This window comes from Protomyctophum bolini (assembly GCF_963924005.1).
Source record: "Protomyctophum bolini genome assembly, chromosome: 21".
NCBI classification, from domain to species: domain Eukaryota; kingdom Metazoa; phylum Chordata; class Actinopteri; order Myctophiformes; family Myctophidae; genus Protomyctophum; species Protomyctophum bolini.
This window is the reverse complement of record NC_137882.1, coordinates 16,724,816-16,796,904: the sequence shown is the minus strand read 5'-3', so window position 1 is coordinate 16,796,904 and position 72,089 is coordinate 16,724,816. Positions and strand designations below refer to the sequence as shown.

General features: G+C 41.5%; 2 protein-coding genes across 2 annotated transcripts; both read right to left on the bottom strand.

Moving 5' to 3' along the window:
• Positions 1-12,781: 12,781 nt before the first annotated feature.
• On the bottom strand, positions 12,782-35,354 carry gad2 (glutamate decarboxylase 2; the record flags this gene model as incomplete). Its single annotated transcript, XM_080793479.1, has 16 exons — positions 12,782-12,955; positions 17,300-17,389; positions 18,697-18,804; positions 20,197-20,346; positions 21,673-21,751; positions 22,477-22,541; positions 25,248-25,364; positions 26,874-26,928; positions 27,590-27,669; positions 28,948-29,063; positions 30,360-30,472; positions 32,078-32,168; positions 33,639-33,872; positions 34,506-34,667; positions 34,825-34,887; positions 35,264-35,354. 16 exons carry the CDS (start codon positions 35,352-35,354, stop codon positions 12,782-12,784), a joined length of 1,788 nt encoding a protein of 595 aa, XP_080649605.1.
• Positions 35,355-35,382: 28 nt separating this feature from the next.
• myo3a (myosin IIIA) lies at positions 35,383-71,411 on the bottom strand (the record flags this gene model as incomplete). Its single annotated transcript, XM_080793767.1, has 30 exons — positions 35,383-35,637; positions 38,160-38,393; positions 40,290-40,398; positions 42,787-42,981; positions 45,357-45,394; positions 46,275-46,366; positions 49,925-50,081; positions 50,203-51,745; positions 52,761-52,884; positions 52,974-53,060; positions 54,705-54,867; positions 55,389-55,500; positions 55,623-55,828; positions 56,185-56,378; positions 56,864-56,912; positions 57,018-57,095; positions 59,964-60,049; positions 60,634-60,763; positions 61,045-61,133; positions 61,252-61,275; positions 61,880-62,691; positions 64,028-64,137; positions 65,373-65,520; positions 65,884-65,978; positions 66,313-66,428; positions 67,140-67,266; positions 70,523-70,552; positions 70,769-70,883; positions 71,018-71,116; positions 71,398-71,411. 30 exons carry the CDS (start codon positions 71,409-71,411, stop codon positions 35,383-35,385), a joined length of 5,631 nt encoding a protein of 1,876 aa, XP_080649893.1.
• Positions 71,412-72,089: the final 678 nt, after the last annotated feature.

The following is a 72,089-nucleotide window of genomic DNA, read 5'->3' as shown; positions in this document are numbered from 1 at the left end:
TCATCATTTTTGAGGGTTTGAAAAAAATTACGAAATGACAAAAACGATGGGTTATAGCCCATGTTTTTTGAAATTTTGGAAAAAAAAGTTAGCCTCGTTTCTCATCATTTTGGACCGTGGGCTATAGCCCATATCGTACGGCATACTATAGCGCGCCGTTTTTCATCATTTTTGAAGATTTGAAAAAAATGACGAAATGACAAAAACGATGGGTTATAGCCCATGTTTTTTGAAATTTTGAAAAAAAAAGTTAGCCTCGTTTCTCATCATTTTGGACCGTGGGCTATAGCCCATATCGTACGGCATACTATAGCGCGCAGTTTTTCATCATTTTTGAGGATTTGAAAAAAATGACGAAATGACAAAAACGATGGGTTATAGCCCATGTTTTTTGAAATTTTGGAAAAAAAAGTTAGCCTCGTTTCTCATCATTTTGGACCGTGGGCTATAGCCCATATCGTACGGCATACTATAGCGCGCCGTTTTTCATCATTTTTGAAGATTTTAAAAAAATGACGAAATGACAAAAACGATGGGTTATAGCCCATGTTTTTTGAAATTTTGAAAAAAAAAGTTAGCCTCGTTTCTCATCATTTTGGACCGTGGGCTATAGCCCATATCGTACGGCATACTATAGCGCGCAGTTTTTCATCATTTTTGAGGATTTGAAAAAATGACGAAATGACAAAAACGATGGGTTATTGCCCATGTTTTTTGAAATTTTGAAAAAAAAAGTTAGCCTCGTTTTTCATTATTTTGGACCGTGGGCTATAGCCCATATCGTACGGCATACTATAGCGCGCCGTTTTTCATCATTTTTGAAGATTTGAAAAAAATGACGAAATGACAAAAACGATGGGTTATAGCCCATGTTTTTTGAAATTTTGGAAAAAAAAGTTAGCCTCGTTTCTCATCATTTTGGACCGTGGGCTATAGCCCATACCGTACGGCATACTATAGCGCGCAGTTTTTCATCATTTTTGAGGATTTGAAAAAATGACGAAATGACAAAAACGATGGGTTATTGCCCATGTTTTTTGAAATTTTGAAAAAAAAAGTTAGCCTCGTTTTTCATTATTTTGGACCGTGGGCTATAGCCCATATCGTACGGCATACTATAGCGCGCCGTTTTTCATCATTTTTGAAGATTTGAAAAAAATGACGAAATGACAAAAACGATGGGTTATAGCCCATGTTTTTTGAAATTTTGGAAAAAAAAGTTAGCCTCGTTTCTCATCATTTTGGACCGTGGGCTATAGCCCATATCGTACGGCATACTATAGCGCGCAGTTTTTCATCATTTTTGAGGATTTGGAAAAAATGACGAAATGACAAAAACGATGGGTTATAGCCCATGTTTTTTGAAATTTTGAAAAAAAAAGTTAGCCTCGTTTCTCATCATTTTGGACCGTGGGCTATAGCCCATATCGTACGGCATACTATAGCGCGCAGTTTTTCATCATTTTTGAGGGTTTGAAAAAAATGACGAAATGACAAAAACGATGGGTTATAGCCCATGTTTTTTGAAATTTTGAAAAAAAAAGTTAGCCTCGTTTCTCATCATTTTGGACCGTGGGCTATAGCCCATATCGTACGGCATACTATAGCGCGCCGTTTTTCATCATTTTTGAAGATTTGAAAAAAATGACGAAATGACAAAAACGATGGGTTATAGCCCATGTTTTTTGAAATTTTGAAAAAAAAAGTTAGCCTCGTTTCTCATCATTTTGGACCGTGGGCTATAGCCCATATCGTACGGCATACTATAGCGCGCAGTTTTTCATCATTTTTGAGGATTTGAAAAAAATGACGAAATGACAAAAACGATGGGTTATAGCCCATGTTTTTTGAAATTTTGAAAAAAAAAGTTAGCCTCGTTTCTCATCATTTTGGACCGTGGGCTATAGCCCATATCGTACGGCATACTATAGCGCGCCGTTTTTCATCATTTTTGAAGATTTTAAAAAAATGACGAAATGACAAAAACGATGGGTTATAGCCCATGTTTTTTGAAATTTTGAAAAAAAAAGTTAGCCTCGTTTCTCATCATTTTGGACCGTGGGCTATAGCCCATATCGTACGGCATACTATAGCGCGCAGTTTTTCATCATTTTTGAGGATTTGAAAAAATGACGAAATGACAAAAACGATGGGTTATTGCCCATGTTTTTTGAAATTTTGAAAAAAAAAGTTAGCCTCGTTTTTCATTATTTTGGACCGTGGGCTATAGCCCATATCGTACGGCATACTATAGCGCGCCGTTTTTCATCATTTTTGAAGATTTGAAAAAAATGACGAAATGACAAAAACGATGGGTTATAGCCCATGTTTTTTGAAATTTTGGAAAAAAAAGTTAGCCTCGTTTCTCATCATTTTGGACCGTGGGCTATAGCCCATATCGTACGGCATACTATAGCGCGCAGTTTTTCATCATTTTTGAGGATTTGAAAAAAATGACGAAATGACAAAAACGATGGGTTATAGCCCATGTTTTTTGAAATTTTGAAAAAAAAAGTTAGCCTCGTTTCTCATCATTTTGGACCGTGGGCTATATAGCCCATATCGTACGGCATACTATAGCGCGCCGTTTTTCATCATTTTTGAAGATTTGAAAAAAATGACGAAATGACAAAAACGATGGGTTATAGCCCATGTTTTTTGAAATTTTGAAAAAAAAAGTTAGCCTCGTTTCTCATCATTTTGGACCGTGGGCTATAGCCCATATCGTACGGCATACTATAGCGCGCTGTTTTTCATCATTTTTGAGGATTTGAAAAAAATGACGAAATGACAAAAACGATGGGTTATAGCCCATGTTTTTTGAAATTTTGAAAAAAAAATTATCCTCGTTTCTCATCATTTTGGACCATGGGCTATAGCCCATATCGTACGGCATACTATAGCGCGCCGTTTTTTATCATTTTTGAGGATTTTAAAAAAATGACGAAATGACAAAAACGATGGGTTATAGCCCATGTTTTTTGAAATTTTGAAAAAAAAAGTTAGCCTCGTTTCTCATCATTTTGGACCGTGGGCTATAGCCCATATCGTACGGCATACTATAGCGCGCAGTTTTTCATCATTTTTGAGGATTTGGAAAAAATGACGAAATGACAAAAAGATGGGTTATAGCCCATGTTTTTTTTAATTTTGAAAAAAAAAGTTAGCCTCGTTTCTCATCATTTTGGACCGTGGGCTATAGCCCATATCGTACGGCATACTATAGCGCGCAGTTTTTAATCATTTTTGAGGGTTTGAAAAAAATGACGAAATGACAAAAACGATGGGTTATAGCCCATGTTTTTTGAAATTTTGAAAAAAAAAGTTAGCCTCGTTTCTCATCATTTTGGACCGTGGGCTATAGCCCATATCGTACGGCATACTATAGCGCGCCGTTTTTCATCATTTTTGAATATTTAAAAAAAATGACGAAATGACAAAAACGATGGGTTATAGCCCATGTTTTTTGAAATTTTGAAAAAAAAAGTTAGCCTCGTTTCTCATCATTTTGGACCGTGGGCTATAGCCCATATCGTACGGCATACTATAGCGCGCAGTTTTTCATCATTTTTGAGGATTTGAAAAAAATGACGAAATGACAAAAACGATGGGTTATAGCCCATGTTTTTTGAAATTTTGAAAAAAAAAGTTAGCCTCGTTTCTCATCATTTTGGACCGTGGGCTATAGCCCATATCGTACGGCATACTATAGCGCGCAGTTTTTCATCATTTTTGAGGGTTTGAAAAAAATGACGAAATGACAAAAACGATGGGTTAAAGCCCATGTTTTTTTAAATTTTGAAAAAAAAAGTTAGCCTCGTTTCTCATCATTTTGGACCGTGGGCTATAGCCCATATCGTACGGCATACTATAGCGCGCAGTTTTTCATCATTTTTGAAGATTTGAAAAAAATTACGAAATGACAAAAACGATGGGTTATAGCCCATGTTTTTTGAAATTTTGAAAAAAAAAGTTAGCCTCGTTTCTCATCATTTTGGACCGTGGGCTATAGCCCATATCGTACGGCATACTATAGCGCGCAGTTTTTCATCATTTTTGAGGATTTGAAAAAAATGACGAAATGACAAAAACGATGGGTTATAGCCCATGTTTTTTGAAATTTTGAAAAAAAAAGTTATCCTCGTTTCTTATCATTTTGGACCATGGGCTATAGCCCATATCGTACGGCATACTATAGCGCGCCGTTTTTCATCATTTTTGAGGATTTGGAAAAAATGACGAAATGACAAAAACGATGGGTTATAGCCCATGTTTTTTTTAATTTTGGAAAAAAAAGTTAGCCTCGTTTCTCATCATTTTGGACCGTGGGCTATAGCCCATATCGTACGGCATACTATAGCGCGCAGTTTTTCATCATTTTTGAGGGTTTGAAAAAAATGACGAAATGACAAAAACGATGGGTTATAGCCCATGTTTTTTGAAATTTTGAAAAAAAAAGTTAGCCTCGTTTCTCATCATTTTGGACCGTGGGCTATAGCCCATATCGTACGGCATACTATAGCGCGCCGTTTTTCATCATTTTTGAAGATTTGAAAAAAATGACGAAATGACAAAAACGATGGGTTATAGCCCATGTTTTTTGAAATTTTGAAAAAAAAAGTTAGCCTCGTTTCTCATCATTTTGGACCGTGGGCTATAGCCCATATCGTACGGCATACTATAGCGCGCAGTTTTTCTCATTTTTGAGGATTTGAAAAAAATGACGAAATGACAAAAACGATGGGTTATAGCCCATGTTTTTTGAAATTTTGAGAAAAAAAAAGTTAGCCTCGTTTCTCATCATTTTGGACCGTGGGCTATAGCCCATATCGTACGGCATACTATAGCGCGCCGTTTTTCATCATTTTTGAAGATTTGAAAAAATGACAAAATGACAAAAACGATGGGTTATAGCCCATGTTTTTTGAAATTTTGAAAAAAAAAGTTAGCCTCGTTTCTCATCATTTTGGACCGTGGGCTATAGCCCATATCGTACGGCATACTATAGCGCGCAGTTTTTCATCATTTTTGAGGATTTGAAAAAAATGACGAAATGACAAAAACGATGGGTTATAGCCCATGTTTTTTGAAATTTTGAAAAAAAAAAGTTATCCTCGTTTCTCATCATTTTGGACCATGGGCTATAGCCCATATCGTACGGAATACTATAGCGCGCCGTTTTTCATCATTTTTGAGGATTTGAAAAAAATGACGAAATGACAAAAACGATGGGTTATAGCCCATGTTTTTTGAAATTTTGAAAAAAAAAGTTAGCCTCGTTTCTCATCATTTTGGACCGTGGGCTATAGCCCATATCGTACGGCATACTATAGCGCGCCGTTTTTCATCATTTTTGAGGATTTGAAAAAAATGACGAAATGACAAAAACGATGGGTTATAGCCCATGTTTTTTGAAATTTTGGAAAAAAAAGTTAGCCTCGTTTCTCATCATTTTGGACCGTGGGCTATAGCCCATATCGTACGGCATACTATAGCGCGCAGTTTTTCATCATTTTTGAGGGTTTGAAAAAAATGACGAAATGACAAAAACGATGGGTTATAGGCTAGCCCATGTTTTTTGAAATTTTGAAAAAAAAAGTTAGCCTCGTTTCTCATCATTTTGGACCGTGGGCTATAGCCCATATCGTACGGCATACTATAGCGCGCCGTTTTTCATCATTTTTGAAGATTTGAAAAAAATGACGAAATGACAAAAACGATGGGTTATAGCCCATGTTTTTTGAAATGTTGAAAAAAAAAAAGTTATCCTCGTTTCTCATCATTTTGGACCGTGGGCTATAGCCCATATCGTACGGCATACTATAGCACGCAGTTTTTCATCATTTTTGAGGGTTTGAAAAAAATGACGAAATGACAAAAACGATGGGTTATAGCCCATGTTTTCTGAAATTTTGAAAAAAAAAAGTTAGCCTCGTTTCTCATCATTTTGGACCATGGGCTATAGCCCATATCGTACGGCATACTATAGTGCGTCGTTTTTCATCATTTTTGAAGATTTAAAAAAAATGACGAAATGACAAAAACGATGGGTTATAGGATTTGAAAAAAATGAAAAAATGAAGAAAAAAATCCGCAATTTCCGCAATTTCCATTTCCGCAATTTTACAATGACTCTCGTATGAATACGAGAGTCATGAATCATGGCTAGGGCGAGATGGAATTGTGGCGACCGGCCGGCACCGGACCTGTTACCCAGTGGTAGCTTGTAGCTGGCTGACTGACTGGCTACGTTACTACACTTAAAACTAAATAACTGAGAAACTGACAAAACAAACGATGAAAACGAACGGTACGTACATTAACAACATAAACACAGACTTGGACAAAAAAAAAGTACAACAAAAACGAACAATTTAGCTTAGTTAACAGTATCGGAATAAAGCTATGATTATACTGAAGGAATTCTCCATCTGTTTTGCATAGACGCGGAAGTAAAGCGGAAGCCCCGGCCTGTGTACTTGGCTAGACTCCGCCCCTTACTAGACTTTGTGCAAGTAGATAGTGACGTAGCACACTGGCTGCATGATCTGGAGGTTGTGGGTTCAAACCCCACTCAATCTTTACTTGCCAAAATCTGCTGTTGACCCCCATTCTGAATTTCGCAGATTTGAAAGCACTATATTTCTAAAACTATGAAACATTCCAAAGATTATTTTTCAGGCACACATGTCCACCGTACGATGAACCTAAATAGGTTTGAATGGGGTTTCTAGGTGTAAGTATGTAGGACTAGTAGCATGCCAAAGTTTGTGCTATTGCCATTGAGAATGCATTGGGCGTTTAAGTGTGCCCACAGTAAGCTGAATTATAAAAAGTGTAAATGAAGTTTCTAGGTGAAAGTGATGTCTTGACTTCAAGGTCCTTTTCTTTACCAACTGCACCATTTTTTTTAAACACATGCATTCATCTTCATAACATTACTAAGCATTATGAATATATATACCCTTAGGCTACGTCACAAACGATCATATCCTGGTTAGTCATGTTTTCAAATTCTTCTTGTGTGATTGTAATCGGTAGGAATGTCCTCTCTCTCTCTCTCTCACTCTCTCAAACAGACAGAGACAGAGACAGTATAGTATAGTCGGCAAAACAGCATAAAGCACAAGATGTCCGACTAATATGGAATGTTCCTCCTTTCTTCCAAGTGTCAGGGTTAATATAAGAATGCACAGAGGGGCCCATTGTTCCAGGTATATTATAGCTGCTGACTTGATTATGTGAGCGTGGTCAAACTTCAAACTGCTGCTTTGGAGTGAAGGAAATAAGTAACATGAGTCAACCATTATATGAGATATTCGGAATGTTTAACCCATAAGACATGAGGCCGATTCTACAAAACATAATGCCTTATGTTGCTTTTTATGGTTTTCGACGATAAACAATGTAAAAAAACCATGATAAAGGACTTTCTTGTCATCGAAAAGCATGTTTTTTTTTAAATCTTCAATAACCATGAAAAACGACGTCGAAAAGCATGGTTTTCTTTTTTTATCGTTGAAAACATTATACTATAGTTAGTATATCTATATAATTCAATTAGTAGTTAGTTGGTGACTAATGAACTGTTGACCTTAGCTGACCGTGTATTGAACTGTGCTTTCTTCAAACTTTGCTTTTTTCCAAATTGTTAATACAATTTTCAATCAATCAATCAATCAGACCACTTGAGCTCTATTCTATACGCCGTTGTACACGTGTGGTGAACATAGCCGATCTACAAGCTCACAAGGATCTCATCATAGCGTGTTGTAAGCTTTTAGATCGCCTGATTTCACATTTTTTGAATATAATTGAACATGATTGAAAGTAAATGTACTTAGTTACTTTCTATCACTGGTTATAACTAGGTGTTTGGAAGACACAATGTAGTAACATCTGAGGGCACATAGAAGTATCAAAACAACAACAAACAGCTTTTCTTTTTTTTCTGTTTTGGCAATATTTATTTGTATTTCCCCAAGAGAGTAACTATATATGTAAATAAGCCTACTTCAGGATAACGGAACATCTGAGAGAAGCTAGCACAGTGTTTTGCAGAAGAAGATCCATAACAAAGGTAACCGTATATGACACATTAGAACTGCTTTCTGAGAACAATGGAATTACATAATGACTTTTTTGTTTTCTCAAAGTCGCGCACACACACACACACACACACACACACACACACACACACACACACACACACACACACACACACACACACACACACACACACACACACACACACACACACACACACACACACACACACACACACACACACACACACACACACACACACACACACACACACACACACACACACACACACCATCTTTCACTGGTATGTTTTTCATAGCAATTCACATAATGTGTTCTGGAAATGAAGCCAGTCGAAAGCGAGCAGACAAGCTATGAACAGAATCTGTAATGTCCACATAGTTACCAGAGGTGTCGCCAAAAACACAAAACAAAAGCAAAAGTTACACAGCATGACTTTAAACTTTGTTACAGGAAAAGAACAAACTGTGTCCTTTGGACTAATCTTTGAGCAACTGACACTGATTAAGGGTTCATTAATGTGTTTTTCTTTTATCCAGTACATCACAGAGATTCACTTGACAAAAACAAACATGATGTTCTTGGCACCATGACACAAATCAACAAACTATCTTAGACATACAAATGGAACAGCAGTGGGTAGCCAAGAAACTTTGTAGAGGAAAAGTATTAGTATATATAGTGTTATGTAACATGGCATTGCTAGGGCAAAAGCGAAAGAGAAAGAGAAAGTTCATATACATAGTTACATATAGGATACATACGTATGCACAAGAGAGAAGATCAAGCTTTCAGGAAGACATGCATGGGGGCTACACACATATATATGTAGGCCTACTGTGTGTATATATATATATAGCATTCTACGTACTGGACAGTGACAGACCTTTGAAGCAGAAGAGAAAAGACAGGAGCGATAGACATATAGAGACAGATATATAGCGCAGAGAGAGGGGTGATTATAATATTAGGCAAGATTTAGCATGCTTGCGGTGTGCGAACATTCACAGGAAGCCAAAGAGAGACACACAAACACACACACACACACGCGTGCGTGCGCACACACACACGCACACACACACACGCACACACACACACACACACACACACACACACAGGTCACAGGTCACATGTAAAGGCTATAGCGACAGTAGTGCACTAAGCTACAGGTATAGGCTATATTCATCGGACGCCAACGATAAGTACAAGAGCGACATACACGGTTTATATATTTATATAGGTTGGGGTTGTTTATTATACACAAGCTGGATAGGGCAAGGCATTGCATGCACGTGCAAAGGAGGAAAGTTTAGCAGTAGCAGCAGCAGAAAGAGAGAGAAGAAAGGTTATCTGGCTTTTCTGAGACTACCACAGTGAGGTTCCTTTGTTGTCGTAATAAAGCAGATGCTATGTGTCATGGTGTGCGAGTTCCATTTATTAATTTATTATTATTATTATTATTATTATTATTATATTATTACCCTTATTATCATTACTATTACCTTATTATCATTATTTGATTCATATATATATAGGGCCCACACTAGATAGGCCTACACCCAACTACGGGGCGGGCGTTAATTATTTAAATTTGTAGGCTCCCAAAAGCAACAACAGAACAAGAAAAGAGAGTATTTACAAAGACAAAACCCAATACTTTCACTTATAACAGAACCCTCAAGTCGGAACACATTCAGACTAATGAATTTAAGATCAGACCTTTTTGTTTTAAACATCAACTTATGAACAACCATTGGACATTGCACATTAATAGGTCATGTGTTTATACTCTAAAGTGCACGAGCTCCCCGTCGGAGGGAAAACTAGACAATACTGGCAATTGATACTATAAGGCAACACAGTTACAAACACTAAGGAACACATCATCAGCACATACTGTCAAGTATCACTTGCGCACAAAAACACACAAGAGCTTCAGAGTCAAAATGGCTTCTTAGCGTATTCATTGGAAATCCATACACCAGAGTCTATGAGGATCTATGTAAGTTTTCCAAGGTGAAATCTTGTCACTTTCCCTTTAACCATGTTCAGTCCCTGAAACATGTAATTCTTTGAAATAGCTATATTATATTCACTAAACCAAGTTAAGTTTTTGACACACATACACACAGCTTATTTTTTTTTCTAACAGGAAGAAAATACAGGTCATTTATATATATTGAATAGAGAAAATATGAATAACTTTACCTCACAAATAGTCTCTGGTTATATGTCTTATATACACGTTATGTATACACAAAGATATGTACTTAGATAGGACATCTTGAAATTCTATTTACAGTCTATGATTAAAAGTGATTGTACACTGACAAACCATGTTGAGCTAATTGTGCTTTTCTAACTCGTGTTCAAATGCTACAGAACCTCTGCACAGTATGGACAGGGTTCCCCATCCAAACAACTCCTACAGAACCTCTGCACGGTATGGACAGGGTTCCCCATCCGAACAACTCCTACAGAACCTCTGCACGGTATGGACAGGGTTCCCCTTCCAAACAACTCCTACAGAACCTCTGCACGGTATGGACAGGGTTCCCCATCCAAACAACTCCTACAGAACCTCTGCACGGTATGGACAGGGTTCCCCTTCCGAACAACTCCACCGACAAAGTCTTTCTACAAACTACATGTGCATTTCGTTTTCAAGTGTGTGACAACAAAGCTTTCCAGGAACTTGATCATCATTAAAGCAGCACTATGTAACAAAACAAACAAAAAAGGATCTATAGCATATTTGTCCCACAAAATTATAAAGTTACACGTTTAAGCAATAACAATCATCCTTCCATAAATGTATAGACTCAGGGGGGTCCCTGCTATGGGCTTGACTGTATTACTATGTATAGACAAATCCACAGAGGGGTGCACTGGGCGCAGCCATTACTGAGGTGTACCATTACTGATTAGCTACACCTGGGCTACAGGGCACTAATCCATGGAGCAGTACGTTCCATGTAAGCCAGGTGTAGCTATAGTCAGTTAATGGTACACCTCAGTAATGGCCTCGCCCAGGGCACCTCTCTGTGGATTAATTCGCCTATAGGGGAGACAATGAGTTTCTTCCTGGCATTTGCCACGGTGCCAAAGGCAGAACTGCCAATCAAAGCAAAGCCTGGCCAATCAAATCACATCCTCGCCAGACATGAGACTTTTGGGTAATTGAGTCATAGTCTTTGACTGATACCCCAAACAACATAGTGCTGCTTTAACTATTGTACATTGGAAATCATTGTTTGTATTAATATTTTTGCAGGGTGTATAGATAATTGGACGCATAATCAAATATTGCTTGTGAATGATTATAATAGAAAACTCAGTCACAAATGGCAGATGCTTCCACCTCTTTTTGACTATGATTTAGTGCAAGTGATGTCAGCTAGGTTAGCTGCTAAACTGGTTAAGTGCCGATTCTTGAAACAAGACAACTACTAGTTGCCCGTGGCCCAGTTTCTTGTGATCCTGGATCTTTTCTTCTAAGTGCTTTAATCTTTCAAAAGTAAACTAATAAAACCGCTGACAAAACCCTCCCCACGCTTGTTTCATTACCAGTATTCCAGTATGGTGAACAGGGTTCGTACAGTGATTTCTGTGAGTTTCGATAATTCGATAATTATGTTGGCAAGAACACGCTACACAAATACTATAGTAGTGTGTGGCGTGCATAAAATATATATAATATATCATTAATTAACGTCCAAATGGGATCTCAATTTTTATACATAGTTTTATACATATTGAAGTTACTGAACATCTTGGTGACCAACTCAGAACTCCCAAGTTGATTGGACAGAATGTCAGAGAAGCTCCACAAGGTCGGCCCCCGAGCACTACATGGCATGCAAAAGTTAAATTATATTAACCACTTATACCCCTGCATCCGTATTGGAAAATAGCTGATCGACAAGCTCACAAGGGGGGGGGCTGTTGAATACCCCTGACATGGATAGACAGATACAATCAATTACACACCCCATGAAGCCTTGAAGAATTCAAGTCTCTTGGTTTTTTTTTCTCTCATTCCTGAGCCAATATAAGTCGATGACCGGGTCATCGGTCAATAGGAGACTCAGTAGGAGACTCTCTTTGAGACTGCGCCAGTCATCATAATCATTATTGGCTTAGGAATGGGACAAAAGACAAAAGAATCTCCCTGAAGTCATGGCTTCATGGGGTGTGTAATTAATTTTTTTTGGGGGGGGGGGCATTTTCTTGAAGTATATACGTAGCTGTCGAGGTTATTCTGAATGTCGGTTACAGAGGAGCACAACAACCACATTTTGGCACTTAACAACATTACCTGGCAGATGAGAATAATGGCTGAAAAATAATCTCTTCCTCAACGACCTATTATTGCACAAAAATACATATAAAGTTACATCGATTACACTAATACTTCTACACGAGGAAAGGCAGACAGAAGCACTTTCACAGAGCTTCGGGGTCGGACCCAAGACGTTGATCCGCCCCACAGCAAAAGCTAACAATACGTAATATATATTCTACTTATATAGATATTGTTTCCCTCAAATATACTGTTCAGTTAAGGGACTTTGGAGGAAAAGTAAAAAAAAGAAAAGAAGAAAAAAAATAAAGAGGATATATATTACCGGTACATTCACGACAATCATTTCATCCGTCTAGGGGTGGAAAAAACATGGACGGGATGGTTTTGGTGAGACGATGATGAGTCTTTTTATAGATCCTGGCTGAGCCGTTCGATCTCCTCGATGAGGAAGTCGATGTCCTCGAAGGTGGCGGCGGGATTGGAGATGACCATGCGGAAGAAGTTCACCTTGTCCCCTTGGGGCTGGTAGCTTACCATGGTGGTGCCGTATTCCATCATCCTGGCCTTGATGACCGGAGCCACCTGACCGACAGTGACACAAACATTGACGCATTAACATTTACTCCATGATGACAATTGGCAATTCATTGTTTCACTGCTGACAACAGTAACCGGAACGCTCGTCCCAAAACACACTCACTAGTTTTAGGTATAGTTTTACTGAGGTAAAGTTGAGGAATAAAGTTAGGTTTAGGCATAGTTTTACTGAGGTTATGTTTAGGAATCAGGTGATAGGTTTGGGTTTTTACTGACGTTACATTTAGGAATTCGGTTAGGTTTAGGAATACCTGGTGGCGACAGTTCAGAGGTCGCCGGATTTGACCCAGGGCGATGTGTTTTGGGGCGAGTGTTCCTGTATTCTTGACAACAGCAGTTTGTTCCGTTTTTAATAATTGAAAGCAAAATAATGTGAATGCATCTGTGCACACACAAACCCCAGTTAGTCAGTCAGTCAGTCAGTCTGCTGGGCAGACGCCAGGGCAGCCTTTTATGTTGATGCTGGAGGAATGCGGAGCCGCAGACCATTTGGACTCAATAATAAAAGTGTTGGGGTTGAAAACAAGGCAGGCGCCTCAACAGAAGTGGCCTTGAGGCTTGTGAGGTGCCCCTGAGGGAGGTGCTGCCCGCACGGGCCCTATAGTATACTATACAGTACGTTTAGCTGGAGGACTTTTTATTTGAAATGAATGACAGATGATGAGGGGATGCACTGGCTAGTGAAGTGTGTGGCCAGTAATGGAAGAAGTACTCAGTTTTTCTTAAGTAAAAGTACCAATATGGCAAGGTAGATATACTCTGTTACAAGTAGAAGTCCCATATTCAAAATGTACTTGAGTAAAAGTAAATATTCTTAAAGTACCAAAAGTGTACTCATTGTGCAGAAATGTACCATGTCAAGTTTTCAAAATGTATTAAAATCTTTGGAAAATAGGAGATCTACGAGCTCACAATGTGGGACGTGTTGTGTGCTTGCATATCGGCTCGTACAGGGGATGCTTAATTCAACAGGCGATAGTGGTAGCTTAACGAAATGGACAGTGTGTTCCATGGCAGAAGAAGCGTTGGAATGACATGATAGGTGATTTATATCACCTCAAGGGTGGATCAAGGATCACGCCATGTCACGTGAGGTTATGGATGTACTTCTGTGTTCACGCCACGAGATGGCGCTCCCCATAGCCGATCCTCTGAGCGGAATGAGATTAGATAAACTAGTAACTAAAGTTTTCAAATAACTGTGGAGTAAAAGTTTGCATCTGAGATGTAGTGGAGTAGAAGTATGGAGAAGTTAACTGCCACTGTGTAGCAGTTAACTTATAATTAAAATTATAACATTATAAAAATTATAATTATAATGGTACTTTATGGATGTGCACACATGTTTCGTGCGGGGTGAGCAAGGCATTGCCTAGCAACCGGCTCAGGGCTAAAATATATTTTTAGCTAAACGGTTTCATATCCTTAAGAAGCGATATAAAACATATATAGGCCTGTACATCAGCAGCAGACAATAGATGGCTATTAAAAAACGTACAAAAATGTATATGTCAGCAGTCAATGTGATATAGGATTTATACAAAAATAAAATAAATCTCTCTTCAGTCTTGAAAGAGTAGTAAAAACGCAACTCGTGTCTCAACGGGACTATTCCAAAGGTGAAGAGAAACAAAACCCCACAAAAAGTACTTCAGTAAATGTACTTAGTTACTTTACACCACTGTAAGCTGGTTGTACATAGTTCTCATCACATCATAATTACACCCATTCCTCTGAAATCTGTTGCAGGTGTCCCATTGGCAGTTGGCAAGGATACCATTTGAGCTAAAATAACAATAAATCAGGCAGCTGTGAATTTTCCCCCTCAAATAAATCCACTGTCAATGTTCTATTTCGCCCCCTCCTCCCTCCAATTAGCTTTTAAAAGTAGACACCAAAGCAACACGAGAGGAAATGGAGTAGTGTTGCATGTGGGCCTTCCTATCTGGGCTCTTAATTCTGCTAAATGGGAAGCATCACATCACAGTGACTGTCAATGTCACAGTGACTGTCCTGTGCGCCATGTGCGCCTGCGTGCCTACTTGCATGTGTGTGCGTGTGTGTGCGTGTGCGTGTGCGTGTGTGTGTGTGTGTGTGTGTGTGTGTGTGTGTGTGTGTGTGCATGTGTTTGTGTAAGAAGAGCAAGCTGGCTAAACATTTAGTCTAGTGAAGCGTGTCCAGTGTGAGTTTTAACTATAGATATTTTGGGGGAAACAACAAAGGAACCTCTCAATCAGATCATCGCGCAATATGACAGAGGTCAACGTGATTTATGTGATTTATGAATTTTGTAGGCTACTTTTACTCCCCTACATTTATTTGAAAATTACAAAACATACATTAAGCACTACAGCCCTATTTTGGCCATTTGTGTCACAATGTGTCGCGATGCAACGCATTGTGAGCTTGTACATTTGTATACATTTGAAAACATTTGAAATGGGACATTCTGCATAGTGAGTACTTTCTACGTTTGATTTAAGTAGCATTTTATGCCTACTTTTACTCAAGTACATTACAAACTCTGGACTTTCACTTGTAACAAAGTATTTCTACATTGCATTATTGATTGATACGTTCTCTCTCTCTCTCTCTCTTTGGTAGAGAGAGAGAGAGAGAGAGAGAGAGAGAGAGAGAGAGAGAGAGCGAGAGAGAGAGCGAGAGAGAGAGAGAGAGAGAGAGAGAGAGAGAGAGAGAGAAAGCGACATGGAGAGAGGTCTTTGTATGGCTCGCAGGCACCATCTGTTTGTATTAATTGTCGATTAGTAGCCTGAGCCTCCCACTGCCGCAGGCACCTCTGAAGGACTGCCCCAATGACAACCTTATCTTGGGGTCGTTTGTAATGTTGATTTTCACAGCAAATGTGAGATATTCTATAGGTAGGGCTATATGAGATTGAGGCTTCCACCCAACAGAGACTACAGTCTATCCCATAAACCAGTTTCTTTAATCATTCTAAACACTGTGCCTCGTATTATCCTCTGCTGCACTAATTATTTTTAAAAGTGATCTCTTCAACTCCCACCTCCCTCAGCTAGCCTCTCCCACCACATACTCTCTCTTTCTCTTGAATACCTGCTGTTATAATATGAGTTGCCCATGTACATCTTAGTCTGTGTACTTGAACTTGAGATACAGTGTACTTGATATGTATTGTGTACTGCCTGTACTGTAGCATACTTTATGGATAGGCTACGAGAGACATTGTGCGCCAGCAAGGTCAGCTTTGCTGCATTAGTCATTATCATGTCACGTTTCCATGTCTTATCTTGTTGTCACGTCATTATGATCCAGCACTATATATGTTCCTGTTTGTGTAATAAACTTTGTGAACCTTTAGCGTGATACTGTCTCGTGTCGCGTTATTGTTCTCCCGGGCCCGCCGTCACAGTCGCCGTACTGAAGGAATACTTCAACCGGATTATCACACACCACGCAGCCTGCACACACTACCTGTCTGTTAGGACCACACACCACCCAGCCTGCACACACTACCTGTCTGTTAGGACCACACACCACCCAGCCTGCACACACTACCTGTCTGTTAGGACCACACACCACCCAGCCTGCACACACTACCTGTCTGTTAGGACCACACACCACCCAGCCTGCACACACTACCTGTCTGTTAGGACCACACACCACCCAGCCTGCACACACTACCTGTCTGTTAGGACCACACACCACCCAGCCTGCACACACTACCTGTCTGTTAGGACCACACACCACCCAGCCTGCACACACTACGTGTCTGTTAGGACCAGACACCACCCAGCCTGCACACACTACCTGTCTGTTAGGACCAGACACCACCCAGCCTGCACACACTACCTGTCTGCAGGACCAGACACCACCCAGCCTGCACACACTACCTGTCTGTTAGGACCAGACACCACCCAGCCTGCACACACTACCTGTCTGTTAGGACCAGACCAGGGTCCAGTTTAGAGATTACAACACCTGCTATACATTCCATAATGTCATGCTCCACCGACTCCTCCCCCTATCAGTGTTCACATAGACCTGTAGGGTTGTTTGCCCATCAACTTCAAAGTTTTGTTTAATGCACTGTGTCCCAATTTTAACCGTGTTATTATTACTTCTCGATAATGGTGGGCCCTATTGTAAACAAGTGTAATGCTGGTGTCATCCAGTATTTTGTATTGAGTTGTACTTGAAATTTATATACTGTAATTCTGTAAACTGTTAATAAATCAATCAATCAATCAATCAATCAATCAAACAAACTCATCTTTGCTGCCATTCTTCCATCACCTTATCTTAAGTTCTTCCATATCACCGCTTGTGCGTGCGTGCGTCATGTCTCACCTTATGCAAACGCTCTCGCTTCTCCTCTTTGTCCTCCAGATAGCGCACCCCCGGTGGCAGGTACCAGAAGCACACGTTGGTGTGTTGGGGCTGTGAGAGGACACATAATACATTATTCATTATTATACCAACAATAGACAGTGGTGGAAGTAAAATTCCGGAATCTTACTGTGGAGTAAAAGTACAATATTTGCCTCTGAGATGTAGAGGAGTAGAAGTAAAAAACAAATACATAACCCATTTTGGGCGGGAACCCCTTTTGGTGTTGGGTTATTTATTATGTTATGCTTTAGCTATTGGAAAATAGCAGATCTACAGGCTCATAGCGCGCCACCGAGTGGTGCGCTACGCTTGTATAGGTCTGGTGGTTGTATTGCTAGTGGGGGGAAACAAGTATTCATTACCAATGGATGACTGGCCATGCACGACATTCATACAGCTGGGCTGGTTCGGGTCTGCTGTATAGGCCTACTCTACATTACATTGATGCAATGATTCTCTGGGCCAACCCCAACACCTGGGGAGTAGGCCTCACTCGAGGACTCTGATGTTTTTTGACCCCCTTATTGTGTCTCAGTGGGAAGATAATGAGCCTTAAAACATTATCGAGAACCTTTCATTCCAAATTACTGTGGCTATCCAAGCAGCTCTTGGTTTCATAAGCGTTCCTGTCTTTTGGCGGGGGATGGGCAGAGAGGGGGTTGCTCTTTTTCTTCTTGGTGGTGGTGGGTATTTCCGAAGCCAGGCCATTCATATGGATATGAGTAATTAGGGGCCATTATGCTATTCATTGAACATAATAGCAACATATTATCCAGACAGCCAGTGGGGAGAAAAAAAGGCCATTCATCCAACACAAAGCAAAAGCACACTGCTTGTCGGTCAAGTCAGCCATTAAGTGGCACTGAATAAACGGGCAAAATGATGAAATGAAGTAACATGGACTTGCACTTTGACTGTGCATGCATGCAGGCTAGTCAGTCAGGTTAGTTCAGAATACAACTGTTCAGAATTGCCTTCCCGAATTGACTTTGGTTTCATGGTCACTTTTAGTGCTTTGTTGCTTTTAATTCCTATATTTTATACTTCTTTATCTGTTTTCCTAATAAATGTATTATTTTATTTTGTCCTCTCCCCTGGCCCCCACACACAAGTAGCAAAAAAGTAGAAAAGCGCTATATAAATCCCAGATAGTATTATTTGAAAACCAGCATTTCCCGTTCGTTGCGTCACCCATGCCTATATACTGTACATATCATTGGTCACGCCTTGTGACATGACGCCTCGTGACATCACGCCTCCATACTTTAATATATTAGCGCCCCTCACTTCACACAGGTGTGATTGTTTGGGTTGTTTTTCACAGAAGTAAAATGGAAAAATAAATGTGGACATACCTTCCCATCAAAGACCATCTCATATCCTTCTCTGTCCTTGATCTTGTTGTACAGGTACTCTGACAGCTCCAGACACTTGTCAATCTGGGCTTCAAAACCGATGGTACCCTGTCAATGGAAGTACAAAGAAATTATAAAGTTGTATTAGTGTGTACTGAAACAAACAATAACCAGGCAGAGCTCACAAATAGAACAAATCAACCAGTTGATTTCGTCGACAAAACCATGTCAAAACATTTCGACTATACCTTTTTTCACTGAGGAAAACGAAATAAAAACTATGACTAAAAGTATGACAAAATATACTGACAATTTCTTCAACAAATTAAAAAAAAATGTTAGGGAGGGACTAGTGGAGAAGAGATCTAGTAGAACTAGAAGACAAGTCGTCTAAGTTTTGGTTGTGATCGGGTGTTGTGCTCTGAAAATAGCAGATCTACAAGCTCACAACGCATTGTGCTGTGACATGTTCTGAATTTGTAGATCGTCTACTTTCAGTGTAAAATCAGCCATTTCAATGCCATCGGCTCGCCAAAATACATTTTAGTTGACTAAATCAACTAAAGTATTTAGTCGACTAAAATATGAAAAAAAAAAGGAATTGGGCATGTCTGATAACATAAATATCAAATATCTATATACTGAATTAAGCTGCATGTGTTCACAAAAGCCTGAGAAAGTAAGTACTGTAGTAAGTAGCCTTGCCGAGCCGGAGCCATGAGGCCCATAGGGCAGGAGCCTATCTCCTGTTTATGTAGCGTGAGGCAGCTTGATGTACAAGTACACCCCCTGGACATGACGCTAGTATTTCACAGGGATTTGATGCCAAGCAGGGAGGCATTGGGTCCCATTTTTACAGTCTTTTGGTATGATCCGGGCGGGTATTGAAACCCAACCTCCCAGTCTCAGGGCGGACGCTCTAACCACAAGGCCACTGAACTGCACAAAAGCCTGAGTAGATGTTGAAATGACCCCAAACATGTTTGAAAGTGAAATATCCCTTTAATTAAAGTAAGAGACATTTTGTGACAGTGTGACTGTGAGTTGACATTTTGGACATTCACTCAAATATTGCAAACATCCATTTGTGGAAGTGGGGTCCCCAAAATCATGATAATAATTCAATAATGATTCATTAAAGTTCATTATTGGTGAGTATATAGTTTCATGGAAAACCAATCGTTAGATTTTGATATTTAATGTGTGCAAGTGAACGATGTAACCTCATGGTGGTGCTAGAGGAAAGGCACTGGGAAGCATGATATAACTATATATGTATATCATGGCAATCCAGCCAGTAGTTTTCGAGTTATCAGCAAATCAAAAGCTTTGTTGATAACACAGCAAACAAAATCTGTATTGTCTTTACCACTTACTAGTCCAATAAACAGAATGTAGTCTAGTCCAATAAACAGAGTGTAGTCTAAGGCTAGATGTATGTATGTCTATGTGTAGTTGTTTGTCTCAAAAGGACAGCATGGCTGCCACCCATGCCTATACCTTGGCTCTCCACATGAGCCAGAGCTTGAAGATGTCCACATGGCGTCCACACTGCAGGGCCTTGTCTCCGGTATCGTAGGAGAGGTCGTAGTGCTTGTCCTGCTGGAACAGGTAGCAGGCGTGCATCTGGTTGCAGCTCTGCATCAGACCCTGTTGAAGAGACAGAACATAATGTCACTGTCCTGCTGGAACAGGTAGCAGGTGTGCATCTGGTTGCAGCTCTGCATCAGACCCTGTTGAAGAGACAGAACATAATAGAGGAACAGGTAGCAGGCTTGCATCTGGTTGCAGCTCTGCATCAGACCCTGTTGAAGAGACAGAGACAGAACATAATAGAACAGGTAGCAGGCATGCATCTGGTTGCAGCTCTGCATCAGACCCTGTTGAAGAGACAGAACATAATGTCACTGTCCTGCTGGAACAGGTAGCAGGCATGCATCTGGTTGCAGCTCTGCATCAGACCCTGTTGAAGAGACAGAACATAATGTCACTGTCCTGCTGGAACAGGTAGCAGGCATGCATCTGGTTGCAGCTCTGCATCAGACCCTGTTGAAGAGACAGAACATAATGTCACTGTCCTGCTGGAACAGGTAGCAGGCATGCATCTGGTTGCAGCTCTGCATCAGACCCTGTTGAAGAGACAGAACATAATGTCACTGTCCTGCTGGAACAGGTAGCAGGCATGCATCTGGTTGCAGCTCTGCATCAGACCCTGTTGAAGAGACAGAACATATAGAATCCATGTCACTGTGATGATGGAACAGAGTTGATGGAACCTGCAGAGTTATGGAAATGGAACCAACAATCTAGATTGGTTTGTACAATAATAACATGCAATGTTCAATATTTGCTATGAACAGTGTTTCAATGTGAAATCAGGCCTACAATCCCAACCACAACAGAGCCTTAATTATGTGCCTTATAATTGGTAAGACTTGAAGTGAAGAAAGTAAGGAAGAGGCCCAATTTCTTTCCAATATGGCTGCTGTGCATTGAACATACTGTATCATGCAGGTCCGTTTTAGTAGGAGTTTGTCCCCTCAGCCATCGCGGCATTAAACAAACTGCCCCGCTGATAGGATGGTTCTGTACACAGTGGGGACCTCATGTTTTGTTTTTGTTTTTGTATTGTCTTGGTGTAATGTGCTCTGTGTTGTTTTTGATGTGGGTGTTGAACAGATTGTGAAGACAAATATCCTTCGGGACAATAAAGATTATTATTATGCATTGCTTCCCATTGTATACCATGCTATTGTCATATTAAATCAATTAATAAATGATCACATAACATTAGAACCAGTGGTTCCCAAACTGTTTAGCCTGTGACCCGAAAGAAAAGTTTGATGTCTCCCTGGGACCCAAACTAGTGAAAATAGCCAAGTACAAGACATTTTTTAATTCATGAAAATGTTTGCTTTTTTGGGAATGTTTTTTGAAAATGGTTTTAGACTCTGCGTAAAATGAAGCATACCATACCTCCTCTCTGACTAGCAGGGCAGAACACTGCAGAGGAACCGACATCATTTTGTGTGGGTTCCATGTTACTGAATTTGCCCTGGAATTGGAAGAATCAATTATATTATACAGTATTCCCATCATCATCATCATCACCTTTATTTAAAGGAGAATTCCGCAGTAGCCGCTTTGGATATATTAACATCAGATTACAGTAAGAAAACGGCTACTCCGGAGTCCGGAATTCTATATAATCAATATAGCCGGGGTTACAATAGAGTAGACGCAAATCCAAATCCATTACAAATTGACAAGGGATGTGAATCAAAGTGCAATTACAAAATAAAAGTAGAGGCTACTTAAATAGTATGAAAAAAAGTCACTGAAACGAAATAACATAATTAAAACAGCTGCAATCACAGTAAAACATGTTAAGGACCATTACTCTGAACTGATCCTATATGGCAAGGGCCAACCAATTCTAGAACCAAAGTTATTTTGGGGCCTTTGGTCTTTGTTTCTGGAACTTGTTCCATAATTTATTTTTTATGATGCTTTATATCACATCTCCATCTTCCAATCGTTAATAGCGGCACAGCCACTTTAGGTTCAAAAGAAGAAGTATTTTTTTGGTTCCCAATCCGAACCAACTTTTAGGGATCTGAACCAACTAATTTGGTTCAAAATTAGGCGAGGGGAAAAGAACGGAAGCGGTTCAACCCTGCATGGTGGAAAAGGGGACTGTCAGTGTGGACCAATAATAATAAATCATGCTAAACGACAATGAATCCTGCACACACACAGCGTCACGTTGATGACACTGACCTGTCGACACCGTCCAGCTTCCACCTGTGCCTTCTGGACATGAGGAGACTTCCTCCCCATGCTCCCTGCGAGAACAGGGACAACATGACCATCACACACTATGTGGTATATTATATAAATAGGACTTAGCTTCAGGCTGTGGGCCATGTTGAATTATACCAGGCACAACATGCAGGGGTGGTAAGAGCTCACTGGCAGTGGTGGAAAGTAACTACTGTAAGTATATTTACTTACCGTACTTGAGTACAATTTTGATTTGTAGCCTACTTTACTCAAGTATTTCCAATTTCTACTGCACCTTTCGGAGCCAAATATTGTACTTTTACTCCGCTATAGTTACAAGTTACTTTGTAGATTTTTATTGTTATTACAAAACATACACTTCAGCCATATACACATTTTTAAAATAGCCAATCTACAAGCTCACAATGCATCGTGATGTGACCCATTGTGAGCTTGTAGATCTGCAATTTTCAAAATATTTTTATACATTTGAAAACTTTGCAGACATTCTGCATAATGAATATACTTTTACTTTTGGTATGACAATTCTTTTGTACATTTACTCAAGTACATTTTTAATTCCGGACATTTACTCGTAACTCGAGTATTTCTATATTGCAGTACTGATACTTTTGTTATGTATCTTTTGAAAATAGCAGATCTACAAGCTCGATGTGACGCGCTGTGAGCTTGCAGATCTGCTATTTTCAAAAAGATACATGTAATAATCTTTATCCACAAAGTAACAAATTAAATAATTGTAGTGTAGTGTAGAATAAAAGTAAAATATTTGTCTCTGAGTAGAAGTATTCATGAAAAGTGGAAATACTCCAGTGAAGTAAGAATACCTCATTGTAACTACAGTCTAGTTACTTTACACCACTGAGAATCAGACATGTTATAAATAGGACTTGGCCGCAGGCTATGGGCCATGTTGAATCATAAGAGGACAGCAGGGGTGGTGCATGGCGAGAGCTTTGCTGGAATAGATTTTGTACAGTGGCCATTATACTACGCAAGAAGCCTGGTTTACACGTCAGAATGTGCACCGGCAGATCTACAAGCTCACAACTTCCCCTCGCACCTAATGCTTGTTGGTGCAACAAGACACACAGCCACGTATGAATCAGGCATTATAGATTTGTTCATCACTCGACACAAACATAGATCTGCTCAGAAACTGGCGGTAACAAAACATGATATGATATCTACTAGCCTTGAGCCCAGACTGATTTTCCCCGTTTGGCGGATTTCCCCCCCCCAAATAGGTCAGGGTCCACACACACACAAACCAATCAGAAGCCGCAGTGCCTGGGCGCCCGTGGGATCAGTACCAGTCTGAGAAGCACTCAGATTGGAGTGAATCAGTCCTGGATCCCAGGCTAGATAAGAACCACTATACTGACATACACTCACAGGCGCGCACACGCACGGTACAGCACTTCAGCACAGCAGAGGACCTTTCTTTATTTTCCTCTCTGAGCCGGGTGAAAAATGACAGGCGATGATGTTTATGTCTCTTAATAGAGCGACCCCCCCCCCCCTCCCCCCCTCTCTGTCACGTCTAAATCACCGTCATTAATAGATACTGAGAGAGAGAGAGAGGCCGTGATGGTGAAGTCAGGGGAGGGGATGATTTAGTGCCTCTGCTCCCATTCCTCTGGCGCTAGATAGGAAATGGCTGCTATCTAGGTCGACTGAAAGCAGCAGAGGGGGAGACACACATATTCCATTTGTCAGAGGCTGCTGCCCGTCGTTGTGTCTACATTATGTCCTCCGCTAAATGCCACTTGAAGTGCGTACGTTGGAGTACAGTGAATTATACACGCATGTGATGTAACTAACAACCACATTTAGACATGCAAGCATGCATCCCCGCACCACCATATCCGTCCCGCGGCCATGAGTCATTCCACGCACTCTCCCCATCTCTGGGGGTGGGAGCAAAAAAGCACATACAACATCAACGGCAGCATTGACAGCAAGAGGAAGTTCAATGAGCCAGGTGAGCTTAAGTTGATCGTTGATTTTCAGCTGCTTGACACGTCACATACAGTACAACATTGCCCAATATAGAGGGTATGCACGTGACATCATCGTACCTGGACGTTATGCGGGAACGCCCACTGAGTGGCAAAAAACTACTTTCTGGCCTTGACAGCCCATTCATCCAAATAGAAAAGTCTAGTCTGTTTGCATTAAACAATGTTAAACTCACCAACATTGCAGCTGTACGAAAAGCTTGAATTATCCTCTTTCTATCTGCAAAGTCTTTGTTTCATAAAAATCCACCATAGAAACCTTACTGTATGAGCAACTTTCTGTCAAGAAATGCCCAGCATTTGATTATTTTTCTTAAGTGTCAGAGTTAGGAAGTGCTTGTTTTCAATAACACAACATTTTGCTGCCTCCTGCATTATGTGACATTTAGAAACAGGTGGTACGCAGGATGGTTGAGTGATTTCCAACGAGCGCCTCCAAACTCCCAACACTCCATGCTGCTCAATGTTTTGCCACTCAGACAGTCTAGATGAGGGGGCGTGTCCTGATGGGAAAATCATGCATGTGCATACACTCTATAGTGCTGCAGCACATAAACCTCTGAGTGTACTGTATCTGCCTGAACTAGCTCGCAGGCTAAGTCATAATTGACTTAATGTCCTAAAACAGAGAACAACAGCTTTAACTCCAAAAGGGTCGCTCATGGTGATGGATCTATAGAGTCGCAAATCTCGCTATATTTCACTCAAAGAGAGAGCATTACTCACATCCACGTGAAACCACACGTTGTACTTCTTGCAGATGTCGGAGATGGCGATGAGCGGGTCAAAGGCCCCGTACACCGTTGTCCCTGCAGTTGCACTCACGAAGAAAGGCACAAAGCCCTGTGTGTAGGCAAACACAAAGAAACAGAATGATGGTTGGTCCTTAAAGCACAAAGCCCTATATGCAAACCAGAGCACTTCACAGGTCCAAACAAATGGTCCCGGACCCGAAATTAACTGCATTTTCTCCGATTTTGATGTTGACGTGACAATTTAGTCTGATTACAAGCAGTTCTGTCTTTTCTTTTTTTAAACTTAACCAATAAACATAATGATGGTATACATTTTTTATTAAAGCACAAAGGCTGCAATGCGACCAAATATTAACTGTGACGTTTCGACCACAAGGCTCTTCTCTTCTTAAAGCACAAAACCATAATGCAAACATGATAATGGTACATGGTTCTAACATGGTTCTCTGGAGCTATAATGTTTTGAGTTTTAATGTTACAGACGATATGTTGATTGAGGTGATGCTGCCTTTATGACCGATATCCGATCTCTGATTATTTGCAGGCCGGGTCATGGTCATACCTGCCGATGCCAATTCGGACCAATTATTATACCGATATTATACAGAGGATCACAATGGAAACAAGCCTAGGCCGTAGGGGCTTGGCCCAAAGCCTGTTAATAAAGTATTCAAGCAATCAATAAATATACTCTTTTTCCGAGTGTCTGTTTTCACTACTGAATGACTACTGAATGAGATGAGTAAACAAGTTAAATGTAAAATCTATCCATTGATGGTCGGTCACATTATTATTGCGTCATCAATATCAATATCGGTAATCTGGATTATTTTGAGACAGATCAGAATTCCCTAATTAGTACGGTTTGAAATGTCCGACATACATCGCTATTTATCACACTATTTCTAGTGTGAAATGCTATATCAGAAATGCATTCATCAGATGGAATTTCTGTCAGAAAGTAGTTACCAGACTGGTAATCCTGTCAGAAAGGCAGTTACCAGACTACTATTTCTGTCAAAAAGAAATGTATCACACTGTATTTCTAACAGAAATAATAATAACAATTAATTGCATTTATAGCTCTTTTCCAAGTGCTCGAAGCACTTTACAATGGTTCATATTCATTCATACATTGGGAGGTGAAGCGACGAACAGTCGACGCAACCGTCCTCACTTCCCACATTCACAGACCAATGGTGGCAAGCTCACACCGACCAACTAATTGGAGGCAATGTAGGGTTCAGTGTATTGCCCAAGGACACTTCGACATGTAGACAGGAGAAGCTGGGATTCGAACCGCCGGCGCCGACCCAGGGATCATTGGACGACCTGCTCTACCTCCTGAGTCACAGCCGCCCTATGCATTAATCAAATGGCATTTCTGTCAGAAAGGCAGTAACCACACTGGTAATTCTGTCAGAAAGACACCCGTGGCTTCTCCGTTCAGTGCCACTCAAAGTGACTACTGGGTTGGACTGCTGGATGTAAGCGGTTGGGCTGTTACTGTATGTCTGGCAGATATAGCTGAAGGGTGATTTCACCCATGCGCGCTATATTGGTTTATTTCACAGTGGGTGAGGGTGTATGAAATTACCTTCTGCTTGGCCTCCTGGATTCTCCTCTCAAGGTCAGCCGGGATCATTTTACCGCTGCAAACGGTATGGGGAGAAAAGAACAGTGGTGGAAAAAGCACTCTGCACTCACATGTTTTACATAAGTAAAAGTATGAATACTGCAATTCAGAAATACTCTGTTACAAGTAAAAGTCTGGATAATCAAAATTCACTTGAGTAGGCTACAGTAAAAAGAAGGCCTAAGTATTGCCATCAAGATATACGTAAAGTACAAGTAAAAGTACTGGTTCTGCAGAATGTCCCGTCTAAAATGTAAAAAAAGTGTAAACGTTTTTTGAAAATAGCAGATCTATACAAGCTCAGATGGGCTATTTTCAAATAGCCAACGTTTAAACAGGGCTGAAGTGATTAATGTATATTTTTGTAATTTCATTAAAATCTACAAAGTAACTAAGGTTTTCAAATAATTGTGGAGTATAAAGTACAATATTTACCTCTGAGATGTAGTGGAGCAGAAGAAAATGTATTGTAATTTGGAAATACTCCAGTAAAGTAAAAGTAGCTGGAATTAGGTATTGAGTAAATGTACTTAGTTACTTTACACCATGGGAAAAGAGTAGGCTTTTTGTTGCTTGAATGTGTTTGTAAAAAAAAGAAGGAAAAAAAAGAATGAATGGATATTCAGTGTTTCATCTTTGAGCTTTGCTCCTGTGATGTTCAGAGGCTCTCGCCTTACCATTCATCTGCTTTGATGCAGATCACACTCTCCGTGCCAATGCCGAGGGCGGCCGCTCCTTTCTTGATTGAGAAATGGCTCTGAAAGACCATAGAGCGAGAGCCGGGAGAACGAACAAGAGAAGAAATAGTAATTAAAAGAGGGATAAGGTGAATGCCTAATGGACCCAAAGCAGGGGTCTTCAATGTGTTTCAGCCCAACCAAACGACCACTTACGTAGCTGGCAGAGAGATGAAGCAAGGACCCCCCCCCCCTCCCCACTATATTGTATAATAGTGTTTCATTAAACCTTTTCATGGATTTCCTAGAATCCTAGATAGATTCATGCACCTGTTATGTTTGCCAGTGTTGTGTTGGATTCACGCTAATGTGTATTTTCAGACATGTAACCACTTAAACTGTCAATAATTTGTAAACTTGAGCTTTTGCATTTCTTTTTTTCCCCACCTCTACACTAAAGCACTTGGCCGAACATAGCCGATCTGCTATTTTTGTAACACAGTTCAATAGATAGAGCCCATGTAGTTTCATTCTACACACCTACTCTATTGGCATTAGCATTTGAGAATTGGCTGGGTAATCATCTTTCAAAGCATGTTGAAGTGGTACAGAATCATCTTGTGTTCTTTGCATTTGTCACATACATATGCCTGCATGTATGGTACAAGTGACAAATAAAAGCCACCAACCAACCGACCAACACAAAAGGTCAGCCTTATTGAAAGTGAGTCACAGTATGTCAGCATAAACAGCTAGTGCTGTTCCTCTGGCTGAAAGTCCTCTTTAGCATCTCTTGAGCTGTATAGCAAGGGATGCCTAAACCTGTCATTTATTTTATTTGTGAAGTGTGGACTATGTGAATCACTGGTTTATTTCAAAACTGGCCTGAAAAAACATCCATCAGGAGACCACAAGGGGAGGTAAATGCAATTTCCCATAGAAAGGAGGTGTCATTCACTGCCAAGTGAATGACATTTTTACATTTACATTCATTTTTACATTGTATTTGATGACATGTGTTATTGTATGAATTTAATGTCTGTCTGTCTGTCTGTCTGTCTGTCTGTCTGTCTGTCTGCCTGCCTCATGCCTGCCTGCCTGCCTGCATACAATTCTAACTAATAGCACTCAATCTATCACTCAAAAACTTGTATGGAATAATGCTCAAATTAAATGTTTGAGTGCATTTTAGATGTAAAGCACACCTTCACACAATTGAAAATAACTTTACATTTCAATACAATTGTATTTGGATCCCAATCAGTGATCAGATAAATAATCCCTAACAATAAAACAAAAAAAAGCACTAAACCATGTATAAAATTAAGATGAGAGGTGGATATTGTAGAGAATCCTACATGTTCGGATGTGAAGGCCACCAATCTGGGTACAGCTGACATTCCTTTCTCCTTGACATCAGGGAACATCTTGTAGCGAGCAAGCAGCATGGCATACATGTTAGAAATGGCACCACCTAGAGGACAGATGACAAAACACTGCTCAATTATACAAAATGTCCCATTTAACACTAGCATGACTGAGAGTTTTGACCTATTTTTTTGCCCATGACGTTTTCAGAAGGTTCCCCTTCCATGACCATCATCATCCATCATCATTCCATCATCACAGATATTTTTGTATATATTTTTTTTCTGAAACATTTGCTACCAAGTTCAAAAATAGCCGATCTAGCTGCATTGTGAGCTTGTAGATTTTCAAATGGCCGAAATTAAGTGGTTATACTGCAATGTTTTGTAATAATAATCAAAATCTACAAAGTCACTAGTATAGTTTTCATATGTAGTGGTCGAGTAAAAAGTGCAATATCTTCCTCTGAGATGTAGGCCTAGTGGAAGAAAAGGTACAGAAAATTGTGGAAATACTCCAGTAAAGTAAAAGTAGGCCTATACCTCAAAATTGCACTCAAGTTATACAGTACTTAAGTACATGTACGTAGTTTCTTTCCACCACTGCCATACAGCCAGCTGGGATAAATGAAAGCTTAGCAGGGATGAAGGGAAAAGAATAATCCCCCATCTTAATCGACCATGAAACGTGTTCTGTTTATATCATCAAAATGCAAATTGACACATCATATATACTGTACAACAAGCGTGCAGAATGTTCCATTTTCCCGTGAGAGAGAGGGGGTGGATGATGATGATGATGTGAGGTACCAGAGGCGTGATTTCAGAAAGAATAGGGGGTGGCAAAACAAAAGTTACCATTGCCCCCATTTCTAAAAGACCTTGGCAAAAAGAGAGAAATGTTTGACAGTGTACGCCTATATTGACATTCTCAAAATAGGATGCCACATTGAAAGTGGTTTAATACATTCATGGTTGCATACAATGAAAGGCTTAACTAAATTATAACACAACCGCCATTGATTGCGATCAAACCATATTCATAATAATAATAATAATATCTCAAAACGTATAGACTTTATTAGAAAATGAGGCTAAGATCATTATCATTAAAAAGTTAACAGTGGAAACAATTAGCTAGGGAAAGCAATATTGAAGAGGTGGGTTTTGAGGGGGCGCGGTTTTGAAGGTTTGGAGGGTTTGGGCTAACCTGACGCTGCCAGATCCAAGAAGCTAGGTTTGGGCTTCTCTGAGGAGTGCATTGTGCATGAAATAACCAAGTTTGAGGTTAAATGTGGAGGACACTAGGGGGTGGTAATTGCCATCCCCCGAATGACCCAAATCATAATGGCCCCCCCAGTGAGGGCCTTCATGCGTCACCCTAATGATCATTGATGACGTACCCGGGGAGAAGATGCCATCCCCTCGCCCGTCCGACCAGCCAATGATCTCCCTCATCTTCTTCAGAGTGACGTACTCCAGCAGGACGAAGACAGGAGCCACCTCGTAGGTGAACCTGAGTGGTCGCACAGCGGGGGAGACGCGGTGACGCAGGTTAAGGACTTCAAAACCGCTTTCAAACAGCACTCTAATACTGGTGGCTGCAAGTCCCGCCCGCCTTTACTGCACACATTGTTTTTAAATTTTATTTCTAACCGTATATTTTGCATATAGTAGGCTACTGTATATATTTGTATGTCATTAGATGGTCAGATGAATTGAATATGCAATGGAAACAAGCCATATAGGCTTTCTTGAGATTGAATTCCTCTCGTATTGAACTGTACTTTATTTGACTGCAAAGTGCAAACTGTTTATAAAGTATTCAATCAATTAATCTGTGTCATTTTAGACCGCTCCATTGGTTGGCTATTCAAAAAATAGCAGATCTACAAGCTCATATAGCTTAAAAAACATCATGAACATGTTAGAACCACTGATATACTGCAACATACTATATTGTTCTTTCTTTTATTCAGAAAACGTTTTTTAGAAGGCATTTCAAGAATCACCCTTCTAGGTCTAAATGATGACACGCACGCATGCTCTCACACACACACACACACACACACACACACACACACACACACACACACACACACACACACACACACACACAGATTCTGATTCATTGTGACATTTAGAGTCTTTCCTCCCCCCCCTTTTCTCTTTTTTCTTGCTCATGACACATGATGTTTTTGTAAGCCCTGATCAGAGTTGATGGTGTCGACCTATAGTGCAACCTTCTGTGTCAATTTAACTCAGAGGCAACAGTGTAACCAAATGCACTTTGGTGTTCAAATAACACCATGGATTTATAAATACTGTGTGCATGAGGACTTCATGGTCAACCTATAAGGGGCTTGCAGAGAGGGTCAACCTTTTTAGGGGTTTAGGGGCAACCTACATAGCCTATACTGTATAAGGGTAAGGGGTTCAAGATTTATCTATAAAAGGGGTTCAGGGTCAATGAGTAAATGTATACATGCAACATTTTGTTCTTGCACAATAATGCAATTTTCTAAAACAAAAAAAAATAATAAATACAATTCTGAATAAATAATAATTAATAATCACCACCCACATTATACATGTAGTCATCAGATGGATTCAGTGTGTGTGTGTGTGTGTGTGTGTGTGTGTGTGTGTGTGTGTGTGTGTGTGTGTGTGTGTGTGTGTGTGTGTGTGTGTGTGTGTGTGTGTGTGTGTGTGTGAATAAATAGCTTTTATTTTACATGGCTTTTTATTTACCCGAAATAAATTTATATTTCATCCTTTTGAAATGTTGCCAATTCTCTCTTTTTTATCAACCCACAACACAGATTAGGTTCAGATTAGGGTGATTTAAATTATAAAGAGCTAATTTTCTCCCCTTGCATAAATTAATCCCCATGGGGACATGGGAAGAAGGAGGGGGGTCAAGCCTCGAGGGCTGTCTTTCAATTCCATCCCTTTTATATTTGCTATGGCTGACTGACTGACTGACTTGCAGGGTGAAAACCCTGCTATCAGCCTCTGCGCAGACACAGGCAGAGGATAATAGGGGACGCCATTATCATCATTGGAATCAGCCGGGCCATAGATGATAGGAAACATAATATAGCCTGCAGCGTATACTTACATGTTGGTGTTGGCCGTTGACGTCAGCCAGTCCGCTGCCAGGCCGACCATGTCTAGTCCTGTAGACAGCTGATTGAAGTAGCGAGGGTGTGCTGCATTATGGGGAGAGACAGAGACACATAGCTGTGTTTACACAGTGCTATAATATAGGCCAATGCCCTTGAACTGTATACTTTCTCCATGTTCAACCGTTTTTTATTATATTTTTTACACTTATAGTGCTTTGGTAATGCAAACGAGTTTTCTCATACCAATAAAGCTCCTAATGAATTGGGGGGGAAATAATGAATGAGAGGGAGAGATAATTAAGGGACGTATTTAAATAACCTTCCAGCCAAATCAGTAGTAGCCTAGGCTAATAATAGTTCTCACATTTTCAAGATTTTTCAAAAATGTAAAAATAAAAATAAAAGGGGGGAAAGCATAGGCTCGCAGCTCGCTATTTTTCAATAGACAACGCAACAATCTAAAATTATGATACAGGGATGCTTTCCCAGTGTTAATGGGTTAAAATAAATGGCCCTATATAATTGGTACACATTTTAGAATGTCACGAGTCACGACCATTTAAATGTATTGGCCTACATCATTTAAATGTTCACTATCGAGTTAACTGTTTTTTCAATCAAAATTAGACTAATTGTCTACGACAGACAGTCCACAAAATATATATGCGACAGTCCACCAGATCCTTTGTTTAGGTCTAAACGATTCAAATATAATGGTATTTTCAAGATATTCGTATATAGGCCTAATTCGTTCAATTCTTCCTTATCGGCGATAATAATGATTGTATACATTTGACCAGGTGGTTCATGCTCCTCCTACATAAATGTCTGCTCATTAAGTGCTCCAATCGACCGTCACACAGAGGCTGTAATAGACTTGGCCCCAAGTAGCTTATATACATCGCTCGGTGCCTCCGATATAAAAGCCAAATGTAAGCTTTGACGTAGCAGGCATAAGACAAAGACACGATGAGATGAGACAGTGGTCTGTTTTGTATGGAAAATGAGGATCTATTAAAAAAAAGATAATATATATATAAATGTAAAATAAAAAAACTGGACTATAATTCACAATGGGGCCTTTTTGATGGGAAAAAAGGACAACTATTTCAGTTAAACATAATTAGAAACAAAGGCTGCGGGAAATAAGCAGGTCTACAAGCCCAAAAGGAACGACTATAGGCCAAATGAGCTGCATGAAAAGTGACATTTGAAAATAGCATAGCTCACACAAGCATGGCAATGCCACGCTGTGGGCGCCTTATAGATCTGTTATTTAGAAAGAGAAAAACAAAATCTTCGAAAAAAAGGAGGAAATGTAATTAAATAATAATTTAGGCCCAGTGGAAGAAAAATAAATAAAAAAGAAAAAAAGAAAAGAGAAGAAATGCAAATAGATTTCACGTTGCCAGACAGATAGCCTATTGATTGCATTTCTTTATACTATTAATAAATCACAGAGAGACGAGACTCATATGTCACGTCCTTTTGCAGTGATGGAGGGAAAGGGGAAAACCATATATAACGACACCATCGAACCTATATATATTATACCTGTTTTGATGGCATATTTCAAGGTGGCGCGACAGCTAATCAAGATATCATCCAGGGTCTCGGGCTCGTCCTGCAGCTCCCAGTTGTTTCTCTGGAGTAGCTCGTTGGGATAGTGGAAATCGATGACTTTCGTCTCCCTGTCGAAAGACTCCACGATGTAGGCCAGCAGAATGTCCACCACCTCCTGCAGAAAGGTCAGTGTTTTCGTGTCGCCGTTCAGGGCCGGCAGCAGGTCTAAGTGTGGAACAAACAGTCAAGTCAATTTGATTTATATAGCATATTTAAAAACAACAACAGTTGACCAAAGTGCTTTCCAGAGAACAGGTAGACCGTCTATCCACAGTGCAATGGCTAGAACAATCATAAAAACAGGCCAAGCAAACAAACAAACGGCGCGGGAAATGCATTCATTATTATTTATTTTTTTGCATTTAACTTTGGATTGACTTGTCTTAATTGAGGAAAAAAAAGGTATTTTGATCTTCTATATATAGAGGCTAAAATGGAAGATATTTACATGCATCGTTAGGTCTACACATCATCTCCCAGGGCCTCGTCATAGGGGTCATGCTTTTAATTTGGCAATAATAAATTGTATCTTGGCCTCTGAGGGCGAATAAACCCCACGACAGACTATAGTCAAGCATTTATTTATTCTTTAATGAACCTTGTAATTGAGTGGCAGCTTCATCCGATAAGCATTATAGCCCATGACAATGGCTTTAGCTGAAGGTGACCTTATAGAATATGCCAAGTGCAAGGCCATGCAGCCCGGGAAATAAGGCCAGACTTTAAGATTAGACATAATGATAATTATAATACAAGGTGATAAAACAACACGGGGTTTTTCCGTTTTTCCTTTGTTACCTGTTGAGTAGAGATCGGAGAAAGCGACAGCATCGACCGTTTTGGCACAATTACACGGTTTGTTACAATCGCATGGCTCCGAAGGCGTGCTTTCTGCTTCTTTGGCGGTCGGTTGAACAGCCGTTGTTGCTTTTTGTTCCACTTCCCCGACATTAAGTAGAGCTTTGGATATAGTCACACACAATATAGTGTCGAAAAGTGAAATATATATTTGATGTCATTATAACAACAACAACATCTAAGCTACAAAGCAATTGGAAGAAAATGAAAGTTGCCAATATTGCTTCGAGACGCATGCACCCTCCAGTAAGCAACATACCACATAATTTTGATCCAATGCCCCCTGACAATTTTTGGGCAGCCGCCTGGCACCATGCCCTAGCTGGAGAAAGAAACACATGATCGGGATAAATAATGGGGATCTGCTTCACTTTCACACTGCATACGAAACACAACATGCATTCAAATTGGAATAGCATAGATATAGTCCACTCGAGTTTGATTGCACGTAAAAATAAGTGATACAAAAATGTACATCGAATTAATACATTATAGCTTATATAAGGCCCATGGGTGGTCTCTCTGCACTGGTATGGTATTTTAACAATTAAACGGAATGCGAGGCTGGCCACGAAACGGCGCCACCTGATTTAAAACAAAACGACAGTTAAAATCAATCCCCACCGGCGGTGGCACATACAATATTTCAAGGATCTTCGGAGATAAAAAAAAAAGAAGAAGAAGCGTAGACTACTCACTCGCGCTGGGGCTTTGGCTCCCTGCAACGCCTGTATTGTCTCCCTCATTGTTATCTCCACCACCAAGAGACCAAAATCCGTGCGCTGCCATTGTATCAAGCCCGGTAGTGGAGTACTTTCTAAGAAGAGCTGTGAAAGAAACGGAGACGAGCGGTGCCCATCAAGACGGACTGGGAGCTGTTCACAGAGACGTGGTTCTGAACCCTCCGCACCTCCCTGAGTGGGAGCTGTTCACACGGACGCGGTGCTGAAACCCTTCTCACCTCCCTGAGTGGGAGCTGTTCACACAGACGCGGTGCTGAAACCTCCGCGCCTCCCTGAATGCTGAAAACCCAGCAGCGGCCGAGCAGCATTCGACTCGACTCGACGGAAAGCTGAAAGCATTAAAGAAAACGCATGCTTTGTATTATTCGTCTCGTGTCGTCTTCAAGGACAAGGACAAAAACGTGTCTGTTGTCGTCGTCGTCCGTTCGCCGGAGGCTGAGCCCAACACAGGTGCACAACACGCATGAGACATGCATGGAAGCGCGGGCGTTTCGGAGTGAGACTCGCGCGCTTCGACGCAGAAAGCGCAGCCACCTATATGCACTCCTTTTTTGAGGATGAAGGGAGTGCAGAATGCAGATCGAGTGTGAAGTGCAGGGTCTGGATCACAAAATGAAAATCCGATGTCTGTCCCTATATATTATGTCCTGTGTCTGCTTTTATCCACAGTTCAATATTTGAAGCCAATTATTAAATTAAAGACACATAGACACTACAGCATGAAAGGTGCACTGGAGGTGGAATGATGCTTATGGTTAGGAGTTAAAATGAGCGTCTCCATCCACTCATTGCAGGACTGTCACATGTCACGGTGTCACCTGTGTTGTCACCTGAGGATTTCACGTCACCAAAGACATTCTGGTCATTCACACGAAGTCATGACGAACTAAGTTGCGTGGAGGAGTCGTGACTCTGACGCCCGTTCTAACTTGTGTAAAGTGTTGCCAGATTTCGCGAGGGAAATAAGCAATGCAGGTATATGGAAATAACAAGCCGGAAAAGAAGCGACTATTAGGCTATAGGCCACTCAGGGTTAGGCCTACTATTGGCTATTTGAAAATAGCAGATCTACAAGCTCTCAACATATTGCGATGCTACTAAGATCTGCTATTAAAACAAATCTTGTTAAAATGTGGAATATTTTTGACAAATTTTAACAACACAAATCTTGTATGGGCCAGTCCTTTGGCAGTGCATGATGCATCTGTGCATGTGCCAAATAGTAATGTGGGGGTCTTAATCTTTGATATGAAAATGAGATCCACTGGTTTATAGGGCCCGCATGCACTTTAATAACTGCAACCCTCAACTATAGCAATATACTATAAGCAACTTTACAGAATAAACAAGCCCAACGTCGCTTAACATGAGCAGACATGGCAACACTGCTTGTGTCGTCGTCGTCCCCCCCCCCCCATTATTTCTGGGCGACTGCTATAATTGTCAGCCTCTGGTAGAATATGAAACATTGGCCGGTATGCACACGCTATGTGAGCACTCACGCACGCAGCAGGTCCCTCTGTCTGTCTGGCACGAATTATTGTAGCCCCCAGAGGAATGTTTTGCTAAGCTCTCTGGCAGACTGCATCACAGTGCACCACCATGGCGGCAGTATGTGGGCACCATCATTACACTGACTGTGTGTAAAGAATGTGTACATGTGTACATGTGTTGTGTGTGTGTGTGTGTGTGTGTGTGTGTGTGTGTGTGTGTGTGTAACAAATATTGTCATGGAAATAAAAACATTTGTTTTTACATTTTGAATTAATGAACATGCTTGGCATCATTATGTAAATAATTTAATTGATAGCCTACTCTACACCTAAACAACTCTAAAGAGGAAGCACATAGAGTTTGAGTGCCTTGCCCAAGGACAATTTTATTATTATTATTATTTATTTATTAGTTTATTGTTAAATTGCTTTATTATATGACCCATGGAGGCACAGAAAGCCAGCTATGATACAACAAAATACTGTAGCATTTGATAACATTTCCTAAATAATGCAAATACATTCATGTCAAATGATGTTCTTTCTTTTTGTTATAGACTCAAGTCTCAGAGTTTGAGAGTGTGTGTATGCTGATGTAGTTCGCCACTGTTGGCATGTTGATGCCTGGATGATGTTGATATTTCCCAGGATAATACATTTAGCATATGATTAACACCTACAGATATATTATAAAACTATCTTTATATGTGACCAACTGGGAAGAAATTGATAGCATTCAAAAGTGAATCAATTATTATTTATTTCCTCAATACATTACATTATGTTAAAAAAACACTTAAAAGAGTAGTTCACCCAAAACATTAAAATGTTTTCCTAATCAATTACACACCCCATGAAGCCTTCAATTCATGCAGGTTTTAGTTTCTTGTCGCCAATAAAAAGCCAATAATTGAATAAAAACAACTGAATAATAAGGCTTCATGGTGTGTGTAATTGATATAAACTTTGACATTTTGGGGGGTTAGCTACACTTTTAACTTTACAACCCTCATTAGTGGTACCAAACCTACCCTCATTGGCTTTCAAATTGCCTTTTTTTACATCCAATTATTCACAAGTTCTATTAAGAACAGCACAATCTTTACAAAAGTGAAAGAAGAGGGAAATATTTTAGTTTACCCATATGACTAACACGTGCAGAGTTTAAGGCAATTTGCCTGGTAGTGACATCATGTAATCTACACGGTATATACATTACATTAAGTGCGAGAAGGACTCAATGTTTCTCTAGCATATAATAATTCACCTTGGTTAAAGCAGCACTATGTAGTTTGGGGTATCAGTGCAGCCACTTTGGACACAAATAACATGGAGGCCAACGTCTTTGATTTCATTACCCAATAGTCTTTGCGAGCATGCATGTCCGGCGAGGACACACTGTGATTGGCCAGTCTTCGCTTTGACTGGCAGTTCTGCCTTGGTGCCTTGGCAAATACCAGAATGAAACTCATTGTCTCCCCTATACAAATAATACAGTCAAGCCCCGATGGAAGGATGATTATCAGGGCAGGAATTTCAGGGAGACCAAGAAGGCCATGGCCGTCGTTGCGCCTCAGTTTGGCCTTGTGGCCCTAAAAACAAAGTCATGGCTTGAGGCCTTAATGCCCCCAGCTGACTGTACCACTTTCTCCTCTGCCTCTTTGATGTCAATATGTAGACACCAGTGTCTCTTTCTTGTCATGTAGACTTTTGTTGAGATTCTGAATTCTTAACTCCCCGCCCCGAGTCCCCATCTTTAAACCAGTACAATGACAATGACTTTGGTGCAGGGCTGAGCATGGGGATCAGATTGTGAATGCAAAAATGTATTTATTTCACTGCATATAGTCTACATATAAAATGTGAAATCATCTTTAACCCTTACATTCAATTAATTATCTCAATGAACACCAAAAGGCCAAGTGGCAGTGTCACCAAAAATTATGAAATTCCAGGCCTGATTGTTACTGCTTAAACATGTTATAACGTTGTGGGACATAATATGCCATATAGTAGTTAAAAAGTGACATAGTGCTGCTTTAACAATAGTACCAAAAATAATATTAGTGTTATGTGCAAGCCGTGATGAAGTAAATATACTGTAGTGCTCGTGCACACCCTGCAGGAAAATGCATGTGTTATACATGGCATAGCATGTGATACCGTTGCTGTCACGCAGAAACCTTGTGTCTCCAAAGTTAAACTTTTTATGGTTATTTTTCTCCGTAAATGAATGTCCTATACTTAGATCATACAAGAGAGTGTCGCACAAAAGTAGCAGATATAGTAGCAGATCTATGGTCTACAGATCACGGCACGTTGTGAGCTTGCAGATCGGCTATTTTCACTAATTCGGCCAACATTAAGTGAAGGTGGGGGCCACATGTGGCCCCCGGGCCGCCAGTTGCCCACCCCTGGCCTAGATCTATCTCCTATACCTGCTGCATCATTGTTCCTTATTGCCTATGTCCTAAGCCAATCAGAATGCTTGTTACTATACATTCCAAAATGACTTAGGCAGAAAGTGCTTTAAAGCCAATTTAGAAGAAACAGCAGTGTTTTGAGAGTAGAGTTAGGCAGTCAGGCAGATATAAATTTAAAAAAAATATATAAACGAAACGTTTTTTACTCTTGCCTAAGTCAATATATGACTTAGGCAGAAAGTAATGTTTAGTTTTTTGACTTTCCCGGAAATCTTAAAAATATGACATAGACAAAGTTTTTAAATAATAATGAAAAAAATAATGTTTTTTGGTACATACCGTACAAGGTTTATCAGCCGACAGCAACGATATATAACTTTAGGTATATTCTTCATTCACTGCATCTTGGCTTCTTAGATTTTTGGTCAAGTGATGGATCTGTTGGCCCAGAAGAAGAAGTCCAGCAGTGTATAGAGTACTGAATTCCTGAATTCAGTCGTTCATCCCCCAAGGGTCACAGACGTGTTTCTCTATGGAGAAAACACTAGGGTCATCTTTGAATCGTCTCATATAAGAATTGATGTCCGAAAATAAACAAACTGTCTCGGCGATATTGTCGGTGCATGGAGCTGGTTTTGTATCATTTACGATAGTCAGTCACTCATTTGATACAGTCTGTTTCTGGCACAAAATGTAACTAAAGTGTAATTATTTGTTTATTTTTGGAACACAGTTCGAATTTGTCGCGATATAAAATTCAGATCCGTCTGAATTGAGTGGTGCTGTGTCGTGTGTGTGTGTGTGTGTGTGTGTGTGTGTGTGTGTGCGCGTGTGTGTATGTGTCTGTCTGCTCATCAACAGTGACACTTGGTGGTCAAGCAATGTATACATTTCTGTACTCCGACATACACATAGGGACAGAAATACATAGGGACACACATAGCTGTTCATATAGGAGTGGCTAGCGCCACTCAAAAAGTCTATGGGAATTCAGAATGGGGGCAAAAAAGAAAAAAACTAAACGCGACCCGCGTATGACGTGTATATATGTACATGACGTCAGACTTGTTTGATGAGCCGCCGTCTCTGGGAGGTCTTCCTCAGTAGGTGTCTGTAGTCGTACGGGTTCTCCTCTTGCTGGCTCTCCGTGGAGGGCAGCCTGGGGACCGAGTGCCTGTCAGCAAAGCAACAACAGATAAACGTGACCATACTGTATGCTGTGGCATAAGATGGGGGAAAAGTAAGAGCTGTAGGGGGCGGTAACAGAGAAAGTGCAAACGGAGAACGTGAGATGCCTTGAGAGATTCGCGTTAAAGGAACGGAGTTGAGAGTATCAGATGAAAAGACGACAAGATTAATGGTAAAGGCCTTCCTTTACCATTTCTTGTGTATATGAGTTCATCCTCTCTAGCAGCCATTTATCATGTCTTGTATCACCTCCAACTATGTCATAGTTGGAGGTGTATTCTTTTGTTTTGAATGGTGTCTCTTGAGGCAATGCTAATGACACATCCTGTCAATGTCTCAACTACAGTATAGGCTATGGGCCCTATTTTAACCCATTTTGGGCATTTTGGCCTTTTGGTGTTTTAAAGCATTTTGTTATACTTTAGCTATTGAAAAATAGCAGATCTAACTAGTTGTAGGTCTGCTATTTTTGAAAATTCTTAAAAAACCGGCACAAATCTTTGAATAGGTATATATTCTTTCAGAGCGAACGCTTTTTTTATTTCTACATCAGGCCTAAATGGGTTAAGGGACCGGCGAAAATATAAGTCTCCATAGGCCCCATCCATGAAACATCACTGACATTTCCCAACAACAGCCTTGCCCAGCCATGTGGCCCATTGGGCAGGAAACTCGTTTCTGTAGCATGAGGCAGCTTGATATATAGCCTACAAGTATGAATGAATGAATGAATGAATGAAGCGCTTTGAGTAGGCACGTAGTGCATAGAAAAGTGCTATGAAAATGAAATTCATTAAAATTACTGTTGTATTATACTAGGCAGGTTGGTCCTAAGGCTACTGTTAATTTGCGTATTTATTCTGAAACTTAACCACTTGTAGAGCATGTTACATTGTGATACTGCTAGGCAACTTTTACTTTAGTGAACACCACTGACTTGTAATATTGCAAAATCCTTTATTCTCAACATTTTTAAAGCGTTATTTAGTTTGTAATGTTGATGAATTAAAAACAATATAGGCCTATGGGCTTTTGAAGGCAGGATTGTGAACCCAATACTGTCACCAGCTGGCGGAGTCAGGTTAAGCCCATGCAGCCCAGAGCCGTACATGTGCTCTTTAAATTCCTGAATACAATTAAACAGTTAGCAAGTCGAAAAACACCCAGTCGGAAAACAATCTGTGATATGTCTTCTATTATATTCCTGGACCGATTATATGACAAAGGTCGCTATCGTTCATAAATAATGTTTGTTTACAAGATGTCCAGTGGGCTCCCATCCACTGCAATGTATTCATCGAACTTCCAGTGTGAGTTTTGACACAAGGGGGCGTGGTGGTGTGTCATGGCGCAGCCCCTGCGTCCAGTCACGTGACACCATGACGTTGGTGTCTTTTCCTTCTCTAAGCTTTCTTGCTCTCCCCCCTATCCACAAGGAGGAGCAGTGCACCAAAGAATTATGGGAATTGTAGTCCAGGAAGGTAGTGAGACCAGTGTCCATGACATCAGAGACAACAGGCTCACTGCTACAATCTAAAATATCTAAAACCACATATTACACACATAAATACCCCCAGGAAAGTGATCTAAAGCTTCTAAACGTCATTAACATATATTTCTTTGCAAAAAGGGTGAAGTGTCCCTTTAAGTACATTCCCTGGACATGACACTATATGGCAGGCGATGCGACACATTGTGTGCTTTTAGATCTTCTATTTGCAAAATATTGTTATACATTTGAAAACTGGAAATGAGACATTCTGCATAATGAGTACTTTTACTTTTGGTACATTTTGAACAGTGTGAAATTTGGTATATAGTTTTTTCTATATTGTCTACAACAGTATACATTCATGAATCCACTTGCTGACCAGCTGTCATCACAAATGTGATGAGGTCAGCACATTTTGAGCACATTTGGGCAAGTGGCTATGGCCGTTTTTAGCCCAAGTAGTGTTTTTCTTGGAATAGATTCAGAATCATGAAAAACCCCTAGTTTGACATGTCACATGCTTACATAAAGCATAATGAAAATCTTGCCTTATATAGGATGTTAATCGTATGGTCACATATAAAATAAATCCCTATAAAAGACATTTCTCAATGCTGACAGCTGGTCAGCAAGTGGATTCATGAATATACATATGTACAGTATATAGACAATATTTTAGGCCAATAAAAAATACTATATACTAAATTTCCCACTCCACAACCCCGGCTGCCGGACTAACAGCGCATACATTGCAGTATTAATACTTTTACGTAGAAAATGTGAGCACTTTTTCCACTACTGGTTATGTGGTTGATAGCAGTGGCAAACCTGACCACACACACACACACACACTAAGATTTACTTCTATTTGTGGTCAAGCACCTGTTGTCTTTGGCAGGTCTGGGGGCAGTGGGGGGAGGCGGTTCTGTGGTAGCCCTCTCCCTGGACTGCCTTTGGTGGGCAGCAGCAGGCCCACCCATCGATTGCCTGTCGTCCACAGACTGCCTCCTCTCGCCCGCCGCGGAGGTGGACATGCCCTGGTAGTACTGGTCATCTACATCCAACTGCTTCCCTGAACTGAAAAACACACAGAAAAACAAGTGCATGAAAGGATATTTTAGCTGTCGGGGGACAAGCATCACTCGATTTCATCTGCGATGAGGCGTGGGCATATTCGTTTAAAGAATGGGTTTCTAACAAGCACATCGGGGAAGCTGCATGTGTCATAATTTATACAAAATCAAATCAAATTTGTTGCTAGACTTTCATCTTGGGAGATCCATTTGGCGAGCTGTATATCACTGCTTGCCAAAGAAAACAACATTAGAGGGAAGACAGATTGAACTGAATTAACATTAAACTACTGTGTGGTGCAACATCAGCCGCTTTGACAGTGTTCAAGTTAAAGACTGGCTTCTCTCTAACTTTAATAAAACACATTTATTAAATACATTTGGTACAGAAAAATCAATATATTCATATCATCCCATAAACATAAACAAAAACTATACAAGCATTTTGTCAATTTCAGTTAATCTTAGTTAGTTTTGAAAACACAATAGTATAAAGGTTTTTTATACATTTTGAACCTGTGTAATGGTTCATTCTGCACAATGAGTACTTCACTTTTGGTTTATATTCTGATGCCAACTTTTACTCAAGTGCAGGCTTTAGATTAGACATACTATTGGTCCGACTGTCATTAGAACAACAACCTACCTCAAACCCTAACCGATACTTTTACTTGAGTATAAATGTGAGTACTTCTTCCATCACTGCCCCCCCTCCCTCCCTCCCTCTCTATGCTGTCAGCCTCAGCTGGAGATGCCATCTCTCCTCCTGACCTTCTCCTTCTTAATGATGCATGTAAACGGCTGCTGTCCGTCCAATGGCTGCCTTTATTTATCTGATAACAAATGATCACCCTTGAATTATGTTTAAAGTCTGGTGTGTGTGTGTGTGTGTGTGTGTGTGTGTGTGTGTGTGTGTGTGAGACTGAGAGTGTGTGTGTGTGTGTGTGTGTGTGTGTGTGTGTGTGTGTGTGTGTGTGTGAGACTGAGAGTGTGTGTGTGTGTGTGTGTGTGTGTGTGTGTGTGTTCAGACTGCTGTGATGAAGTACCCTGGCCCGTCCCCTCTGCACCCTCCGATCATCACCTCTCCCCAGATGGTAGAATAGCCCCCCCCCCCCCCACCCCCAAATTAACTAGAGGTTGGGGCCTCTATACGCTATGCTGCACCCCCGATCCGACAGATATTTGATACATGTATATCTGCATCAAAATGCCTTGTTACTTTTATGCCCATATATGGAGATCCAAGATGCCATCGGTATGCCATCGGTATTTGTTTGCGCCTAATGCCATGATGCTACATTGCGGCTTAGACATGCACTCCAGATTTCCGTGTATAGCTACATTAGGAAGTCCTTATATGCTTATGGCTGTGTCTTAGCGCCAGTCCTTCCATAAACCATTTGAAATATTGGATGAATTAGCTGTCAAGTAGTTTGGATATCGAGTTGTCCAGAAACCGCCCCAGCAGTATATTCGTCGGATCGGCAGTGCAACATTAAGTGTGAGGACCGCATAGCGGCCAAAACCTAAAAAAAACCCCATCCCACAGAAATCAACAATAGTTTATAAACCACACAATATTGGCTTGGGTTGGGATGCCCAACCTTAGATAGATCATTAATATTTCTCTTTGTCATTGCAGCAAGCACTGAACTTGCCATTGTCCATTATTCATCGCATGGAAAGGAGGTGAAATATTAAGCTAATTAATTTCATAGTGGCTGTGTAATGTCACAGGTCGTTAGGCGTGGACCCACACACATGCACTGTGCTCATGTTGGCACAGCGCCCACAACCACTACTGTCTGGACGGAGGGCAGAGTGCCAGCCTTTTAGAATGCTGCCAAGTTAACCAATAAGACCTGAGGCCGATTCTACAAATCCTGTCTAAATTTCGTTTGTGTCAAGGAGACCCCCAAATTTATATGGAATCAAACGCCTTCCGTGGCCAAGCCGTTAGCTGCCCTTACCAGAGATTCAGGGCGTTTTTGAAAAATTACAGAATATTCTTCTTTACAATGATCCACCCTCCGAACGCTTTAAAGGACGTGGTAGAGTCTCGTAGAATCAGAGAAATACTGTAAATAACCTTGCCGTCGCGATAATTCGTTTGTTGAATAGCTTGTTTTTGCCAAAAAGCAAGAAAAACCAGAGAAGAAAATCATTTTATAAATCATGTACACAGTAACAAAACAAGCTTGGTTAATCCTGGGATCATGCACAGGCTGCAGAAGAGAGCTCTATCGTAAACCACTGAAAACACCACAATGGCGGTGTGAGCCGTGGAATGAATCTCGTCATTGGCAGTCAAAAGTTTGATTGTGACACAGATGCTTTCAGCGGTTTTAACGTGTTAAAATAGAAGCGCCATATACTTACTCTTTCCTGGGCCGGCGCTTATCCTCCTGGACCGACCGCTGAGAGGAGAGACACATCCAAAATTACGTGTCAATCAAAAACACCCAATAATTGTGCCGTTTTAGTAGACAGCACAATTATTGGGCTGAGGGTAGCCCAATTATTAAACTTGAGTGATCCAAAAACACATTTGAAAACAAAAACACATTACCTGAAGTTACAATAATTTGTATACCTACAATAATTTGTGTTTGAAGTCTCTTCATCTAAATCAGTGGTTCTAAACCTGTGGGTCAGGACACCCAGGGGTCCCAAGGTGACAGTGAAGTGATGATGTAAGGACTTTTTTTAAGGGATTTAAAAAAAAAGGTTGAGAACCACTGTTCTAAATGGTTGACATCTTATTTCAGTATTATGTAATGTATTAGTTGCCTATATATGATTAGGTTGATTATTAGATCTAACTCTACTACAGTTAGACAAACGGCAAACAAACCTTGAGTGCTGCGAAAAGGCCTAGTTTGCGTTGCACTAGTGTGTGCTGAAATCATTGACAAAATAATTAAGCGCTGAAAATGTACATCATGAATATCTTAACTCCTATTTATTTTGGAATATACAACAGCCTCTATACACGACACAATCAAGAAATCTTGACAATGTTGTCTTTTTCAAATGTGTTCCCTAGTGAAGAAAAATATGGACAATCAATAATGCATTATAAATGCCAGTAGCTAGGAAAATAGTCACAACATCTCGCCTGCCTCTTAGCTGTAAGTAATGCATAGCTGTTGTATCTGAAATCATTCAACATTGGCCTTAACATTGACCTTAGCATAACCAGACAGGGGAAATTGTTTCATATACCCTCCTGCCTGAAGAATAATGTTGGAGCAAAATGGCCACCCTGTGAATATGTTAAATTGCTATTGGACTCACATGAATCAGGTTGTAATAGGTGGAGTCCTCTGGCGTGTGGAGGGTCTTGGGCTGCTGAGTTCTGCGTGGGGTCCGCGACACTTTTGCATCTGCTGAAAGATGACAAAGAGAGAGACAGTGACAAACATCTGCCACAAGTCAACGCTTTTCTGTCATTTAAACTCAGAGTTAAATTAACATTGATTTTACAATATAAATTGGGGGTCCCAGAGAGAAATGTCATTAAATAGGGGTCCGTAGCCTAATTCAGTTCAAACCGGGGGAAATGAAAATGGTTGAAAATCACTAAAAATGTTCTCTTATGATGGGTCCCTGGCATATATTTCAAATGGGGGTCCGCGGGTTAATGAGTGTAATTTCTTTGGGTCCTCGACATGAAAAGGTTTGGGAACCACTGATTGAAACCATGCAGTGGTCCGGGGACCACCAGTTGTCCGTGATGGGGTTCCAAGTGGTCCCCAGCTAAATGATGGAGAGTTGGTAACAAAAACCCTCATGTATCATTATCCCTTGAGTGTAAAATGAAACCAAATGGAACCTTTACTGGTCCATTTGGTTTCATTTTACGCTCTCAGGACTTGTTACACCTGCATTCATTAATTTACAAGACGTCTACACAATTACAGAATTGTAGAATAATTGTTATTTTGATCAACGTTTGTCTGTTATTTCTCCTATGGTACCAACATGAATACAGCATGGAATTGTGGACATCTTATCCAACGATAACAACATATTCTTTAGTTTTGGGTCTGAGAGGTAATAAATGTCATCAAATGGTGGTCCATCATGGCTCAAATGCGGAAAAATAACGGACCTTGACATGAAAAGGTTAAAAACCACTGGATTAAACACTTTAAAATGTGTCTGGTCAACGCATTCTCACTCCAAAGACGGAGAACGTCTGGGTGACTTCTTCCGTATGACTGGAAGGGTATCATGATGTAACCACCATTAACCACCTGCTAGCTCATTAGCATTTTTAAACAGCCAACAAAAGATGACGATATCTTTCCTGTACTGTGTATGATATTAATTAATTTGGTTATATTTGTTTGTTGTTCCAAAAGGACTGAGAATGTTTGCGAGGTCATTCCACATGTCCACTCTATTACAACCTATTGAGTGTGAACCGCACCGCAGCGACCTTTTGACCCAAATGTACTTATTGAGCTGCCCTCTATATATCTATTCTATAGCATACATGGGCAACTGGTGGCCCTCACATTCACTTAATGTGGCCCACCGGTTAATATTGGAATACTGATATATTATTGAATTCAGCTGTTACAATTCTAAACATGCAAACATGACCCGCTTTAATTACTTCAGTCTACATTAGTAGCTTAACGGCTAGTATTAAAATGTTAGTCTTTTTTATTTCCAATGTTTTTGCATTTAAGTTCATAATAAAGTTAACATAAGTATAACGATAGAAATTTAACTTTTCAGGATTAAAAAATAGCCAAAAATAATACCCAAAATATTCAGGATTTCAATTCAAATATAGCAAATTCAATAGGCCTATAGCAAGAATTGCAGATCTACAAGCTCAAAACGCGTCGGACTGCGACAGAAGCTTGAGCTTGTTGAGCTTGAGCTTGTTGGAGTGACTGTGGAACTATAGTGGCCCTCTCCATCAACAAAGTTGCCCGCCCCTGATCTATAGTAGGCTATACTGTAGTTTAAACCTTAGGCATTGTCAAACGGACATTATTCAGAATGACCCCTAGCTCTGCCGGTCAGCATCACAAAGTGTTCCGTCTCTCTCTCTATGACCTCAGACCCATTATCCGGCACCATCATGGTATTGAACAGTGGTGTAAAGTAACTAAGTACATTTACTGTACTGTACTGTACTGTACAATTTAGAGTTTTATTTTCTTCTTTTACCTTTTTCCTATTTTCAGTACTTTTACTATTCCACTACAATTACATGAAATCTTTTTGTTACTATAGTTACTTTGTAGATTTTGATTATTATTACAAAACATACACTACACATAACCACTTCAGCCCTATATACATTTAGGTCATTTGGAAATTGTAGATATACAAGCTCACAATATTACATTTGAAAACCCATGAAATGGGACCGTCATCATAATGAGTACTTTCTTTCTACTTTTGGTACATTTTCATATACCAACACTTTTGTACTTTTGTACTCAAGTCAATTTTGAATTCCGGACATCGAGTATTTCTACATTGCAGTATTGATACATTTACTTAAGTCAAAAAGTATATTTTTCCACCACTGGTATTGATCATGAAGATGTTCAATTCCACGTCTGGACAACCCAATCATCAGGGCGTATGTCATACATGACATATTCCCATATTGTATGAGTTGCAATCCATCACGTTTGTCACAAGCAATGTACTCCACAAGCAATGTCCCCCCCTCCCCTTGGGGGGGGGGGGGGGGGGCATGTCTAACGTTATTGCAATTATGAATACATTACAGCGACCTTTGGTTCTTGCTCTGTATTAATCACTGTTCATGCCAGGCCATAAAAATACTGCAACGGCATCCATCAAAAATGCAGAAGCTATATCAGGTGAAATGAAAAAAAAAAAAAAAAGTTTGGATTATTATCAAACATGTCTATCTAAAGGTCATTTCTGTATTGCTCAAGGAAGTGAGGGCAATAATTTGATATCCCACCATATTAATTCCCGTTATAATTTAAAGACAACCTGCGCACGTGAGATGTGATTAACATTTAACAACCTTTCCCGTGGAGAGCGGTCTGAACGACATTCCCCACTCTTTCATTTTGCAGGTCACAAATTATGCGTGTAATGCTTATTGTTGTCACTGCAATTTACGAGGACGTGGTACAGCTGTGCTGGCTGCTTATTCGGCTGCTTATTTGTCTCACAATTCATTTCATTATCAATGGTGTTTTTTAATGTTTGTCTAGGAAAGACAAATTAAACCCCCTGAAAAGTGGCTCAGAGGTAGAGTGGTTGGATGGTAACCGCAAGGTTGCATGTTCAAACTCGGGCTCCCCCAGAGTTAGTGTCGAAGTGTCCTTGAGCAAGACACTGAACCCCTAATTGCTCCTGGTGTGCTGGTTGGTGCCTTGCATGGTTTAATTCCTCCACCATCGGTGTATGAATGTGTGTGTGAACGGGTGAATGTAGTGCACAATCTATGTAAAGCGCCTTGGATAATATAAATGCACCATTTAACGCTGCGTGAAGAACTGCTACTTTTACTCTTTTGTATGATGCTGTAGTATGATTTCATTTACGAAAAAGAAAGAAAAAAGATTGAATAAGGGGATAAGAGATAAACAACAACTAAAATGAGGCGGATAAACAAAAAATAACAACCTATAGGTGTAACAGCTCTAAGGGCGCGCTCACACTGAACTTTGATTTTGCCAATGCTTTTCAAGGCCTATCAATTGCAATAACCTTTCTAATTTCCACAAACGTAGACAATTGTTTTTTGTCGACGTTTCAGACAATGTGTTAATGAATGGCTCAATTACTCTCAAAATGATTTAGACTGGAAAGGATTTCATGTCCTCCGACCTAGTCAGTCATTATGCACCAATATAGGACAGTTACTTTATGTAGGTTTGTTTGAAGCCATAGATAGAAGTTAGACATCGAAGAGCCAGTTGCACTTATCTTACCTGATTGGTTAGCTGATTGGTTACACGTGGGAGCAAGGCCATTGACTGCAGGTCCTTTTACAAACATTCCGTTTTTCCCCGGATTTAATTGGTGAGCCAGGATTATATCATTGATCTTCTGTTGAACGGCGTTTAAATCCTCCGAAGTTTGTGCAATCTGTGGAATGTAAAACCAAAACAATAAAGCTAATAATAACAACAACAATAGCAGGGATTGAATTGGTATTAAACATTAATGATTAAATTAATACATATGAGGTGCTTTAAATGTCATTTACCTCGTTGGAGAATGTTTCCATCTCTTCGGCTTCACCCAGAGCTATGTTTTGGTGTTTTGCTCTGTTTTGCTTCAACTCCTTCCGGTCCTTATTGCCCCTGAACTTGCTCTGGATCTTCACAGCCGCCTGTTCCTGCTCCAACCGTTCCCCGTCGGCTTCCTGCTCCAACCGTTCCCCGTCGGCGTCCGTCTCACCTCTGCGCTCTATCACCACATCGTCCAGATCCAGGGGCTTTGTGTCATCTACCATTTCCTCCTCCACGACACTTGCAACCGTGTCGACTGCTTCGTCCTCGTTGTGTTTAGTGTTCACATCGGCAAGATCCAGGGCGCTATCTGTCATTTCCTCCTCTGCGACACTTGGAACCATGTCCACTGCTTCTTCCTCTGCATTCCTTACTTCTCTTTCGGCTTCCGCATGGTTGTTAGTGTCCGGGGGCTTCTCATTGTCCATCGTTTCCTCCTCCTCCGCAACACTTGGAATTGGGTCCATTGCTTCTATCTCCTTGTTATTTCTTGCTTCTCTTTCGGCTTTGAACTTCTTCCTGTCTCTGTGGCCTCTGAAGTTGCTTTGAAGGACAGTGGCAGCTTTCTCTTCGTCCCCATCCTCCTCACCCTCCTGGCCCTCGGTGGATTGTTCTGTTCGGACCTCTGCCGCTGGCTCCTCCTCTTCCTGTATAACCTGCTCCTCCACTGGAGGAGCAGGTTCGGCCACGGTGTTTGCGCTCGGCTTCGTTTTCTTGGGTATTTTCCCTTCGTCCTCGAGTCGTTTGCGTTCCTTGTGGCCACGGAAGTTACTCTGAAGGACCGTTGCTGCTTTTGCCTCTTCCGCATCGTCCAAAGTCTCCCCGCTTGCAGGAAGGTCTGTCGTTTCTTGAGGATCATTTGCTGCTTCTTGTTCTGCCGTCTCCCCGCTGCACAGCTCCTCAGCCGGAACTTCGACCATTGGTGCGTCTTCCTCTCCGGCGGGAGGACTCTTCTCTTTTGTTTTTCTGGCAGGGATCTTGCCCTCTTCCTCCAACCTCTTTCTCTCCTTGTGCCCTCTGAAGTTACTTTGCAGACAGGTGGCCGCCTTGGTTTCATCTTCTAAGTTAACCTCTTCAGCCACACCCTCTCCGCTTTCCGCCTCAACGTTGTCACCCTCTTCTCCACCTCGTCCGGACTCTCCGACCGGAGCCTCTTCATCCTCGATCTCCTTGAGCGCCTCCGAATTGTCCTCGTCGTCGGGCACCTGCGTGTCATCACTGTTGTCTCCCCCCTGCTCTTCTTCCAATGTATTATCTTCCTCCTCCTCCTCTTCCCCAGCCTCGACCCCCTCACCTACCACTACTGTCCCCTCTTCCATGGCGGTAGGCTCCTGACCGCTCTCCTCACAGGCCTCTGCCACGGCCTGCGATACGTCTACCTGGGCTCCGGCTGCATTCTGGTGGCTCTGAGGGACCACGGCGGCCATTTCATCGTCGCCCTTGTTGCTCGCTCCGGTGTCCATGGCGGCAGGGGTGCATCTGACATCTGTCTCCTCGTTCTCCTTCTGTTTGGCATCTCTAGAGTCAGAATGAGTGAATTAAACTTTGTCTTGTGTCTGAATCGCCATGCTAACTGGAATAGTAATGCTAAAAAATGTCCACCCTTTTGCGGTGGAACAAAGGGGTTCCACCGCACCTCAAGCCAAATGCAGGCTGGTCCAGTGTATCTCAGGAGTGGGACTGTTATGTATAGAAGTAACAAGAAGTAGACAATTAAAAGGCTTCTGTATTTACAGGGTGCATGCAAATAACGTTTCGATGTCAATACATCTTCATCAGGTCACGGTATTTGCCTGCAGCCTGTAATTCAGTGTCTGAGCTTTCTTCTTCTATACATACCAGTCTTCTAATAGACCAATTATTTGTTTACAAACATTGGGACTGGGCGCACGGGTGACTGTTTCATGTAATCAATTCCCAACAGATCTCCAAACCTGTTGTTTTGGCGAGCGCTGGTTTCAGTCCATTCAACCTCTTGTGAGTTGGCTAGTGAGATGCACCCTAGGAGACATTTATACTTCAAAGCCCAACAGTATTGCACACAGAGAACAACTGATATACAATCTCACATTGCATCGCAGATGCGACTGTTGTGAGCGTAGAGGTCTGCGTGCGCAACACCATCGCGGGACGAAGCATAAATTATACTTATGACAGAGGCTGGAGGTGTGGTTTGTTTGTTCACACACAACAGAAACCAAGGTTTATATATTTCAAGGGCGAGAGATCACAATAAAAATCCTAATCTTCTTCCTCCACACTGGGAGGAAAACAGCATCTGAAAGTTTGATGGGGCATTTTTTACAGGTGAGTGCAGTTAGAACTTTTCCATTGCATTTTATGAGAGGCAGGGTTCTTGTGCTGCCGCTATGCGTGCGCATGCTGGTGTGACGTCGTCTGTTAAGGCCTTTACATTTGGTAACAAGAACAGTATAGCTAAGTATAGTTACACCAACTATCATTAAATAAAGTGTTTACACTAAAGTGTATCTGTGTTAATTCCAATGTTTTATGGATTCAAGCTTTTGCTTACCTTTTTTTGTTGAAGCTCTTCCTTTCCTTGTTCCCTCTGTAGCGAGCCTGAATCTTGGTTGCAGCCTTATTCTTCTCCTCCACCAACTCCTTGTATTTCTGTCTAGCGAGGTAGCTTCGACAGACTTAAGAGGGCGACAAGAGAGAACAAAGCAATATGTTACTCAATGATCTGGGGTTCTCTGGTTAACTCATCCTAATTTGTCGTACATACCAGCCTGCAGTTGAATGATGATGGTCTCCAGCTTTGCTTTGCTATCGTCATCGGCAGATTTCTTCCGAACCTTATGTCCTCTGTAGGCTGATGGCAGAAACACAGGGAGTTAAATTATGAACTTAAAGACGCGGCCCGAAGAATCTTGATTTCATTCACCCGTTTGATTCCCATTGCTGCACATTCCTCCAAACACAGCTGATTTTAAATACAGAACTATTAAATCCTTTTTTTTATAAATTCAAGATAACATCCAGAGTGTATTACTCTTTTTAAACTTAATCAGCACGCTAACATATGTATCTGAAAACATTATAGGTTAGAAATAAGCCACGTGGGGGTGCCCGTTGACCTGTTGTGGATGTATAGCAGAGCTACATCCCATAGACTGAAGGGATGAGACACTCTGATTGGCTCAGAAGCACACAGGCTCAAAATAAAATGACCGAAAAAGCCATTTCACACTGACTTTAATGTGTATTTGTAAACAACATTCATAACAGGATGTCATGCTGCATACAAGAACGCTCGTCCCAAAACACTCCCCCGGTCAAATCCGGTGACCTTGGAACAGTCGCCACCAGGTATTCCTAAACGTAACTTCAGTAAAACTAAACCTAACCTTATTCCTAAACTTAGTACAACTATGCCTTAAACCTAAACGTAACCTCAGTAAAACGATATGCCCTAAACCTAACCTAATTCCTAAACAAATTCTCAGTAAAACTATGCCTAAATCTAACCATATTCCGAACCGTAACCTCAGTAAAACTATGCCTAAACCCGACCTTATTCCTATAACCTTAACCTCGGAAAAACAAATACAATAATAAAAAACAAAGGGGGGTCGAGTGTGTTTTGTGGAGAGCATTCCGGATGGCATAATGTTACCGACCTGACTGCAACACCCGCGCACTGTGGGTTCTCTCCTCCAGCATAATGTTACCGACCTGACTGCAACACCCGTGCACTGTGGGTTCTCTCCTCCAGCATAATGTTACCGACCTGACTGCAACACCCGCGCACTGTGGGTTCTCTCCTCCAGCATAATGTTACCGACCTGACTGCAACACCCGCGCACTGTGGGTTCTCTCCTCCAGCATAATGTTACCGACCTGACTGCAACACCCGCGCACTGTGGGTTCTCTCCTCCAGCATAATGTTACCTAACCGACCTGACTGCAACACCCGTGCACTGTGGGTTCTCTCCTCCAGCATAATGTTACCGACCTGACTGCAACACCCGCGCACTGTGGGTTCTCTCCTCCAGCATAATGTTACCGACCTGACTGCAACACCCGTGCACTGTGGGTTCTCTCCTCCAGCATAATGTTACCGACCTGACTGCAACACCTGTGCACTGTGGGTTCTCTCCTCCAGCATAATGTTACCGACCTGACTGCAACACCCGTGCACTGTGGGTTCTCTCCTCCAGCATAATGTTACCAACCTGACTGCAACACCCGTGCACTGTGGGTTCTCTCCTCCAGCATAATGTTACCGACCTGACTGCAACACCTGCGCACTGTGGGTTCTCTCCTCCAGCAGTCTAATGTTACCGACCTGACTGCAACACCCGTGCACTGTGGGTTCTCTCCTCCAGCAGTCTAATGTTAGTGACCTGACTGCAACACCCGCGCACTGTGGGTTCTCTCCTCCAGCACAATGTTACCGACCTGACTGCAACACCCGTGCACTGTGGGTTCTCTCCTCCAGCATAATGTTACCGACCTGACTGCAACACCCGCGCACTGTGGGTTCTCTCCTCCAGCAGTCGGCGGTAGCGCTTGACCCCCAGCCAGCCATGCACGTACGCCTGGACCATGACGATGCGGTCAGTGTTCCGTTTCACCATGAGATTTAGATGTTCTATGTGGTAATACTTCAGGAACACCTGAGGAGACGACCGCCACAGAGAACAACTATTTCACAAAACATTTGCATTTCTTAGGCAGCTATAGTGATCGATCAGCAGTCACCAGAAATAAGTGAAAAATGCATTAATCCATTTTCACCCTGAGGCCTATTTTAAAAAACACCTTCTAAATCCTATTCTACGTTTTCTGAAAGACTTAAAATAAAATCATAAATCATCATCAAAACATCTTATATCCGCCTGATTCTAATATATCGTCTCCGTCAGGTGGAAACTCCCATGTCCAAAATTGTTACTTTTCAGGATTCAAATTCAAAAGCACTAAAGAAGATCCACAAGCTATATGATACTTTTGTGTGATGCTGTAGTATGATCAAGTAGAGCATTCATTTACAAAGATTCTGCCCGACAGCAACGATATCTAAAATGACACAAATGCTTTCTCAGATTGAAAGGTACGTATAACAACATCCATCCAGGTCTGAATGGGCTAATTAAACTAATAAACCCATATTTGAGTGCATCATAAAGGGACATACTTTGGTCTTCCCCATGGCCCAGTTCTCCAGCCTGGACTTCTCCAGAATAGCAGCACACGTCTCTGGACTCACGGCTGGCTCTTCATGGGCCCGGAAAGCCAAGATGTAGTACCTGGATGTGATCCATTGAATACTTATACCAGACACTTAAACCATTTTCTTACTTTACTTTATTTCTTTATTTAGACGGGACACCGAATGTGACCCGTTTTCAGCAGATAGAGTCCTGCTGACCTCTTGATGAAGTTATTGAACATGATGCGGTGAGAGTAGCCCTGCCGCCGGATCTTGGCCGTCTCCAGGACTCCGGTGTAGCGCAGCTGAACCAGAACCTTCTCTCGGTCAAACTTGTTGGCGTGCCGGTCGTTGTTGGGCTTGATGCAGCGCACAAACTGGGGCTGTCCCGCCACCATCTTGGACAGCAGGTCCATCAGAGAGTACTGAAAAGACAGACAAGAACATAGATCACACTGCGGGGACCGTAATGCTGTTGAAAGTGCAATGATTGGATGTGTAATTGTAACAGTGTTTGTTATATAATCACAAAATCAAAGTAAGTAACCAGAAACTAAACCAGTGAGTGCATTCATTATTAAATTTAACTGAGGAACAGAGTCAAACAGAATGTAATGCATCAACTCCTACAATTCCAAGAGCCTGTCAGGGTGGGGGGGAAGCCAGTTCAAATGTTGTTGTTTATTTTGGAAGTGTCTCTGCCTGAAAAGGTTGAGAACCACTGAACTAAACGATAACAAAACGGACGCTGGTTTGGCACAGCGGTAAAGTGCCTGCCCACCAACACGGAGGTATAGTGGGTTCGAATCCACCGCGTTGCACTCGGCTTTGACGGGTGTCTATGTGAATACAATTGGCCCGTGTTCGGGTAGGGAAGCCGGACGGGAGGGTGATATTGGTCATTGAACGTACTCCTACGGGCTGGAGTGGTCGGCGGGTGGAGGAGGACAAAGGCCTCCCTGAGGTGGGTCCTCACTGCCAGGTGAGTCAGTAGGATACAACAGCAGTGACAACACAGCATGTGTGGGGAGGAATTAATTGGCATAACTACTACATTGGGACAAAAAGGGGGTAAAACAATAAGGGCCTTTCTCGGCCCCACCCCTCTCCCATTTGTTTATATTGTGTTTAGGATCCAAGATGGCTGCAGCACCAGGAGGGGGTGGGGCGGAGGTGAGCGGGTGGGGTCAACATACTCTATGCCCTCACTGAGCTGCATTCAAGACACTTGCCTTGTGTCTGACATCTGACTTGTGTCTGAACACAGCTTTGATGGATGTGTTCTGCCCCTCTGCCCCCCTCCCCCCCATCAAACCAAATGTTTGGTCAAACCATCTGGCCTTCCATTGGAAATGCATTTGTTGCGGCCAATAAACACAGACACAAGACAAACGCAGGACAGGTGTCTTGAATGTGTGAACGCAGCCCAGTAAGGGCATAGGTCGACCCCACCCGCTCACCTCCGCCCCAGCACCAGGAGGGGTCCTGGTGCTGGGGCCATCTTGGATACTTAACACAATATAAACAAATAGGAGAGGGAGAAAGGCCCTTATTATTGGCTACTCAAAAAATAAGTATTAAACCGACAACTACAGCAAGGAAACATGCACTTACTCTGAAGTAGGAAGCTACGGTCTGTGTCCTCATGTTGGTGGTTGCTCTGGGGTGTGAGGAGGACTCTCCGGGATCACCCTGATGGACAAACAAACAAACACTTACCCTGGTCATAAATCACTAGAAACATTAGTTATGTTGGAGTTACACCATGCACGACTCAAGCTGGTCCGGGGCATCTCAGGAGCTGGTATGTGAAGAAGAAGGAAGGCACAGGTCATGGCCTGATGAAGATGTATTGAAACGTCACGTTATCTGCCTGCACATTGTTATTAAAAAAGGCTTTCATTGTCCATTGTCTGAGTTTGCTCCAGTGCCTTCCTTCGTCTATCATTAGTTCAATTGGATTGTTATGGGGATACTATATATATACTGTATATGTATATATATATCAAATATATCAGATCTAAAAGATCATAGCGTGTTACTTTGTGCTGCGCTATGAGCTTGTAGATCTGACATTTTTGAAAAAATCTTGACAATTTGTGCCAAAACAAACAAAATACTATATTTTGGTGAAGGAAATGTGGTATTTCTGTGCTATTGAGACCGCCTCTCATGTATTTTCCCAGATGGCCTATTGGGCTTAGTATATACACACACTATACTGTATCTATAAATCTAAAAATGACCCAGGATTGAACAGGTTAAATCACCATCATTGGTACTTTGTCATGAACAGGCAAGGATTTGTTCACAGGGCTGAGCATTAATTTCCAAGTAGGCTGCAAAAGAGATGTATGAAAAGGCATAAATGACAAGAGTGTGCCAAATCAAGAGGATAATTGCAACTTGTTCAGATACATTAGGCTACTTCAAATTGTCTCAACAAATTAGTACCGAAGATCTGTGACATGTTTGAAATACTGGCAGAGCAAACTATAATATAAAGGGGAAATTAATTAATTGTGCAAATGTTTGCTAATATTGGTCATACATACCGTAGGTAATATTAATCGTGACATTGCATATACAGTATATCATGGTACAACAAACATTTAGCAAACTATACAATACAGCACACAGCAACCAGCACTGAAATCAACTAAATCAAACAGCTAAACTAGCTGTTTAAAATACAGTTATACCGACAAAGTGAATTCTTAAAAACAAATCCTTTGATGGGCTTATAATTTCTCAGGCAACATTAAAAAATATGCAGATTAATGCTAATATATTCATGAACTCGTAAAAAATAAGTCAGCTTATATCTATTGTCAGTTGCTCTTAGGGTACAAATTCTTAAGTCATAAACTTGTCATCCCAGTGGGATGTGTGCAGTGACAATTTAGCTAAATCACAGCGCTCTCACATACTCAAGTTTAAAGAAAGACGCGCATCAATATTGACAACTAGGAGAAACATATGTTTGGGTTAACATCTTATGTTGATTCCAAAACATAATGGAGAATTCACTCTTTTTTAATCATTCACTGAGGTTCCCAAACTGGGGTGAATTATTTTGGGGTTCCCTAGATGATAAGCTTAATAATTAACATAGTTTTTTCACTCAACAGTAAACAAACAGACATACAGTATACGTGTATACAGGCCTTACAGGGTATCCTGCACATTTCAAAAAATGTGACAATCGATGGACTCTTAAGACATTTTTTCAGTGTCAATTGATGTAATCCTGGGCGCTACACTTCCTCTGCCAACCTGGGGATGGCAGTGGACTGACCTCATGCTTCCTTCTATGCATGAGGATTCCAAGCTGCTTCTTTTCACCTGACCGGACGTATGTTTTCCTGGCCGGATGTAGGGCGTGGAAGGAACACGTTATTCCAACCAGTTCCTTTCCCCTCCATCAGGCCAGGGGGAGGTAGTTTAGAGACCAGGATTACTGCATGTTTTTTGTGATAGCACCTACCCTAGGGGCCCTAGGCTAGGGCACACGTGGAGAACATGCAGACTCCACACAGAAAGGCCCTTTCGCCAATCACGCCTCCACTGATGACGTGGAGGAGAGAACACCCCCAGCGCCCACAGCGTCCCCAGCGGGAATCGAATACAGGACCTTCTAGCTGTGAGGTGACAGCACTACAGACTGTGCCACCGTGCCCCCTTATAAATAAATATATAATAAATATTTACAGTAGGAGTTGAACGTTCAGTAGGGGGTGCACGCGCGCCTCAAAATACGCGTGCACGTGGACGCGGAAAATTGGCTTTTACTTTCCCTCTCCACACAAACTGACACAGGCAATTAACCAGGATAAGGCCACGCATATTTATTAGGCCTAATCTGTTTTGATTAAAATTATTATTATTTTCCCCCTCCTGTCCGAGGGGGGGCTGTGCCTGGGGGGAGGGGGTGCTCCAGCCCCCCCAACACCCCTATTTCCCTCAGCCATGTAGTACACGCGTACACCAACATACACAAGACTGTGTGCATGCTCTATCACAGAACACTGAATGACTATATTGAACACAAACCATACAGGTATGCCTAGCTTTAATACCACATTTATTCAAACACAAAGTACTGAGAACAATGGAAACTAATATGTACAATATAATGTATCCTTTACCTCAGTGAGTGACAAAGAAGTGTATAACCCCAACTTTGGGGTTAAGGCACGGGGAAGAGAGAGAAAGAGAGAAAGGATGAAAGGGGAAATGTAAAAAAAAAAAAGAAAGTATTGCAAATGGTCAATAAGGTAACCATTTTAACGTATTGTGTGATCACCCCGGACAGTTTTTAACGATTGGTCACCATAACCAAGGTTTGAATCTAACATGGTTAAAATGGAGTTTGAAGTTTGTATAGGAAGGGGGTGTGTCTGATATAATTAATGTAAAATATCTGGGGTATATCACAAAAGGCTGAATAGACGTTGAAATGACCCCAGACAAGTTGGAAAGTGAAGTATCCCTTTAAAAGAGATAGAGAAACCCGTAGCACTTTTAAACGGCAAACCTGTAGAAGAGTGCTGACATTACCTTGGTCATGTTGATGGTGCGTGTCGGTGTACGTGTGGAGTGGCGCAGGGTGTTCACACCTTTGCCCTTGGTGTGGGCAAGGTTGCCTGTGAAACAAACACAAAAGATCATGTATGAGAACTGGCATTAGGCGATAGTTAGCACAATCATACACCAATCAAGAAAATTAAGAAATCAAGAGAAAGACAAATAAAAGCCAATCTGTAAACAAATTCCCAAACACTTTCTAATGGCTTTTCTTTGTTTGTTCTAATTAAGCTAATGTATTATGTAGTCATGGTCAGGTGTTTTAAATGGTAAATGGTGCATTTATATAGCGCCTTTATCCAAGGCGCTTTACATAGATTGTGCATTACATTCACCCATTCACACAAACATTCATACACCGATTGCGGCGGAAGCCATGCAAGGTACCAACTAGCATGCCCCCCCTCCCCCCTTAGTGTGCTGTCCAAATGAACACAGCGAGCGCTCGCTAACCCACCTCACCCACTCACTGGTGACAGTATTGGGAGGAAAGGGCAAGTTATGTTTTAACCATACATTATATTATTATGCAACAAGTCCAGATTTGAATCATGCAGGGACATTTGGAGATTGATGGAAATGGAACCATTGATGTTGTTTTTAGGTGCTCTGAGGAAAAGGGGCAGGCGTCCTTCCACCGTACCTGTTTTGGTGAGAGGATGGGTGACCAGCTTCTGAATGAGGGTGTTTTCCGACGACCTCAGCAGGAGAACAATGTCAGCCGGCAGGGTGTCTCTATTCTTGGCCAGGAAGCCTGCAGCATTGTAAATCACCTGAGAGGAGCCACAAATATTCATATTTGAGTACAGCAAATTCACAAGTATATAAAGCAGTATATTATAGTAGTATACATCTGCTGCCATGCTTTTCAATGGAAATAACTAAAATTATAAACTTGCACAAAACACATTATCCACTTTTTTACGTGATAAATGGCAATAAAGGTAATTCTGATGGACACTATTAATAATAATTAGACATATCAGGCTGCAGGGGGGCACTAACAGATAACTGAACCGACACATACTGTACTGTATCATAGCTTTGTATTTACCTTTCCAGCATAATGTTGAATGCCAAAACCAAGATCTACCCGCTTTGGCCTCCAGAAATGTTTGGTCTTGAGGTTATCTTCAAACTTGTCTACAGAAAGAAAAGTATTATGAATGAGGACAATCATGTTTTATCTATAAAATGAGTGACGATGGAAACTACACAATCTTAGTTGTGAAATGTGTTCCTAAAAATAAATCAGTCACACTTCCTATGAAGCGGCAGCCTGTGTCTATAATGCATTATAAACACACTTATACGCTACCACTGTATATAATCATAGTCACATTCACCATTCATGTACTCATAATACGTTATACTCATAACAATAATCACAACACCTTACAAAGTATATTATACTGACTCATGAGGTCAAGTATAAAGTAATAAAATGAGGAAAAGAATTGCGTTAAATAAATAAATATCCAGTCTCTGCTGGATGGAAACCTATTACAGGTGGGGGAGTCCGAGTCAAGACCGTGTGTGGGAGGGGGTCGAGTCCGACGGGGGGAAGAGACAGAGTCGAGACCAGTTAAAGAAAACACTGTATAGCTGTCTATAAGCGCCAGACAGCTCTCTTATCATGTTAATCTGAATGGGCTCATAATATGGGTATAATAAATTAATTTCATTGCAATATAGTGACTCGTGACTCGAGTGGACTCCTGGGTTAAGGGTCCAGAGTCCCTTGGTCCGAAACCGAGTTAAGTCCAACTTAAATTAAGGGCGAGCCGAGACGAGACCCAGTAAATTAAAATGTGCACCCGAGACCGGACTCGAGACGAGTCAAGGACTCGAGTACAACAACGCTACATTTCAAGGGTTGAAGGACTTGCCTACGAGGGTCTGGTCAGTGGCCTGTGGGAAGCGGCTCTCCTCGTCCAGCAGAGAGAGCATGCCCATGGGCTTCTGGAGGAACATGTCCAGGAGGGGCCGGTTGTCCTCGTACTCGATCATGCGAGCGTCCACCTCCTCGTTGAGGTACTCCTCCTGGCAGGGCATAGAGGAGACAGTGACAGGGTGAGGTACTGGCAGGGCATAGAGGAGACAGTGACAGGGTGAGGTACTGGCAGGGCATAGAGGAGACAGTGACAGGGTGAGGTACTGGCAGGGCATAGAGGAGACAGTGACAGGGTGAGGTACTGGCAGGGCATAGAGGAGACAGTGACAGGGTGAGGTACTGGCAGGGCATAGAGGAGACAGTGACAGGGTGAGGTACTGGCAGGGCATAGAGGAGACAGTGACAGGGTGAGGTACTGGCAGGGCATAGAGGAGACAGTGACAGGGTGAGGTACTGGCAGGGCATAGAGGAGACAGTGACAGGGTGAGGTACTGGCAGGGCATAGAGGAGACAGTGACAGGGTGAGGTACTGGCAGGGCATAGAGGAGACAGTGACAGGGTGAGGTACTGGCAGGGCATAGAGGAGACAGTGACAGGGTGAGGTACTGGCAGGGCATAGAGGAGACAGTGACAGGGTGAGGTACTGGCAGGGCATAGAGGAGACAGTGACAGGGTGAGGTACTGGCAGGGCATAGAGGAGACAGTGACAGGGTGAGGTACTGGCAGGGCATAGAGGAGACAGTGACAGGGTGAGGTACTCCTCCTGGCAGGGCATAGAGGAGACAGTGACAGGGTGAGGTACTCCTCCTGGCAGGGCATAGAGGAGACAGTGACAGGGTGAGGTACTGGCAGGGCATAGAGGCAGATTGGTGATTGTAAAGCGAGAGGACTTCACAGCAAGCAGCTGACAGCTTTGCTCTTTAAGCCTGTGAAAGTGTTTCTCATAATTATCTAGGAAATCTATTTCCACTTAAACCCCAGCATCCATACTGTGCAAGGAAAGGTACATTCAGGCTCTATAACCCTGCTAATGAGAGCAGATGAAACATTAAGTGCAGAATTTGTTTACATCTGAGAACTTAAGTGTCCACAATGAAATTAACGATTAATAACGCGTAATTATTTATTTATTTTTATAAACAAAAATCTGTTATCCATCCACATAAATGTTGCCTCATTCAGGCTAATGATAACAGATACCATTACCACCAATAACGCAGGCACACTTTGGTAGGCACTAGGCCTGTACTCAATATAGCATTCAGCTCACCTGCAGTAGGCCTAAGCTAGCTGGTATCCTAGCTGGTATCCTCTAAATGTAGTTACTATGGGCAGGGTTTGGATGACAATATAACCTTTGCAACAGATTTTCTTTATGTATGTATATTTGTCTGCCAGGGGGTCTCCTCCCAGTCGGACGTGCCTCGAGGACCTCCCCCTCCTAACCAGATGCCCGAACCTAAGCTGGCTCCTTTCCAGGCGAAGAAGCAGCGACTCTACTCCGTCTCGCCTGACTGAACTTCTCACCCTATCTCTAAGGGAGATGCCAGCCAGACACCCGTCGAAGAAAACTATTTTGTCCGATTGTATTCGCAACCTTTATTCTTTCGGTAATGACCCACACTTCATAACCATAGGTGAGAGTAGGAACGAAGATTGCTCGGCAGACAGAGAGCTTTTCCTTCTGGCAATACTTCTGGCAATACTGTTCATTATGTTGATTAATCCGATCGCATGGGGATGACCGATTCTAAATGCACCTACTATGAGTCAGCAACATTAAGTCATAGATCTATACTGCCAAAAACAAAACCCAATGGCCAATGGCTTTCAGACTGCCAAAATGAGTTTAACGAGTTTATGGGGTTTTTATTGTTGCGTTCTCTCGGTTGCGATCGGAAATAAAATATTTTTCTGATGTGCTTAATTTTTTTTAATAAAAAACATGATTTGTCACAGAAGCACGTATATTGTTGCAAAGATGATATCAGAGAAACTTTTCAATAAAGATTCATATCATTGAGAGACTACAGATTCAGATTATTCTATTCATGACCATTTTGCAATTTGCACACAGTTGGTCTGGGGAGCCACGCTATATTATATGATATTTCTATTTCACACAGTTGAGTTGGATTATTACCTCGGGGTGATCCTTTTGATGGATATCAAAACACTTCCGTGCACATTACAAGCCCCCTCAGGCACCGCTGCATACGTTGCATCGCAGGACAAACTATATTTCTGGGCCCACTGCCAACAGCGCCCCAGAGTGAGATTAGCTCCTGTGCTAACCGTCTCCGATTCCTAATTGACCCTTGTTGGGGGATGATTTATGGCGCCTCTATCTCCATGGGGATACCAAATCATTTAACATTAGCAAACTGTTCTCATAGCCCTTGGGGCAGAAACACCCCCACGAGACCCTTCATGGAGAATACATGCGTGTACACCCCAATCTCCCGTAAATAAAGACGCTGACATTATTCACCCCTTGCCGGCCCTGAGCCATAAAGTGACAGGTCATTGGTTCTCAAAGTGAGGTCCGCGGGCACGCAGGGGTCCTTGGGAGGTGCCAGGGGGTCCCCAGCAAAATGTGTTCATTTAGTGTCACAATCATTTAAAGTGTTAATTGTTAGCTTGTCTGCTATTGATCTGCTATTTTCAAATAGCTAAAGCAGGGCTGAAGTGGTTAATTAAAACCTCTTAAACCCCAGGGGGGTCCAGGAGGGAAAATCAATCAAAAATATCGGAGTTGGAACCTGAGACCTTGACCAGCCCCATTTACCCACTGAGAGCTGTTCATGAGGTGGACAGCCGCTGCCGGGGGCTTAAGAGGTTTTAATGTATGCTTTGTAATAATAATCAAAATCTATGAAGTAACTAGTAACAAACATTTTAAAATTATTCTAGGGGAGAAAAAGTATAAAATTTGCCTCTGAGATCTATAGTGGAGTAGAAATTGTAACTAAATACAGTACTTGATTTAGATTATTCTAATCAGTGGTTTTCAACCAGTGGTCCTTGAGGGGGTTCCAGGTGGTTACCAACTAAATGATGGAGAGTTGGACCGTTATTGTTATAACCAAAATGGACCCTAATGGGTCTGCATTACTTAATTTACAATCAGTCTACTCAATAGTCTACACCAGGGGTTCTCAACTTTTTTGGCTGGGGTCCCCCGGAAATGCTTTGGCCATGTGTCGCGATTGTGATTTTGATCAACATTTGCCTGTTATCTGTCCTACTGTACCAACATCAATACTGTACATCATGGCATTGTGTACAATTCCTTATCCAACGACAACAACATATTATAGGTTTTGGCCTGGGTCTGAGAGGCTAAATCTCATCAAATGGTGGTCCGTGGCTGAAATGGTGAATAAATAATGGACCTTGACATGTAAAAGGTTGAAAAGCACTGATTTAGATGATTTTAATGCATGGTGGGCCATGTTGTCTGTGGTGGCCAGTATATTGCACTGTACCTGCTCCCATGCAAATATGTGTTGGTTGAAGTAGAACTGGATCTGCTCGTTGGCTATGTTGATGCAGAGCTGCTCAAAGGAGTTCTTCTTGAAATTCTCAAAGCCAAAGATGTCCAGGATGCCGATGTTCAGTTCCTTGTCGTCCTCTCTGGTGGAGGAGAGGAGAAGAAGGACCAATGTTGATTTTTACAGCAAATGTTGATTGAGTTTTAGTCATAGCCTTCAATGCAATTATTGTGTGTTGTAGTCATATTTTAGTCACCTGAAATATTTTTCAGGTGACTAAAATATGTTTTAGTCACATTCAATATCTTCCCTAGAGGTTTACTTTGTGTGACTTTGACGATATGCTTTTGCTGTTTCTTTTCTTTATTATACACTTTTCATCTGTATGACATGTTTAATGTATCCTATGAATGGACAAATGTTCCCTGAGAATGCCACTTCTCAAGCTCCTGTGAATCTAATTTTAAATTAAAGTGAAAAACAAACAAACAAACAAACATCTCACCCTAGCTGGCCGTCGGGCCGCAGCAGGGAGTTGATGCGGTTGACGATCCAGTTGAAGAGGCGTCCGTAGAGGGCCTTGCTCATGGCGTCCCGCACCTTAGTGTTGATTTTGACAGGACATTTTGATTTAGTTCTTTTGAAAAAAATGTAATTTTGTTTGAGTCATATTTTCTATAATATCTGAATGTTTTAGTAATTTGAAAAGTTGTATAGTTTTGTCTCGTTGTGAGCTGCTATTTTCAGAGCGTAACACCCACGTGCATGCCAAACATACAATGACTTGTCTTTTAGTCACATTTTGATTTGTTGACGAAATTGTCAATATATTATAGTCTTAATTGGTCTTAGTCATCATAGTTTATGAAGTTTTCGTCCGTGAAAAAAAATGTGGTCGACGGATATTTCCGGTCGACTAGTTTTAGCCTCTTACCTCGGCTGCCTTCTCCACGGTGTTGGGCCTGACGATGGTCTCCCCCCGAGCCACCACGCAGTGGGAGGTCAGAGCCTCCTGGAGCTCCTCAGAGCGGATGCACAGCAGGGACGCCGCTGGAGCAACATAAAGAAATAAACAGGTGCATAAATCACTGCTATTAAACACCCTTAAACATCTGTGTGTTGGTTAAAACAATATTGAACCAATGGATGGTAGTAAAAAGTGCTTTGGACGAAATCTCTTAACTCCATTGTTGGACCCTCAAACTGTCTGCTATATAAAGCAGTTAACTCGAAAATAGAAGTTAATAGTTAAATAGAAATAATAATTTCTTTCATTAGATGGAAGAATTTACATTTTGGAGTTAGGTGGTTGCTCCCAGACAGCAGAAATATTCATGTGTCATCGATGATGAATGTGTGGCCGTTACTCATTGTGCGCTCAGTGTATTACGGATCAACATAAACAAAGCAATATGTATTAGCCGTCGTCTTTGGACAAACAGGCCAGAAATGATTCCATTATTCATGAAAAAGAGATAACGGAGGCTAGTTTTCGCCGGTCAGCAAAAGCCCTGAGTCGTCTGGTCCAGAAATTTCTCATCCATCACATCAAGCAGATAACAGCCATCTAGACAGCTCTGTAGAACTGCCTTTTGCTGCCAAGACTATTTATTTTTATTTTAATATTGTTTCGGCAGAAATCCGCAAATGGTAGAATAAAAGTGTGGTGTGTGTGTATGAGTGTGTGTGAGTGTGAGTGTGAGTGTGAGTGTGTGTGTGTGTGTGTGTGTGTGTGTCCTTATAAGGGCCCATATGTCACACCGTTCTCCAGGACAGAGCTGTCGGAGATGTCGCTCTTGTCGGTCTGATGTTCCGTAGCGACCGGAGTGAATTCTATGTCTCCTATGTTGAGGACGGCTGCCAGGGTGCCGTACACACTGCCCAGTTCCTGTGTGGGACAGAAGGATATTATTATAAGAAAGCTACTGTATATACGGCAGTGGTTTTCAAACCATTATTTATTCGGCATTTGAGCCACGGACCACCGATATGGGTGTTTACCGATGATACTAATTAAGGCTCTGTTCCATTTAGTGTGCAGTGGTTCTCAAATTTTATAATTTCAAGGACCAGAGCCTTAATTAGTATCAGCGGTAACACCTGTGAGGGAAGTAGGGAAGGGGCCCAAGTTCTTTCTAAAATGGCGTGTGTGCATAGAGCCCATTGATGACATTTAGCCTCTCTGACCCAAGATGTACAATTTTGTTGTCGTTGGATAAGATTTTGTCCACAATTCCATGGTATGTTGATGTTGCAAATTAGGAGAAATAACAGACAAACATTTATGAAAATAACATTCTCAAATTGTGTAGACTGTAAATTAAGTAATGTTAAAAATATATATAATAAAGAGCTGATAACGGTCCATTTGGGTTAAAGGGCCACTTCATACCTTTTGCAACCAGATCTGATTTTAATGATGTCTAGGAAACACATTTTTTTTAATGTATTTTTAGATATTTTAGTTTTTCTAAGGCCTGATTGATGACTCATATGGCATTGGTCTCACTTCCTTCCTGGACTACATGCTGGACTCCCCCTCTCCACAAGGAGGGGCAGTGCACCAAAGCATTATGGTCACTGCAGGAATTCAGCAATACAACATATTTTATTTAGAATTATATTATATATTATATTATATACACGGCCAAATCACGATGCATTGCCGCGTCGATTATTTTTGACACCACTAATGTTGAAGTTATCCGTCTAGAAGGATAATATCCCCAAACTCTCCACAGTTGGTGCATGTAACAGTTGCACACTGTACTGATTTCATAAACTGCCCTCCTACCCAAGTACAACATAACACATACTATACATCATAGACTGTCCTCCAAGTCTCTGACAATGTGTGCTGACATCATCACGCTGTTTCACCCACACAACAACCCTGGCAACGCTGGCTACAGTACTGCAGTGGTGATTTATAAGGACATAAATACTATGCAGTATCTGCCCGTTCAATTGCTGTTATCATCCTGCTACATGTAATGTCGTGTCGTATTTTGTATTGTGCCCGAGAATGTCACTCGGCTAATGAAAGCTGGCAAGCTCTATATTGGGTCTTCAATGGGGGGTCTGGGACAGACAGACAGACAGTTTTTGACATGCAGGATTTAGCTAATCAAATTTCACCCACAAGTTAATTTTAATATTATGGGTACATTTGTTGTCCTTCTAATCAATTAAATTGTATTTTTCCAGTTTTTCATGTGTTTATGAGGTGACAGTACTTCATTAGACACCCTGGAGTCGTTTTTATGTGCAATGGTGTATCAACTTTCTATTTAGGGTTTCTTCCTGGAGGCTGAACCCTTTGAACAGTCAAACGTGCCAATGAAAAAAACTGTGACATCACACTATCAGCCCCTCCCCCTTTATCATACAACTACAGCTGTTGTATGATAAAGATGGGTGGATCACCACCCATCACCACCCAGGCCAACCAGGCCTACTTAATGAACTGGTGGGGGTGCCCACATAAAAACGACATTTTTACAAATACTGTACACTTTTTTGAAAGAAATCTTCCTCCTATATAACATAATACCTGATGATCATGTTTTAGGGTGGGAAAAAATCGCGGGACTCCATCTTTGAATCACCACCGTCCAGTTGCACACTTAAGATGTGCTTTCGGCAATTTAAATAACACCAAGTTGGATATTAGGAGTCAGCTCCAGCAGCAGTGCTACAGTAAGTGGTTCATTTTAGGATAAGTGCTATTGATGTGCATGCAGGTCCCAAAGGCAATGTGTTCTCTGGGCTCCACTAGCCTCCAAGATTTGGTTAACAGGCTTCATGTTCCCGTAAGTATATCGTAACAGCAAGCCGCCATGCATTCATGGCGGTCTTTAAACTTTTTGACTCATTGACTGCCATTAGTAGCCACATACTATTTCTATCCAGTATATGATATGGTAAACACTGAAAACATCAACTTAAGTCCTTAGCGGTGGGCTTGGGCCATGGCTCAGTGGTCCAGGCACCTTATTGGCTGGTAATCCAGTCTGGCAGTGTGCCGTGGCTTCGACTCCCGATCCCAACGGCCTTTACTGCATGTCTTCCCCCCCCCCCCCCATCTCTCTCCCCATTTCCTGTCAGCCTACTGTCTGTCCCTCCATAAAAAATATAAAATAAAGGCGAAAGCCACAAAAAATTAAAAAAAAATCACACCCGTGTGAACCGAGTGGTGCAACACCCCCCCCCCCCCTCTCTCTCTCATTAGCAGGCAGCAGTGCTACAGCACCCCTACTGGTACATACTGGTGCTCATTAATGTCACATAGGTGCATGACCAACACATAGGTGCATGACCAACACGGACATTGCTGGTTGTAGGAGTGGTTGCACCACTCAAAAATTTAAATTAACGGCCCACTTGATGATCATACAGCGTCACACAAAAGTATAGCAAAAGTATCAGATCAACATTGTCAAGCGTCTACTCTACACGAACACAATCGGGCCGTGTTCAGGGGAGGGAAGCCGGGCGGGGTGGGTGACGAATGACAACTGTCATTGCACGCAATGCTACAGGCTGGGGCGGCACCTCTCAGGAGGGCGGGAGGAGTAGGACGAAGGTCCAGGGCAGTGTTGTTTTTGGCAGCAAATTTTGATTTTAGTTTTAGTCCTGAAGTCTCTTGAATAGTTTTCATTTAGTTTTAGTCACAATTTAGTCACCTGGAATGTTTTAGTGTTTAGTGTAGTTTTAGTCGACTAAATATCATATGAGTTTAGTCGACTCAATCTACAGTTGATTTAGTCGACTAAAATGTATTTTGGCGGGCCTTGATGACTGTTTTGACTGTTTTTGACTGTTTGACTGTGACTGTTTTTACACTAGCCGATCTACAAGCTCGCGACACGTTGTGAGCTTGTAGATTGGCTATTTTCAGCATGCAACCAAGTATAAAAATGACTTCTACTGGATCTCTTGTCCACTATAGTCCCTTCCTATCATTTTAATCTAGTTTGTATTTGTTGACGAAATTGACAGTATATTTAGTCTATAGTTTTAGTCATAATGGCTTAGTTAGAATTTAGTTTCCATTTAGTTTTCGTCAGTGAAAAAAGGTAGTCGACGAATATTTTTCGTCTTTTTAGTCGACGATATCAACACTGCCAGTGGGGGCTCCTCACTGGCAGGTGAGCCAGTAGGATACGACAGCACTGAGGAAACAAATGGCATAACGACTAAATTGGGGGTAAAAAGAAACATTTTTGATGTTTTTGTATTTTAATCCTGAAAAGTAACATAACATAATATAACGTGCATAAATGTAAGTGTGCACAATGCACATACTGCTTTGTGCTCTATATCTACAGAGAGACCTCTTTTAGCTTCTCGACCAGTAATTAAATGCTGTGTTGTTGGGGTTGGGTTACCTCCAGGGTAAATCCGATGACTTTGAAACACTGCTCCACTGCATCAAACTGCTCCTTGTAGAAGGCGTTGCTCACAATGTCAGGCCCTAATTTAATGTGCTCATTGCACAGATACCTGCAGGACAAAATAAGAAAAACACGAACAAGGTCAAGTTGTGTGTGGTCTCTGGAAGTGTAGCGAGTGAGTTTGATACACGAGGAGGGAAATAACAGCATTTCAGAGGAAGGTTAAAAGAACGTCAAACCCACTTAGGAGTTTTGCTGTCCGAGAGCTTGTAGTGGGCGAGTTTTTTCCTGTCCGCCAGGCCGGCGTAGATGTAGTAGAAGATGTGGAAGTTCTTCTCTCCACTGTAAAGACACAGAAATAATTAATTATTCGTGTGTGTGTGTGTGTGTGTGTGTGTGTGTGTGCGTGCACAATAATTAGTGTGTGTGATGCAATAATTAGCACCCGACCTAATCTGTTGTGCAGATTTTGGTTTATCGTCCCAAAAGGGGGACTGCCCATGAGTCAGCTTCGTGCTCACACATTTCTTTCAACGTGCTCGCCATGTGATCAGAAATATTAACTACTAGAGATACATTTTTTCTCTTCCCGATACCGACTCCGATACCCATAACTTGCGTACTGATCCAATACCATTGCGTAATTAAAAAATCCCATCACCCGTGTGAGGTGAGGGGCACTCTTATCATCATACATCATCTCTGTCTGGCCAATCACAACTTGTGTCCTCACTTTTGTCTTATTTACACACTTGTCTTCAATGTTTGTGTTTACACAGACCCTCAAAGCTGGACATAGGATGGGCTAGCGCACCTCAAAAATAAAATGAGCAGCTACAAGTTAGTACAATTATAATGTAAATAGTACCGTAAAACAGTATAAAACAGTAGTGCAATATCAACTGAAGCATTCAAAATATGACTGAATGAAATGCCATCCATTCCCCCGACTCCCTGGTTCTCCCCTCACCTACGTCAGCTGAAAGCTGAAGGTCGCCAGTTGGAGCGGCTATCCCGCAAAACCGGACTCACTGTTCACAAACAAATGTATGCCCACATCCTCCAATACAAAGATGCCCTCCCCTCAGCTAAATCTCAATATTTCACAGGTAAAATTACTGCTGGTACTGGGAACACCAGGGCCCTGTTTTCAGTGGTCAACAACTCACCCCCCCCCCCCCCCCCCCCTCTGTACCTCTCTCCTGCTTCGAACTCCCCTCTGCCGCTGATTCATCCAAACTCATCCGGAATTCCAAGCCATCCACCTGCCAACTTGACCCCCTGCCATCCTCCTTGGTTATAGCCTCCCTCCCCT